Here is a 69,117-nt window from a genome sequence, read left to right on the forward strand (position 1 = left end):
GGTCTGGAACTTCGAGGCCACCTGATTCACACTCTGAACAGATATACGTGGAGTGGAAGCACAGACTACTCATTCCCTAGCGATGGATTAGTTTTGGCGAGTGAAGTCATGCCGCCTGGGAACCGATTTGGGGTAACCAGACATGTAGAATGTTCCGCGTGGTTTCTAGGCAGTCTAGCTTGCTTCTGTATATATGTGATTGGCCAAGTCGAAGTTTTTACTGTGATAACTTGCACTCGATATGTACTGACGCGGATCAGAGTACAGTAGACGTACACTACAGTATGTTTATTACAATTAGCACTGCCACTGTGAAACTGTGTATCTTGTCGAACTAGAGTCAGCAAAAATTCGTCTAGCCTACCAACTTTTCATGAAAGGCGGTGAACTCACGAGCTTACATCACCTGATGTACCTTGGCCTGATTCTTTGTTTGCTATACAGAGTAATAGTCTTGGCTGCTGGTTCAATCCAACTTCACACTGTATCAAGCACATTTCTCGACACAAAACCTGTATAACTTGATTTATCAGTTGGAAGTGTGTTGATCGAGAATGCCTTGCCTTTCCTTGCATGCAACTCAGACTTTGCAGACGCAAGGTCTTGCTTGAGAACTCTAATCTTGTTTTGAAGTTCCACTATTTCATTTGCTTGCTGTTCAATTATCCAACATAAACCATCAGCTTCAGCCTCACGAAAATCAACATCTTCACTTCTAGGATCACCAGACTAGCTAGACACATGTCTTGATCAACTGCGCCTGCGGATGAGGTAGAACAGTCTCTTCTTTCTGATTTAGACATTACAGCTATGACATTACAGCTATGACATTACAGCTATGGAATAACCAGTGCGTGTGTGTTGTGTTACTTTAGACTTAGACATAACTGTTGCTGGGACTTGTAGACTTAGCCTCACCCCAGACGCAGTGTGGATTGCAGCCCCGGATGCGCTTCCATCACCACTTGTACACTGCGTCTGCAGCCCCGGATGCGCTTCCATCGCCACTTATACTTGTAGTAGTGGTGATGGAAGCGCATCCGGGGCTGCAATCCACACTGCGTCTGGGGCGAGGCTAAGTCTACAAGTCCCAGCAACAGTTAGGTCTAAAGTAACACGATACACACGCATTGGCTATTCCGTAACTGTAATATCTAAATCAGAAAGAAGAGACTGTTCTACCTCATCCGCAGGCGCAGTTGATCAAGACATGTGTCTAGCTAGTCTGGTGATTCTAGAAGTGAAGATGTTGATTTTCGTGAGGCTGAAGCTGATGGTTTATGTCGGATAATTGAACAGCAAGCAAATGAAATAGTGGAACTTCAAAACAAGATTAGAGTTCTCAAGCAAGACCTTGCGTCTGCAAAGTCTGAGTTGCATGCAAGGAAAGGCAAGGCATTCTCGATCAACACACTTCCAACTGATAAATCAAGTTCTAGACAGGTTTTGTGTCGAGAAATGTGCTTGATACAGTGTGGAGTTGGATTGAACCAGCAGCCAAGACTATTACTCTGCATAGCAAACAAAAAATCAGGCCAAGGTACATCAAGTGATGTAAGCTCATGAGTTCACCGCCTTCCATGAAAAGTTGGTAGGCTAGACGAATTTTTGCTGACTCTAGTTCGACAAGATACACAGTTTCACAGTTCCACAGTTCAAGAACGCTAGATGGGGGATACAAGTAGTCCTATTCAGCCACACAATGCGTCTGTACGGTGACTATTTGGTATCGGGCAATTATCTCGGGCTTATTGGGTTCCCGAAACCGTTTAACTGGGGCTAATTTGGTTTCGGCACCTGCGGGGACTATTTGGTCGCGGGGACTATGTGGTTTCGCATTTATTGGACCTCGAATCGGCACTCTTCAACTCTTGCAGCTGTACGAGACGGACGCGAACGACGTGACGATGGCCATGATAATTATAGTTTTCACCGGTCTCGCAGACGTCTCGATGAGCCAAAATCGAGTGCGACCTAGCTGCTTCTTCTTCGTTTGTATTTGACTTCATATATGAATACCAAAGTCATCACGACATTGTCGATCGCAATTTCGCGTGACTGACGTTTTGTTTTGAGGCAATCTCGGCTCGTCTGGTAGCGGGCGTGTCGAAAGTAGGCGAAGTAGGAATCTTGCTCCAACGTGGGTTACAAGGTAAACAAACATGACAGGCCCGGATTCAGAGGGGAGTTTAGGGGGTTGAAATCCCCTCTTTTCCAGTAGGCGTGGTTCAACAATTTTATATAATTTCATTAGAAAAGAGAAAATTAGTAAATCTATAAATAACTGCTAACGGTGAACACCCTCTTTCAAAAATTTCTGGATCCGGCGCTGTATGATCTTGATAATTGATCACGCACAGCGCACGTCTAGAAATGTACCTAGAAGCGCATAGAATGCTGCAGCTAGGAGCAAGAACTGGCTACAGATTTTATGCATCCTGCATCGATCGATACCTATAGGTACAAGTAGGTGCACAGCAACGTGCTCGTACTGTCTACCATCAATTGCAACGAACGTCTCTAATTGGTTGCGCACGACCAAAGATCAGTGATGACTTTCAGAACAGAAGAGAAAGTTATTGAATATATGGTAGTTCTAGAAACAAATGTATCTGACGTAAAACCACTTATTTTGCACGTACTGTTTCTCAGATGGGTGTTGATGGTTGTTTGTTTGTTTGGTTGGTTGTTTGTTTGTTTGTTTGGTTGGTTGGTTGGTTGCGTTGTTGTACACTATAAATTAAATGCTTTGTAGATAATGTGAGCTTAATTACTGAAATTCTTGTTTTCTTGTATGCATGTAAATATCTACGTCGATCTGTTTGCCTTTCTGTCTATCTGTATGTCTCTCAGTCGTTTAGTCTGTCTGTCCGTCCGTCCGTCCGTCCGTCCGTCCGTCCGTCAGCTTGCTGTCTGTCTGTCTGTCTGTCTGTCTGTCTGTCTGTCTGTCTATCTGTCTGTCAATGCATGGTAGTATATTTCAAACATGATCACTATTACAGGCTAAGTACTAAAAGTAGCTAATAGCAAACTTTAAAAGTGAGTTCAATGGGCCCCATAGGGCCGCTATATAGTGATTGTGTTAGCGTTGCAATCTGTCTGTCTGTCTGTCTGTCTGTCTGTCTGTCTGTCTGTCTGTCTGTCTGTCTGTCTGTCTGTCTGTCTGTCTGTCTGTCTGAGAACAGGCCGGATATAACAACATATGATTCCACTGGACACTTGACAAAAGACCTGGTACATTTCACTTGCTCATCCACATTCTTGTGACACCATACAATCAGCTGCCAAAATATCAGGTTATGCAGCTGAGTTGAGAGAAAAACGCAAAATGACAAAATATGGTCAACAGCAGTCTGTAGCAAGATCTGATACAACATGTATTTCACTGGTTTTTGAACACTTTGGCTTTTTGGGCCCTATGGCGAGGACTATCTCGATAAGATCTCCAAAATTTCAAAGATGCAAATGGAAAAGCAGCGAAACAGACTTTAGAAATAGATGGAGAAAGCAACCGTCTGTAGTTGTAGTCTTGCAACTCTCGTGTGATTTTTAAAAAGTTGTCAAAGTTGTGTAAGTGCAATTTTGATGATTTTCTGTATGATAAAGACGTTTAACATTTTGTTCATTGACTGTTATTGTTATGGGTACGTAAAGTTAGCGTTTGTTATTGGTAGAGTAAGAGTTCAAATATAACAATGTGTCTGTCTGTCTGTCTGTCTGTCTGTCTGTCTGTCTGTCTGTCTGTCTGTCTGTCCAATACATATATTTGAAACATGAATCTAGCAACATACAATATGTAGCTACGAGTCAAATTATACTGTCTGTCTGTCTGTCTGTCTCTATGTCTGTCTGTCTGTCTCTATGTCTGTCTGTCTGTCTCTATGTCTGTCTGTCTCTCTCTATGTCTGACTGTAAGTCTTTTGCGTTTGTCTGTCGTTTGCTTGTTTTCTGTGTACCATGCTAGTGTTGTCAAATATTATTTGGCACCAGTGTTTAGTTTTAGGTGTTTCTCTGTCCCTTTGTATATATCTGTGTTGTTTGGTTGTTCTTTGTGTACCTTGATATTGTAGTCAAGATTAGATTTTTCTGGGTCACACACACACACACACAAACAAACGAACAACCAACAAAGAAACGAACAGCTATCAACCCATCTGAGAGACAAGTGCAAAATAGGTGATTTTACGTCAGATACATTTGTTTCTCGAACTACATTCACTCATTTTCTCTTCTGCTCCGAAAGTCATCACCGATCTTTGGTCGTGCGCAACTGACGTAGATCGTCTTCCTTGCAATTCATCGTAGATAGTACGCGTACGTCGCTGTGCACCTAGGTATCGCGCATGCAGGATCGATGCATAAATCTGCAGCCAGTTCTTGCTTGCCGCAGCATTTTATGCACTTTAGGCACATCTTTACACGTGCGCTGCGTGATCTTCAATTATCAAGATCAAGTTTGTTTTCCTTGTAACCCACGGTGGAGATTCTTACTCCGCCTACTTTCGACAGGCCCGCTACCAGACGAGCCGAGATTGCCTCAAAACGAAACGTCACACGCAAAAATTGCGATCGACAATGTCGTGATGACTTCGGTATTTATATGAAGCCAAATACAAACAAAGAAAGCAGGTCTCACTCGATTTCGGCTCATAGAGACGTCTGCGAGACGCGTGAAAATTATGATGGCCATCGTCACGTCGTTCGCGGCCGTCTCGTACAGCTGCAAGAGTCGGAGAGTGCCGATTCGAAGTTCAATAAATGCGAAACCAAATAGCCCCGTGACCAAATAGTCCCCGCAGGTACGAAACCAAATAAGCCCCAGTTAAACGGTTTCGGGAACCAAATAAACCCAAGATAATTGCCCGAGACCAAATAGTCGTCGCGACCAAATAGTCCCTGTACAGCGTCACGTTCGGTTACCCCGAATGTGTTCCCCTACCGCAAAATCTTCACCTAACAAAACTTTCATCGCTAGACAATGAGTAGTCTGTGTTTCCACTCCACGTATATCTGTTCAGAGTGTGAATCAGGCGACTTCAGCTTGAACAGCAGTCTCTTACCCTCGAGAAGTCGTACTCAAGAAATGTCTTTCTCCGATTCTCTACACAGGCAAAGTCTCTCATAAGATACATGAAATGGTAAGTAGTGAACTTACCTACAAAGCCTAGTCAACAGCTAGATGATCTACGATTCAGAAGCAGACCCGGAAACGTGGACTTTGTTGTACAGCGAGATCGGTGAAATGTGCGTGTTAACCTCGAGATTGCGCATGCTCTAGAAGCTTGCCCCCCTACTGTCTGTTCCCCGTAAGTGTGAACGCGGAAGTGAGTAATGAAGTAGAGGTCACACCAGGTGTGCTCATTAGAGCACTAAGAGCTGCTCCAGTTGGACCATGTTACACCAATTATCTTAAATCGTTCCAGTTGCTGATCCTTTAGTCTTACAAGCTAATTGGATGATAACCATTGCTCCACCCGTTTGTCTTAGATATGCAAAAGTATTATCCTTCCTTTTTGTTTGTGGGAAGGGCTTAGATAATTTGATAAACAGATGCCAGACCTAGCGGTTTCTAACGATACCAAGATCATCGCGAAAGTCCAAACAGCAGCGGAGATATTGATGATTTTCAAGTTCACACTTAAGGGGAACAGACAGTAATATTGCTATCTCAGCAAGAAAATGCGATGAAAAGTCAATGTTGACGACAGACGTCTAGCAACTGCCCGCCGAATATGAGTAGCCATCGATCATTCGTCTCCCATATCAAACAAGGCAAGCTAGCTAGGAACTGGAAAGAGAAGAGTCTTGACCTTGCGACATTGCTCGCATGTATGCTTACCGGTATTATCTGAATGCGCGAAATAGACAACTATGTGATCGCAAAAAGCCGTCAGGTAATTAGCTACTAGAGACTGCCTTAGCATCTGTGAGAGTGCGCTTGCACTCTAATGTAGGGATGGCACCGGTAGCTAATTCCGATTTTCACTTTGGGATAGCAGAGCTCTGAAATATTTCCATAAAATGCCACAATTTTTATATCATCTGGCGTGGCTACTATCCCTTCGGCGCTAGCACGTTCGGACGACGTTTTTACTGCGAAATCTGACTTGGTGCGACAACAGTTTCATCTGAACCGAAGCTTGATACACCTCTAGACTGCGCCGCAACTGATTCACCTCAGCACTCTTTTTCTGCTAACTGCCTTTAGGGAGTTGCGTTGTCGCTGCTACCCCCTCTCTCACAGCTAGCGTTCTTCGGGCTGATCGCTTCATCAATGATGAGCTCCAACCGGCTTCGCACTTGTTTCTTCTCCTCAAGAAGCTGCATGCTGAGCCCGCTGCTGCTCGGCCGCTTCTTCATGATCAGTGTCCCTATCACAACCTGCAGTGAGTCACACTGACTTTCCGCTATCTCCGCCCGGTGCAGTGCTGCTTGTAGTAGCTGCTGTTGCTCCTCCAACTGCCGCCGTAGAGTCAAGTGTCGTTGCTTGCCCGTTTCGTCTCAGTACAAATTACCGTTTCGCCATGCTGCTATGGTTTGGACAAGCCCCCAAAGATATGGTTCTCTACCTTTATTACTCACTCAACAGTTTACTACAGACTAACAGACGACACACACTACGCTCTCAAACGCAACGTGACCACTACCCGCACGCACGTACTAGCAGATTTGCAAGTGTAGAGACTACGTACTCCTTACACTTTAATCTAATTATACTCGTGTTCGGTCATTCCAGATGCCGTTACAATATCAGTTTGGGTTGTGTCTTATCGGTCAGTATTAAATACTGCATGACACTACTATTTACCTCTGTATAGCACTACTGTTAGGAGCAAAGTTGACTGCGTAAAGTTTAAGTCTGTAAACTCTCTCAATCAATGCTACTTGTGCCTTTGTATATTTGTCTGGTTCTTGTTTCATGGTAAGTCAAGTGGCTTACAACTACTGGTATTCCAGCACTACTTTCTTTGTGTACAGTAATCTTTCATGCGTGCATGTAGTCCAGCATACCTTCTAATCAGTCACTTCTACGCCTGTAGGCTTACTAAGTATTGTGCATTCTAAGGTTAGGCTTTAGAAGATCTGCAATAATTTTTTGCTGTATACGTCTTGGGCCTTGCGGACGATGTTGTGCATTTTGTATGATTTATTTGTAGGATTTTCAAAGGTGTAAACACAGTTGCAGTTATTAGTACGAGAGAAGTATGATTCGTTTATTACTAATGTCACCCATTGTGCGTGTAGAAGAGTGAACTGTGACACATACATACCTATAAAGCGTGCCTGAAGTGGTCAATTGCAAGCTATTTGGTAAGCGGCTTTGATGAGAACTTGAACGCTCGAGCACTACACCTATATGCTCATGGCTTACAAACTAACAAAATGATACAAAAGGGGACTTAATGGAAGTATACTTTCTGTAACCGTGCTTGAATTCTACTGTTGTGTGCTTGCTGCACACGGCTTGCATGCTATTATAATTGTTATTGTTTCATGTTAATAGGTAAGAGGAGGGAGCCTTAGTTTGAAAGTTTGATGAGTGATATGGCACATTTCTCTAAGCCATCTTCAAGCATTCGTGTCCTTGGGAGAAAGATACACGTGATAGGTTTCTTGTTGGTGGTGACAGTAGTGTGCGTGGCAGTGCTGACTCCAACCATGTTTCCTCGAGTTGTTATCAGCACACCAAAACACAAGAAAAGACTTTACAGGAAACTGATGACAACCAATATGCCAATGAAAGTTTCTAGTCATGCATCTCTTAAGTCATCTGCTCTTGACACGTTGACTTCAGTGAAGAATGACAATGCTGGTGTTTCTTCTATTATCTCACCTAACAACACGTCAAAGTCTTTTAACGAATTGGCCACACTATCACTACTTAATGCCAGCGTTTCTTTCACTAACAACACGTCTACGTCTTCTAGCAAATTGACCAACTTGTCACAACTCCTCTCGCATGAAGTGTCTCCAAAGTCCTCTCCACAAGTCAGTCGGTTAACGTCTGCGAGTAAGTCATTCTGGTCTATTGTGACGAAGGATATATTTGTAAACAGACCTTTTCACATTATGATGACTGCTTGTGATCAAAGTGGAAATCGAATGAATCAAGGTGACGACTTCCTTCGTCCTATTTTGAGCAGTGAAGTAAGAACGAGTCAGCAGAAAGTGACCATTCTGGGTGAGGTGAAGGATTTTGCTAATGGTTCTTATCTCATTACATTTCTTCCCTCTTGGACTGGACCTGCATACATTTATATTCAACTTTGGATGACCAGTCGTACAGTGAGCATGATCGAAAGCAAGATACTACATTCTAACTATGTTTTCTTGTGTGCACTTGGACACAATTATGGCTATGATGTCTTGTACGCTGGCCCACAAGCACGAGTGGATATATTGAAAAACGTCAAAACGGCCGGGAAGCGAAAAGATGGCGAACTAAGTTTATGTCGAATGGACTGGCAACCAAGTTTAGTAGATTTCTCTAGCAAATCATGCAACATGTCGTTTCCTCCTAACTATCATTGGTATGGCACATGTGAAGGAGAACGAACTGGTGATTCGACTATGTGTCGTCCTCATCATTGGTGTGTTTTTCATCAGCAGATGGCTGCAACAAATAGCAGAGAAGTAGCAGCTAACAAACAAGGCATTGGCATTGTGTCAGGTGATGTACAATCGGTAATAATTAGAGGGGACGACAAGAATTCTGTGGAGACAAATAGACTAGAGCCTTGCAAACCACAACCGTTGGTCGTTTCGAGAGGTTATTGGCGAGACAAAGAATGGGTGAACCGAGACTGCTTATTCGCTTGCAACAGCAAAGAAAAATGGTGGAAGTATCTAGAAGGCAAGAATCTGTATCTGATCGGTGATTCTACTGTAAGACAACTGTTCTCAGTTCTTATGGCAAGTGCAGGCATACAGGTACCAACAAATGGTGCATTTGTTCCACCCAAGTATAAAGACTATTCTATCACGAAATACAAAGCTACAATTCATTATAGATTGCATGGTCTGCCTTTGCTGTCATCTCTCGCTCTCAATTTTGGAAAAGCTACGTATACAGCTGATACCATTGATGATATTCCAGGAAATGAGAATGAAGTATTGATATTAAGTTGTGTACATCATTTGGTTTTGTTGCCTCCAAATGGATTTCGGGATCGTCTTCAACAAATTCTGGCCGCAATTGGTCGACTTAGACAGAAAAGTTTGGGCAAAAACATCCCAATTATATTCCGAACAGCAAATCCTCGAAATTTTGATTCAGCTCGCATTAATTCTTACCGTATCAGATGGTACAACAAGATTGCCATTGATACATTTACAGCTTCTAATCTGGGCATTGTTGTTTATGATATATTTGATATGTTTGCTGCTACTAACTTTATAGAACTCGTTCATTTGCCTGGTGGCATGATTGAGTTGGAGTTGTCTCAAATGTTCAGTTTACTTTGTCCAACTTGTTGATTGGATATTGATGCGTTATCTAACATTTTATTTTATTTGAAATATAGGAACCTTTGATTCCCTAAATATCAGTCTACAGTACACCAAATGCTACCTCTTAGCTTTCGAAAGTTTCCGTATGTTTGACACTGCTACGCGAACTAGAGTCCATTCCCGAATAGGAGAATACGTGAGAAAAAACCCATATCTCCTGAAGCGTACTAGCCTCGGTATTCCAGTCTGTTTTCTGCACGTGATGGGAGGGAAGGGTGGGAGGAGAGAAGAAAGCAGTCTGGGGACAGCTCTCTTGCAATTGACTTCGGAAATAGGCGGTATTCATCTTAATCGATAATTACCCGCGTTCATTAGGAATAGCAACAAGCACCAGATGGCTTGATCGTGGGATATTGCCAGACGCTGTTCGCTGCTAGCCGACTACAAACGAACGGGAGAACGTAGAAAATGATTGACTTTACTGAATCCGGTAGGGAGAAGGCAAAGACGTCGCGACCTCGTACTAAAATCGCTTAGCAAGCAGTTGAAGGGTCTCAAGGCTTCAAGTCGGAACAGCCGCTGCAATAGCTTTATCGTCTGGTATCGTCTGACAAGCATTCGCTGAGTTATCATGTCATCAGGAGAGAAACACGTAGCGCGTCGCATTTGTGTTGGCTTCACCCCACTGTGCTATTATAGTCATCTGAGAATCGCTTGTAGGTAATTACAAAGTATTCATTGACGTCGGCAGTTGTCTACAGCGCTGATTGGCCGTTTTTTTTACTTTCCGTATCACACGGGCTTGGCTCTGCCTACTCTTGCATTCTTCAAAGTCTTGCAAGATATCTTCAAAGTCACCCCTATAACTAGCGCCCATTACCCGAAAGCTGACGTGGACGTACTTTGAACTATGAATTCAGAGTTACCAACCAGGAATACTGAAAATGCGTGAGATCTATCAGTACTTATAATTAATAAAGTCTTATATATGCATATGGGCGTGGCCACAAATAACTAAATGCCTAAATTTTTACAAACAGTAAACTGTAGAGCTCTCCCGTTGAATCTGGATATGTACATGGTACAATGTACTTGGACTTCCGGATCCGGAAGTGGAAAGGGGGAGGGACTGGATGGCGGACTGGATGCGCGGACTAGTAGTAGAATTGGCTGAATATCTTTGACAGCTTCAGAACTAGACTTGCCTGGAGTATCTAGATGAAAGACATTTTCATCCTCTTGCTGGGTGTTCACTGTTGGTCGCTTCCTCGAGATCGCGTGGCGTAATATTACCGGTGGTGTCATAGGGAATTTGACATCCCCTGTTTGTTGCACCCCCCGAGCCGTATTCACTAGGGAATTTGGTATCCCCCAGCCATATTCTCTGAGGGTCTGAGGCACCCCTCTTGGCATCCCTTGGGGAATTTGGTATCCTCTACCATCATGTAGGTAAATGATCAGTCGGCCGACGAACTACCGGTGCACTTCCAAGAAGTAATTGTGCGATGATGCTAGACGATCATGTGCCACTATGCTGCAGAGTTCACGAACTGTCGGTGATGTCATTGTTTTTAGTAAGAAACACCGACTAGCCCATGCCATGCACAAGTTCTCGTACAAGATAAATCCAGTGCCGTCTAGCTGTGTTTACGTCTGGATTGTCTCTTATCATTTTCAATTAGTTCTACCATTCTAAGAAGTGTTGCAGAAACCGAGAGAAGCATATTACACTGTCTGAACTGTAGCAAGTCTAGCTAGGTGGAAGAAGTGACGTCTGCCGGCTGTGCGTAGGCTGTATGTTGATCTTTGCGTCATCATCTAGGTTAGATGGTGTCTGGTATTAGAATGACATCACCATGAGGTCGTGGAATCTGTTGCACTGGCACATGACCGTATATCGTCGCCTCGCTATGACTCATGGAAGTTCACGGGTAGTTGGTCAGTCGACTGATCATTTAGCTACATGATGCATTATAGCTAAATATAATGCTATATATATATATATATATATATATATATATATATATATATATATATAGCATTATATAATATATATATATATATATATATATATATATATATATATATGTTATATATATATATATATATATATTATATAGATATAGATATATAGATATATAGCCATGCATAGCCCTGAACGGATAATCAATTGTAGCTCTGAACACACAATGCTAGGTTCAACAGCAGAGAGAAGGCGTTGACTGTGGTGTGTTTGCTATTGCATTTGCTGTACATTTAGCTTTGGGAGACGATGTACCAAGCCTGAAATTCAACCAACCACGAATGAGAGAGCATCTGTACAAATGCTTACATCAGAAGAAAATGACAGGTTTTCCGCAATGCGCCAAACAACTGCTAGACGCACTCCTAGACTTCGCCCATACCTACATAGAAATTTGCCGCAACTGTTTGATGCCAGAAGAATGCGATGATACCGTGCGGTGTCAAAATTGTGAGGACTGGTTTCACGTTGGTTGTCTTCAACATGATCTACAACAACAAAGTGACAAATGGCGCTGTGACAACTGTTTGTAAGAACGCTGTGACTACAGTAGACGATATAGAGTCAATTGCTCTAACGAAGTTAACTAAAATAGATGTTTTGAGTCGCAAATTTAATTAGACAACAAACACGCAATTTGTAACATGTAATAGAGTTTAGAATGTCACATTTTTAGATGTGCGAAATTTTCATAATAAGTACGGCGCAGGAATGTCAAATTCTCTAAAAAGAATACGGCTCGAGAGATGCCAAATTTCCTAGGAAATACTGCCGGGGGATGCCAAATTCCCTAGGAAATACGGCTTGGGATGTCAAATTCTCTATAAAATACCGCTCGGACATGCCAAATTCCCTAGGAAATGCGAATCGGGGTGTGCCAAATTTCCTGGGATTCCAAATTCCCTAGGATATACGGTTCGGGGATGCAAAATGTCCCGAAGGGATACCAAATTTCCTAGTGAATATGGCTCGGGGATACCAAATTCCCGGGGATGCCAAATTCCCTATGACAGGCATTTGCTTACCTAATATCGCACGCAGTAATATACGAGACTATTTTAAGCATTCTCGATTTCCGGACTAAATTATCGCCAGCGCAGGCATTTGGGAGTTCGGCTGTTGGTTATTCGTAATTATCGATCACTTTACCGCAGTCTCGCTAGATTTCATATTAGTTACTATCAGACACTACAGATTTTTACCTAGTCTACGGTGTACCTACTGTACAGGTTCGCTAGAGGTACATGACTATAGTCGGCCTGGATCTAGTTTCAGCAATCTAAAAGTTGCGTGAGATCTGTGTTCCTTGCGTGTGAGCGTGGGACCTGTAGGAACTTGCGTGAGACTCACGCAAGTTGCGTGTGAATTGGCACCTCTGTGAATTGTTAAGCAAAACAGCTGTAGCTAGCAAGTTTATAGACTTTGCTGTACGTCATCTAGTCGGACAGAGCGTCGGCGATCGCTCACTTTTTGTCTAGCTAGGCGAACAAAGGCGTGTAAGATTTTTGTATTTTCCGGTCTACGGCATCAGCTGACGCTGGTCTGTGTGGATTTGACCGAGTTTGTGTACGTCTAGTTGCGTTGTTGCGATTTCAATGTTTTGCACCGTTTCCGTGTTACCGTATACGGGACACGTGTGTCACCGTCGAGACGGTCACGTGGTTTTGTATTTTTTGTCTTTGGAGGCGTGTTTTATAGGTTTCAGCAGCCGCTGGCTCAGAACCGAGACGATGAGGCAGATGAATGATGAATCCTCCCCCACACGTCGTCCGTCACCGTTCCGTTTTAGCAGGGGTCTCTTTTGAGGTGTCCTGTTGGTTGTTCTCTTCTTCTTTGTGTTGCTCCTTTCTTCTGCATCGGGACGAGGTGAATACCTGTAGTGTATGTGTGTTTGTGTGCGTGTACGAGGGTGTGTAGTGGTAGGTGTTTGGAAGAGGCTGTATCCGTAGGTGTGGATTAATTAATTGCTGTCTAAAGTTATGCATTATTTGTGATTAAGTGTGTTTAGATGTATGTTGTTATCTTGTTATTTAGTTCATGTGAATGTATTATTATTTGTTATTTATTATATTAAGTCTCTGTATATATGTATGTGTGTATTCTGTATTTATGTTGTTATTTATATTTGTGTTTGGGTCCTATGTATTATTTTGTAGAACTTATGTTGTGTATTTTCAAGTGTTCAATTACTGTGTGTGTGTGTGTGTGTGTGTGTGTGTGTGTGTGTGTGTGTGTGTGTACGATTGTGCATGTCTCATCGGATTTGATTTGCTCTGTAGGCGACGGGGAGACACTCGAAGGTGGAGAACGTCTGTGAGGTATGCTTGTGAACCTGTGTTCAGCAAGTTAGGATGTAGTTGTACAATACACTTGTGCAACACATCCCTCCGTAATGACGGACTTATCTGGCGGGCAATGCCTTGACCCGTAGACACCAGAAATGAGGCCGAGAAGAGTTAGAGACGAGGGTTAGGGTTTCTCCCTTACCCACCACACAGTGGAATTTGCACGCGACACAACCATTTGCCTTCAAGACCCGGAGGTGTCTAACGTGAAGACCTCAAATCTTATCTTCTAGTGTCAGCGTCCATAGGGTGACCAGCCTTGAAAGGTAAGCTCGCTGGTGTCCACAAAAGGGCTCAGGCTGCGTAGGTTCTCAAGTTGTGTGTGTCGACGTGTGCAAATGCCTCAATTGACCACTTTTGTTACCTTACCCGATGTGTTGCATTGGGATGCTTCTGGAGAAACATGGTGTGTTGTGTGTGTGTGTGTGTGTGTGTGTGTGTGTGTGTGTGTGTGTGTGTGTGTGTGTGTGTGAGCGAAGCGAGCCTCTCGTCATGTCAATTGAGGTCGAGATATATTATATTTATATATTTATATATTTATGTATATATGCGTGCGTCAGCACTTGTCGTATGGATTTACGGCAAAACGAAGATTCAGATTGACAAAACGACGATGGCAGATAAATGCAATTTTGACTCCGCAATACATGCACTAGACGTTGAATCAAGGGTCCCCTTTAAAGGGCTCGACACAATTACAATTTCTTGGCGAGAAAAGTGAAACAACTCTCGATTTCTCTCTTGTACACGACTAAAGAGCAAAGGAGACTGATGCGTGACAAACAGAATGGGAAGGAAAAGCTAAAACAAGAGAAAAGTCTGTTTTTGTGTTTCCGCGTGTTACTTTGACAGAAATTATTGCGGCGCAACCATTATCACGTGACTGTGCGACCAATGTTACATGACTATCTTAGTAAACGATCCAAGCGTGAACAAGAATGAAAGACAAAGCCAGAAGAAGAGCAACTAACAGTCTGTTTTCTGAGTTCCCACATTTTTTGACAGAAATTATTACTACCTGAAGACGCAACCATTGTTACGCGAGTAAGTAAGACAGAACACCATCGCTCGCCAAACACAATGCTAACCGAGCATTTACTAGCTGCTAAATGTATTCGTTTATTTTATATGATTAGAGTCTGGGGTTAGAGTTTGGTTTACAGTCTAAGGTTAGGTTTATGGCAAGGGTTTAGGGTTGGGGTTGGGGTTAAGGTTAGGTTTAGGGTTTGGGTTTGGTCAGGGTTAGGGCTTGGGTAGATTTAGGGTTATGTTTAGGGGTATGTTTAGGGTCAGGGTTAGGGTTTGGGTTAGTGTTGGGGTTAGGTTATAATCTATTGGTTGTCTATCTAATTGGTCTGACTAGAGTGACAACGGTGTGTTGGTCTATAGTCTGACTGTCTAGTTATTAGGCTAGATGTTGACAGGCTTAGTCGGAAGAATTATTCGTTGGGTCCAGTACTAATACAGTCAGACCTCGTTATTCCGACCATATTGGTCTGGCTGCTTTTTGTCAGATTAGCGAGGGTGTCAGATTATCGGATAATCCGACATCAAGCCTCATTATCTAAGTTGTGGGACTAACAAGGGAAAGGTAAGAATGAAGCTCTTAATCTGCTGATAAACTCAATGACATGTGGTTACTTAAAATACAAATCAAATCTACGTTGCTGTGCAGGTATAACACTAATATGTTGCAGTTTACTATGCAAAGATGGGACAGCACGAGTCTCATCCTTTAAAGATAGGAAATCTTGTTCCATAAAGGTTGTTAATTAAAGTGTGAACTGCAACAAGTGCATCAGACAAGGTGACAGCAGGTGGTGGATCACTGTCTTCATCTTCATCTCTATCGTCCATATCTGTAGCAGTAACCAATTCCACAATTTCCTCATCAGTCAGGGAGTGGCCTGTTTCAGCATCTGAGTCAACACTGACTAAGTCACTGGCTGACATCTGATTGGGTAGACTTCGGATTTTCTTGCTTGTAAATACAGATTTGGCGCTTCTGCTCTCCAGAGAGATACGCGCGTCTCCGCTTGGCAGCCATGCGTGCGACACGTGCAATGCAAATATGACATTGTGCATTGCAAATATGACATTGTGCATGCGTATGTCGGATTAGCTAGCGATATTTTTGTGTCATAGTCGGAATCCGAGTGTCGGACAAATGAGACCAAATCCAGTACAAAGTGATCCATGTAAATTGGTTTCACGTACATCTGTGTCAGAAAGTGCGGGTATCGGATTATCGAGTGTCGGAATAACGAGGTCTGACTGTAGTATGTCAGATAGAAGTCTGGCTGTCTGGCTAACAGTCTGATTGGGGTCTTGTCAGTCTAATTATCTGGTTTGTCAGGGTAGAACATATACTGTCGTGTCGTTAGAGTCAAAGGGCGCAGACGAGGGCTTTAGCCTGAGTTGAGCTCTGTTATAATCTATTGGTTGTCTAATTAGTTGGTCTGACTAGAGTGACAACGGTGTGTCGGTCCATAGTCTGGCTGTCTAGTTATTAGGCTAGATGCTGACAGTTTTAGTCGAAAAGATTATATTAATCGGAAAAATTATTTCTTGTGTCCAGCACTAATAGTATGTCAGATGAAAGTCTGGCTGTCTGGCTAACAGTCTGATTGGGGTCTTATCAGTCTAATTATTTGGTTTGTCAGAGTAGAGAATTATACTGTCGTGTCGTTAGAGTTAAAGGGCACAGACGAGGGCTTTAGCCTGAGTCGAGCTCTGTTATAAACTATTGGTTGTCTACCAAGTTGGTCTGACTAGAGTGACAACAGTGTGTCGGTCTATAGTCTGGCTGTCTAGTTATTAGGCTAGATGTTCGTAGTTGAAAAATTGTTTTGTGTGTTTTACACTAATAGTATGTCAGATGAGAGTCTAGCTGTCTGGCTAACAGTCTGATTGGGGTCTTATCAGTCTTCGTAATTATTTTGTTTGTCAGTGTAGGAAATTATATTATCGTGTCTTTAGAGTCAAAGGGCACAGACGAGGGCTTATGCCCGAGTCAAGCTTTGCTATAATCTATTGGTTGTCTAACCGATTTGTCTGATTAGAGTGACAGCGGTGTGTCGTTCTACAGTCTGACTGTCTAAATGTTAGGTTAGATGTTGACAGTCTTAGTTGAAAAAATTATTATTATTGTGTGTCGTGTACTAATAGTATGTCAGATAAAAGTCTGGCTGTCTGGCTAACAGTCTGGCAGGGATTTTGTCACTATGTCGTGTAGTCTCCTCAGGGTTGTATCTGTTTTGTTTTGTGTTTTCCCAGGTGTCGTCTGGTTTCCGAGCTGTACGCTTTTCCTGTATGTTAGGCGAGTTCGGGCTTGTTTCGCTCGTTGGCTGGTTTCTGTGTGTGCCGCCTACCTCGCAGAGTGCTCGTGTCTATGGTGAGTGTGTCTCTTTCGTGTTTGCATTCGATGTTGTAGAGCTTGTGTTGTTTTTCGTCTAGCTATGAACGAGGTGTGCATTTGGATGGTGTGGATTGGGGCGTGTGGCTATATGTGAGTCTGGGTTTTGTGTACGTGTAGATCCGATCGATCCTGTCGTGGTCGTGTTGTTTTCGTCAAGGGTGGTCGGTCTGTGTCTCTGTCACTATCAGATTTTGTCTGTCTGTGTGAATTTTAAGTGTCAGAGTGGAGACATAGTCTGCCACTGTTAGAGTCCGTCTGCTTCCGGTTTGTCAGAGAGCAGACATACCCCGTTCCCTGCCAAACTTTGTCTGTCTACCTGTCTGTCTATCTGCACGTCTCTCTATTTGTACGGGTATCAGGTATCTGTCTATTTGTCTGTGTGGGGATGTCGTCTAAGATTGGGGGAGGGAGGAGAAACAATATTGATGGATAAACTGAAGATTAGATAATAAACAAATTTATAATAATAATAAGTATAGAGAGGACAAGAAGTAAAAGAAGGTGGGAAGAAGAGAGAGGGTTGGGGAGGCCGCATGTGTGTGTGTGTGTGTGTGTGTGTGTGTGTGTGTGTGTGTGTGTGTGTGTGTGTGTGTGTGTGTGCGAGGGTGTGTGTTGTGTGTATTCTGACCTTGTGTTTGCTTGGGAGGTTGATGATGTCTCTTGTGTCTGTATTCCCTTGGTGTTGTGGATGGGTGTGGTGAGGTTCTCGTCGTGTCGGTGGTCGTATGTTGTCTTCTCCGATTAAGTGTCGTTGATGCCTTTTTTGAAGGGCCGTGATGTTTTCATTTGCATGTCGAATGTGAGGTGCTGACCTGGTCATTTCAACGAGGGTTGTTTGTATAGTTGAATGCCTGCTCTATGGGCCAAGTGGGTTTGTCTCCTTTTGTACGGTGGTGTGTATTCTTTTCGAATGAGTTGTTTTTGGTTGTATCTCTTTTTTAATGTGGGGTCTGTGTCAATGTCTTCTGTTTGGACATGGATTCGAGATGTTTTTAGGAGCACATTTCGCTTAGGTTTCTAGTAGACTCGGATTCGATGAGATCAGTGCAAGTTCATACGAGCTAGAGACATGTGTATAGTCGAATTCATATATAGAGGACCTGATTAGGTAGTGTATTAGATACAGATTCGTATAGCGGTATTGTTAGTCATATGCGACCAATGTTTGAAATATGTACTGTTCTACAGTGAGACGTTCATACGGTACCGTGTTACGTTGTCGTGGTTGATTGGTCTGGGTCTATTCGGTGTCGGTCTATGGGTCTGTTGTCTTTTCTTGTTGTTGTTGTTGGTTGTTGTAGTTGTTGTTGTCGTCGTGGTTGTTGTTGGGTTTGTTGTCCACCGTTGGAGCCATTCGTGGCCTTGTTGAGTTCGAATCATCCGGTTGTGTTGAGTCGTTTTATCTAGCAGGCTTTTAGTGTTAGTCTTTTGGCGAGGTCGTCTTCACGTTGGACCGGTGTGATTGATATTCCAGTCTCCTTTGGGGTTGTGTCGTCTGTCGTTGCAGTGGAGATAGATCTTTTTTTGATCCCATAGTTGCAGTTTGTTGCGGCGGTGTCTCATGCGTACTCGTAGGCTGCCGCTGGTCTGGCCGACGCATTGCTTTCAGCACCCGGGTATGGCGCAGGTGATTACATAGACGAGGTTTTTTTGATTTGCATGTGAAGTTGTCCTGCAGTATTGGGTGAGACTTGCCCGTGCTTGTGCTGCGTATCACACAACTTGTAGTTATCGATGGGCAGATCACACACTTTGTGTGGCTGCATGGTTTCGTATTTGGTTTCAGTTTGAGTGTCGGAGGTTTGAGATTGTATTCGTCGGTCATTTCTGTCTTGTTTGTGGTGTGTCTAAGTTTGGCTCGTGGTATCTTGTGGCTTATGTTTTGTGCTCTGCGGTAGGCGATCATAGGTTCGAGTTTGAGTTTGAGTTTGCCTCCGATATCTTGGGACATCATCATGTGCCATTCTCTGCGGATGATCTCGCTTGTGTTCAGAAACCACGGTGAGTAGGTGTTTACAAAATATTGATCTGGTTGTGTTGATCATGTCGGTGTTTTGTTGTGTTTGTTGTGTCTACGGTCGCTGCTGTGTTTGTGGTTTGATTGCTTATTTTAGTCTGTCATCCGACACGAGGTCAATATCGCTCGGTCGCAGTGGCACCGGCGGTCGTAGAGGACAGTGTTTGTTGTCTCATATTGAACGGTATAAGTTCGAGTATCTCGATCGTTTGTTTTTCGGGTAGTCTCTGCGGGCGAGTCTGCGTCTGTGATCGGTAATGATGCGATCGAGTTCGGTCGGGTCGGATGTCGATCGGAGAAATCAATTTGCTTTGCCGAGTGCAATGACTCTCTTCGTGACCCAAGTTTGACTGGAACTGTAGTCGAGATACTGGAATCATTTTTTTTCGGTTTAAAGTGTGTCTTGATGTCCAATAAATCGTTAGTGGCATCGAAGCAGGCGCTTTCGTAGGCGTGTACGTCTAAGAAGACGGCTTCGGTGTTGCTTTGTTTGTGTGTGAACTTGATTGTTGGGTGTATGTGATTGAGTTTGGTCATCATGGCGTCAAGTTGTTGATTGATTTCTTCCCATACGACGAACATGTCGTCGATGAATTTCTTCCAGATGTGGGGTTTGATCGGTTTGTTTTTGAGGAAAAGTTCTTCGAGTTTCGTCATAAAGAGATTGGCTAGTGTGGGTGCGACTTGCGTGCCCATGGTCACACCGAATAGTTGTCTGTAGATTTGGCCATCGAAGGCGAAGACATTGTCTCTGAGTATGTGGCGTAGTAGTGTCTCTGTCATGTAGCCAAGGTTTTGGTCCCAGTCGTAGTGTTTGAGTAGCATATTGGTGCAGGTTTGTATGTCCTCGTCTTGCGGTATGTTCATATATAATGGCGTGACGTTGATTGTCACAAGTGTGGCAGCTTGTTTGAAGTGGTTTTTTCGAGTAGGTTGATGAAATTACTCGAGTCCCGTATGTAGCTGTTTTGTAGAAGTACGATCGGTTTGAGGAGGTGATCGACGTACTGTGAGATAGCCTCTGTTGTGGGTCTGGAGCTTCTCGATACTATTGGCCAGTAGGCCACTGAATTTTTGTGTATTTTGCTCAGGAAGTAGAGTTGTTGTGTTCTGACTTTGCTTGGTATTTTGGTCAGTGCCCATAGTGTGTCATGGTCGATGAGACCATGGTGACTTATGTTTGTGATGGATTTATTGATCTGTTTTGTGATCCCCGATGTGGGGTCGGTTTTGAGGCATTGGTACCTGGCGGTATTGCCTCCGTGTTCGAGGCCTTTGCGAATGTATCTCTGTCTGTCTTCCACGATGATCATGGATCCCTTGTCTGCTTTTTTATGACTATATCATCGAGTTTGCTGAGTTGGTCTAAGGTGGTGCGTTCCTCTCTGGTGAGGTTTTGGAATATTCTTCTTTTTGGTTTTGCTTCAGTCAGTGCTTTTCGCGTTCTCTCCAAGTATTTCTCGAGGTCGGCGTTTTGGTTCTGGGCGGGTCCCATTTTGACCATCTCTTGAACGGTGTGGTGCCATAGGCGTGTGTGGTTCTCTCTCTGGTGGGATCACCAGTGTTTGGGTTTTCGTCTGTGTCTGTGTTTGTGTCTGTGTGTTGTCGTGTGTTGTTCACCAACGGTTTGTGTGTATAGTTCACTGTCTGAGTCTGAGTTTACGTCGAAGTCTTGGATCGATTTGGTTTGGTCTCGGTGGGTACAAACGTGAGTCCTTTATGGAGTACTGCTAGTTCGGCGTGTGACAGTGTGGCATGGCTTCTGTTTACGACGTATCTACCGACTGTGGCGGCGTCATCGACCGGGTTTTGGCTATGTATGTTATCATCATCAACGCCATTGGCAACGGCGATAGTGCGAGGCTCTAGTGTGCGATTGATAACATGATGTAAACATGATATAAACATGATATACATCGTTCTCTTCAAGGTTACGTAAACGATATAACTGGCTGAGTCGTTGTTTGTCGTTGTGTGTGTGTTTACTTATCGAATGCGAATCTGACCGTGATAGATGAGAGAGGCTTCTGTAAATCGTCGTCGTCGTTGTTGAGAATTGAGATGTCTGGTCGTGATCGAATCGTTCAGAGAGGGCAGTCTAGCAGCATGGTCAGTGACCGAATGAGGTGCTCAACGGTCAATGTTCGTTTAGGATACCAGTAGAGGCGTTCCGACGAGCTAGGCAGCCATTGGGCACAGCTTCCCCCCCCAACCAACAGCAGAGACATACCGACAACACCATCTCAGAGGCCCGGCTGGTTGTGCAGTGTTCGATCTTCCTAGATCTTCAACGTTGAAACTTTGAAGACTGGTTGCCAGTGTCTAGGTACATGTAACAGTGACCATATTTCAAACTTTGTACTTCCGCCAGTCGACGATTGGTAAAAACTTCCTGTTGGTAATTAGGCCGGGCAAACTTGATTCACAGTTTAACGTCCAGCCTTCTTCACGACGGCATGCGGGCGGGCGGTCATTATTCATTATTCATTTAATTAATATTTTAATAATAATATTAATTAATAACTTGTCGCTGCCAACGAAGAAAGACGTCAAAAGGGCCGCCGACAACTCGCTAGACATCTTCACAATAGAGAAGCGCCCGGCCTGGACTGATGTCGGCAGATCTTCAAAGGTTTTTGAAGGAGACAGCGACAAAACAGTCGAGGGAACCAGAATTTTCTTAGCAGTGCACACGTGGACCCTTACGAAGGAAGCCATATTGTAAAAACTAGCGTGCGCGCACGAGACAGGCACGTGCGCGGTGTCATGTGTCCTATATAATGAATAATGAAACTTATTTTGTTTTCCCAGAATATGATGTGAGCGGGGACGTTAAACTGTGAATCAAGTTTGCCCAGCCTTAGCTATAGAGTTAGATAATGAAAAGTCTTGCATAGAACTAGACAACCTTCTTATTTTACAAACTTACTCGTTTTCCGTCAAGCCAGATGCTGTTCTATAGGTGAACAGGAGCTGATCGACTTTATCTTCCACATTATATAAAAACCATTGTCATAGGTTATTGATATCAATTTCCTTGCGCACGTGCCCACCTAATTTATGCGCGTCCGTATTGCAGCACTCCGAGGCAAATAAACATACGGGAGGTGGAGTCAGTCGAAGTCTTCTCTGCCGTGAGCAAGCCGTCTGCAGCCCTGCGGGCATCAACGCACACCTCACATGACGAGCACTGCAACCAACCAGTCGACCCCGCCGCCGATCGACTGCGTCAGCTGGCCACTCGCGCTACGCCACGGAAATCTCCCAAGAAGCTCGAGCTTCCAGGCATTTCGCGCCGCAGTGCGCGACCTGCACAACATCGACGACTTCGAAAAGGAGCGCATTGGCGGTGGCTTCTACGGCGATGTTTATAAGGTAATCCAATGCGGCGCATGAATCCTATTTATGTCTTTCCCAGAATTCATCATATCCGGTTGCGGCTCACTAATACCGGAAGTTCTGTAGCCTTGCCTTCCTAGACCCTTGTAGCAGCAGTTGCTACAAGTTCCGTAGCAAGTTGTGTGTGTGTTAGGTGGTGCACAAACGGTCGGGGCAGGTGACGGTGCTGAAGATCAACAAATCGGGTGAAAATTGTGTGCGCAGTTTGCGGGAAATACAGATTCTCAATAGGCTGGAGCATCCGCATATTTTACGGTATTTAATTGTGATTGTTTTCATTGTGTATTGGTTAATTGGTTGGTGTTGATTTTGGTGTAGTTATGTTGGTGCTTGCGTGTATGAAGGTCGGCTGCATCCATTGACGGAGGTTTTGAGTTGTGTTGTGTGTGTGTGTGTGTGTGTGTGTGTGTGTGTGTGTGTGTGCGTGTGCGTTTACTTTTAAATTTTTTTATTTCTTATTTATTACTGTCAGTCTTTGCTTGATTTGTCAGTGTACAGTAAAACCTGTAGTTGAGACCACCTCAGTAGTGTGACCACCTGGCTAAAGGGATTATTATTCTGTGCATGCACCAGCTGTTTGTAACACAAAATGATCTTGCTAACGCAACCAACTGTCTTACGCAATCAACGACCACTGTCATGGTGACCAAGCTGAGGGTTCATGCAACCTCTGTACGTCGGCTAGATGCAACTTTAGTTCCTACACAATTGGGCTTGACTGCGATCAGAGAATGTCAGCCTTTATACCAGTCGGAGATGTTTGGTGTTTAAAAGCTTGAGGCCAGCTTTGCATTCCACTGGAAGAGTGTTGTCTTTGGTAATGCACTTTTCAATGAATAGCCAAAAGAGCTGAACTTCAGCGACCTTGTTAAAGCTATCAAACTCGCAGAAAAGGGGATATCTGCAGGCATGTTTGGTGAAACATCCAGGAAGCCAACCTGTGGTTGTATTACACGTGGTTTTCCGTATCAGGATGTGACATCTTCTTTATGATGTTACCTGCTTCACCGACTGTTTTTGTTGTACTATGTTCTTATCAACAATAAGATTTTTTTATAAACAGAAAGGTAGATAGATAGATAGATAGATAGATAGATAGATTGAAGTTGTATTGTGTTTGTATATAGTACGTTAATGGAGGGTGTTTGGAGGATCTGTTGCGAGACAGCAGACAGGAATTGTCTTGGAGAATGAAGATGAAAGTAGCAAGAGACATAGCGTCAGGGATGGCTTTCTTACACTCCAAGAAAATCTACCATCGAGATTTGGCAAGCAAGGTATGTCAAGTATGCAAGGCATGTAGATACCAAAATGTCTGGAATGCAGCATGCAGAGCTGAGGTCAGAATGCCTAATCTAGATGCCTTGTGGGTAACTATATTTTATCAATTAATAAAGAATAAAAGGTAATTTATGCTGTAAACTTATGAAATTGCTACACATGTTTGATTTTCTGCAAGACTTATATGAAACGTTTTACAGGCGGTAAAAGGTTTTTGGGAACACTGCACACTAGAACATTACACAAACGTTTGGCTGTCGATGCAGTATTGTTTACTGTTCAGTCATTGGCAGAACGCTTGTTTCTTAGAAAGTAAATGTTTTGATAATGTACTTACACTGCAAGACAGTCTACAATTAAGTCATGAGAATGTTCACTCTGCAGTCATACTGAAAACAAGAATTTCAGACTTAGCACATCATGAGTTGCATTTGCTTCATGTCATAAATATTTTTTATAACATTGATGCTACAATTTTGAGAGAAAGAACTAACTGTTTATGTAATTAGATTTCACATTTGGTTTGAATTATTGTGGTACAGTATTTTCCAAATTGGATTGATCGGCATGCAATCTTTGTGTTAAGTTTTAGATTTATCAACTGGTTTGTGTTGATTAGGTAAGTTGGGATACAGAATTCGATTGATGCAGCAATGTTGATACTCCACCACCGACTGTACAAATTTAATGAGAAATGATAGTACGTGTACATGTAGGTTTGAACTGAGTGTATTGAGCAACAATGAGGCTAATGCAGCACATCTACCTATGAGTATGTGTGGACGTGCAATACATAATGGAGAGCAAAATGAATTTTTTGGTACCTTCAGCTGCAACCACTTGGACCCCACATCTCATTTTACTAAATGACTAAGCAAACTCTATCAATGATTACTGCTGCATCAGTCTTGTTGGCATGACTCACACAAGCTTGTAGTGGATAAATACTTGTAACTGGTGTCTGTAGTGGATATCCACACAGGAGGTAACCATACTACCAGGTAGTCTTATTAGGCTTGGGTGTTGTTTATTTATTTAATTAATTAACATTAATTATTGAGGTAACTGTTTATACTTGTCTGTATATATAGAAACTGTATAAGATTTCTAGTTGGACCAACCCACTATTAATTAAGGTAACACGAGTGGGCAAGCACAGAAATAGACAGACACACGTGTGTTTAGTTTACATGAAAAATACAACTCTTTTTGCTCAGATATTTATTTTAATTGTGCTGTTTAGAATTGTTTATTGAGGAAAGATGCATCAGGATACACAGCTGTAGTTGCTGACTTTGGATTGGCTGGTGAGGTTCCCGGTGAATTCAGCATGTTTCAACCTGTTGATGGTCAAGCAAATGACCAAACTGATGGAGAAGTCAGCGAATCAAGACTAGGTGAAAGAAAGAAGTCATATGTGAGAAAAATCTGTGAAGTGGATTTGGAGGATGGCAAACAGGAAGTGCAATTTGAGATAGTAAAATCACCGGCTCTTATCAAAAAGGATGGGTCAGTGCAGTTGACACACACACACACACACACACACACACACACACACACACACACACACACACACACACACACACACACACACACACACACACACACACACACACCACACACACACACCACACACACACACACACACACACACACACACACACACACACACACACACACACACACACACACACACACACACACACACACACACACACACACACACACACCACACACACACACACACACACACCACACACACACACACACACACACACACACACACACACACACACACACACACACACACACACACACACACATGCAATTACTGTACCAGAATGCTTTTATTAATTGATAGCAAGCGGCGCAGATTTTCCATGAGGAAAGCACAGTCTGTTGTTGGGTCGCCATATTGGATGGCTCCAGAGTTAATGAACTCTAAGCCATACAACGAGCTGGTGAGTTGTTAGCTTGTATTAATTGCACGTGGTCATGCAGTACATACTGGTTGTATGCAGGTTGATGTCTTCTCATATGGCATTCTTATGTGCGAGATTATTGCGCGAATAGACGCCGACCCTGACTGTCTGTCGAGGACATCCGTTAGTGCAGCTACTAGAGAATTCATTCTGTAGTCGCAATGTCCAGCGCATTGTCTGCTTTCTAGGAGTTTGGTCTTGACCAGGAAGCATTTATAAAGATGTGTCAGACAGAAGGCTTGCAGTGTCCTTCTTCCTTCATGCAAATTGCATTCGATTGTTGCCAAGTTAGATGCCATACTAACAGCTGCAGGTTGAGGTAGTTATAACTGCTCGCTTGCATCTCTCTTTCTGCAGGTTGATCCCGCCCATCGGCCGACTTTCCCGGAAGTTGTTCGGCGCCTTGATGATTTGCTTGCTTGGTATCCTGCCTCTCCGAGGCTACAGCGCAGCCTGGCGGATGGCAACAGCCCAGATGGCGAACGTGAAAAATCGAGTTATGCAACGCAAATAGAAATTCGCCTTCGCCAATCTAACGACGGCATCACTTCTACAAAAGTCGTACGCCCGCGTTCATACCATGCGTACGAGCCTAATCGCAATATGGATTCCCGGATGGAGACAGGAAGTGAAGAGAACGGGCATCTTGAGGTTTCGCGCTCCTTTCGAACTCGCAGAACGTCGCTCAAAAATGAATTGAGACGCAACTCGTCGCCGTCGAGCGACAGCCAAATTCGGCCCGATTCTCTAGGTCGAATGACCGCAAGCACAAAACTCTCGTCCATGTCGCAGCTTTGATCTCAAGAAAAGCGTCGACCGGTCGACTTTTTACGCATAAAAGTAGGGAAAAGTTTTATATTTGTAAGACTTTATTTATAGTCGATAGAGAGATGTAGTGGTCGGTTGACTATGATATACATTGCCTAGGATACAGAAGTGTGTGTGTGGAATGAATCTGTAGATATGTCAAGAGAATGCAGTTAGTGTATTGCAAGGTGCAAACGTGTCTCTCTCTTGCGCGCGTTCTGAATCACAAAGCGGACAGCCACGATGATGACGGAAGCCGTAAGTCACCTGCCGTTGTGACTACAAAATGGATTAAGCGATGGCGTTCGTGGCCTTTCTTTGAAACACTAAGATGATGTGTCGGTCGCTAGAGACGGACGGTCGGCATGCACCGCCTTACTACTAATGCCCCATCCACGCTCACATAAACTAGATAAGACCAGTGACGACGAGAGCATCCTGAGTTCTCTCTTTCGCTCATTGCGGGCTCTTACGGCTTTGTTTACACCTGAGTTAATCAGAGAAGCAGCTAGTCTTGTAGTTTATCTTGTTGGTGATGAGTGCATCGAAGAGTCTAGGCCATCAGAGTGGAGCATCCGACAGTCGCAGTCTTGCCGACAGTCGCAGTCTTGCTGATCGCTTGGAATTGACGTCGTACACGCGTAGGGACGACGGCGGCACGAAGGCGTCGTATCTCGATCCGAACGACCGGACCAAGTCGATGGTCGAGATATGGATACCTTTCAGTGGTGACGAACAAGATGAGAACGGAAAGGCGTATCTCAAGCGTACGGCAACACTTCCAGCCAAAATCAATCTCATCAGAGGTGACGACACCGACGGGGTGAGACATGTTGCATGCATGGTTGTTGAGTGATTAGTTGTTGAGCTATGGCATAATTCCCTTGGGCAAGAAACTCACACACAGTTGCATGCCTCTCTCGACTCAGGAGTATAAATGAGTACACGGTCTTTCACTGGGGCGGCAGTGGCCTGGGCCTCGACTGCGACAAAGTCTATCAGCCTCTGGGGTCCGGGTGAGACTTTGGGTGCCCACATCACAGTTAGCGTCGGAATCGGTACCGGGCCAGGCTGAAGGAGATTGATAGCACGACTCATAGCTCCTGCGTAGTGCAGGCGTGACTGACTAACGGCAGCTCCTTATCCATTTGCCATTTTTGCCATTTGTTTGTTGAGTGACTGTTTATTGTAACTACCTATATAGGCGACGAGAGAGAGGCATATGAGTGAGCCTCAGTACGCTCCGAGTGAAGATGATGATGCTTATCGGAAGGATTCGCTGGTGAGCGGTAGTGGGTTCAGTACGACCTCGTCCGATCCTCTTTACGGCACGCTGAGATCGCAGAGCAGCTGGAAGAATGCTCCGCATTCGATTACGAGTTTGGGTTCGACCATGGCCAGTCCGTACGACCGTTACACGCTGAGAGACGAAGAGAGACGAGAGAAGAAGAAACGTCGTTGGCCGCTTTTGCTTTGCTGTCTGGCGCTTGTTATTCTCAGCATATTGGCTGTTGTGCTAGCCGTCCTGCTGACAACTGTGCTGAAATGTAAGACAAACAACACTCACATCACATCACATCACAACACAACACAACAGCACATCACGACACATCAAAACACAACACAACACAACACATCACAACACAACACATCACGACACAACAGCACATCACAACACAACACATCACACCACAATACAACACATCACAACACAACACATCACGACACAACAGCACATCACAACACAACACATCACACCACAACACAACACATCACAACACAACACATCACACCACAACACAACACATCACAACACAACACATCACGACACATCACAACACAACAGAACACATCACAACACAACACATCACAACACAACACATCACACCACAACACAACACATCACAACACATGACATGACATCTCACTGTTGTATTTAAACACATACATATGTACATATGTATTGATCTCGTATTGTATTGCAGCTGCGAGTCCACACGAGGCGTCTACACCTGCTCCATTGGTGGCCATTGGAAAGACACCCGACAATTCAACTCAAGGTACAAAACCTTACTCATGTTAGTTAGTTTCGTTGTCGCGATTGCCTAAGAAATAATGATTATAATCATAAACAAAGAGCTCGTTAACACTGCTGGTTTCCTTTGATTTACAAGCAGCTCCAGAACCAATCACCAGGGGAGCACTGCCCACAGATCCGATGGCGACGAATGTCTCTAGTACGAAAGCTTCTACAACGGATTCGACAACAACGTCTCCTCCGCCCACTCCCGTCGACGGCGACTGGAGTAGATGGAGCAGATGGAACGAATGCGATCAGCCATGTGGGGGTGGAGACCAAACTCGTGTTCGTCAGTGCGACAACCCTCGACCACAAAACGGCGGACGAAGCTGCTCGGGAGAAGATAAACTCACTAAGCGATGCAACACGCAACCGTGCCCTCCCGGTATGACGTGTGTATATGTAACACTTACAATCAGATGTGTTAGTTAGTGGATTAATTGTGATTGTATAATGCGCGTGTAGGTGCTATTAATGGCGGTTGGGGCAACTGGGGCAGATGGACGCAATGCTCGAAAACGTGCGGCGGCGGGCACCAAGTGAGGGAAAGGCTGTGCAACAATCCGCCTCCGAGCAATGGAGGAATGAATTGCCTAGGCGACAACGTCAACAAAAGCGAATGCGAAATGCAATTGTGCCCACGTAAGGTTTACACGCAGTAGGCGACCGATAAGGGACGTTGACTGTTGGTTGTGTTTACAGTTTATGTGGTGAAGGGAACGGTGAAAGATGCTACGGATAATAATCCAATCAAGGAGGCGTCCGTTACGTTGGCTGGTCATACTACACTGACTGATGATAAAGGAGAGTATTTGCTGAGGAATATACCGGGGGGAACTAAGACGTTGGTGGCTAGTGCGTCGAAATATGCGATTAACTCTCGACGGATTCTCGTGCAGAGCAGCATACCGAAGGGAGCATCGGATATACTGCTGTCGCCGATTATTGCTAAAGGTCACACACACACACACACACACACACACACACACACACACACACACACACACACACACACACACACACACACACACTTATTGCTAAAGGTCACACACACACCCACGCACACCAGATGGACACACACACACACACACACACACACACACACACACACACACACTCACAGATGGACACACACACACACACACACACACACACACACACACACACACACACACACACACACACACACACACAACGGTTCTAACATGTTCTCCACTTTAGATGCTTTTCGTGTTGTGTTGACGTGGGGAGACGATCCAGTCGATCTCGATCTCTACGTATTAACACCATACAGAGGCTGTCGAATCTACTACAACAACCTCAGATGCAAAGGATCGGGCGACAGCAAATTCGAAGGAGACCTGGACGTCGACGATGTAGACGGATTCGGACCGGAAACCATTACACGTAAGGAGTCCAGTAAAACTTAACAGTTTTTCTCGCTAACAACATTCCCGAATTGCAGTGAGAGAGCCGTATTGTGGTGACAAGTATGTCGTGTATGTTGGTATCTTCAGTTCGGGGGCTGATCCGAAGGGAAGCTTCACGACGAGCCAGGCACGTGTTCAACTCTTCAACAGCACGACGCTCGTCGAGACGGTGCAAGTGCCGGTGAGCGGTTACGATCGGTTGTGGCAGTTTTGGCACGTGCTCAATATCGAACCCGGAAAGAAGGGGAACGTTCCGTACACGTTGGTCAACAAGGTGCGGAGCGGGGCCCCCGCAAGGAGTGTGGCGAATCAGATGAGCATCAGTGATCGAGCTCGAGCGTGCAGAGTGAAAGCAGACAGCGGTGGATCTAGTGACAGCGATTCTGACGATGAATAGAAATTTACAATTTTAGAGTATTTTAGTGTAACGTGTGGATGTAGGTATAGAGACGGGTACACGTGTACAAGGATGCGTATTGAAATTGATCGGATTTTAGTGCCATAGATAGACTCGATGACAGAAAGTGAATTAACACGAATGCTTATGTTTTATTAGCGCAAATGATTATGATGTAAAGCTACGTATTACTATATTATTATTATTATTACATGCAGTTTATATATTCTGTTGGCACCACCTCTATTCTTTACAGCGCGCGCTAAATGGCTCCAACAATATCTGGGTATTAGGCGCGCACTGGTTTGCCACACATGAGGTGTGCACCAGACCCGTACAATAACCTCGTCTTTCAGCTAGATCTCTAGGCACTCACTAGATCATGCAGGGTGCAAGCAAAAAGAAATTTGCTTGAAGTCTGTGGCAACCAGCTGCTGGAGTAGTAAAGATTTCGATTTTAGAAAATTTTATTTAGGTGCGCGTTGACATTAGGGCCCAGCTTATTTATATCAGTGATTTAGCTGTACGCCAACAATTATCCGGGCTTTAGCTATCATGTTTATAGTTTAATAACTAAAGAAAACTCCCGTATGGTATGTTGTGGGCGTTCGTCACGGTGTGATCAGCGATGAAGGAAGTCTTGCTACTGTCTGCGACATGTCTTCTACTTTTGTGTTTGCACAACGTTTGCGCAGGTAAGTCACGCTGCTCAAGCAAAGAAGTACTAGATTATCGTAGCTCTCAAGACTATCGTGGCACTAGGAGATCTAGAACGTCTGGTACATGAATTCGCGACAGATCACGTTGGGTTTCTCTATTCCGGCTTCTCAAAGGGCGGTGAAACATCGCGTGCAACATACGGTTGGGAGGATAGAGCTCAGGATACCATACTGGAGTCACCTCCAAAGCGATCGGTGGCTGCATGATAATGCGAACGAGATTTGAGGTGCGAACTGCAAGGGCCTTTTTGAAAGTGATGCTAGCAGTTACTCTAGTCAGTCTAGTAGGTGATCTAGAGTCCGTTCTATGATTCTAGAGTCCGTTCAAAGAATGAAGAGCCCGTGGGAAATGTAGTTACCAGATAAGACTTAGATATAGGGCGAAAACAACAATATTGCTATCAACCCGGATTGCAATACTAACAATCGTTAGATGAGCAACTAGAGCAATGGTTGCTACCCAGCCCTCACTGCCTACTATCTATCTACTCTAGTACGTCAGCATCTGTCCTATTCAACAGTTATCTGCCATTCGAACTGGCCAGAGAAAGCGTTGAAAATGTGACGGCGGCGAAATGGAAGAAGTGTGTCGACCACGTCAACCAGAAAGTGGAAAACCATCACAATTAGTCTCGCGGGTTTCATTTACTGGCGGTATTCTTTGTCGGTAATGCATGAGAAGAGTCAGGATAAATAGAGTTAATTTGTCCAGACATCTGACTCCACCTAGTCACGTGCTCTCGAATGATATGTTTATCAAAGGCGTAAGGGTGTGTACTTGCCGAAATACGGGAACTTTCCCACGGGCTCTCCATTCTTTGAATGGACTTTAGTTATGAGGTCAAGGTCGCTTTCGACTTCTTCTACAGTATACGCCGTGAAAGCCAATTGCTACGCGGTACAGTGGTGGCAACTTCGTTTCCGGTCATGTGAACCCTACAGTGTGTGTGTGTGTGTGTGTGTGTGTGTGTGTGTGTGTGTGTGTGTGTGTGTGTGTGTGTGTGTTTGAAATGTGCCACGCCTTTTGTGGAGCCAGTCACAGAGCGGTAACTTTCGTTTGGTTGCACACCACAACTAGCAATAGGCAGACAACCATGCAATCTCTATATCTAGACATTATGAAGCCGTTGTGTGTGTGTGTGTGTGTGTGTGTGTGTGTGTGTGTGTGTGTGTGTGTGTGTGTGTGTGTGTGTGTGTGTGTGCGTATGTATGTATGTTTGAAGTAAACTCTCAAACGCTTTGGTGGAGAGAGGCGATCAAACTGTTGTTTGTCTCCTCTTCTACCCTGGCTCAGTCTGCGCCCATTGGTGGATTGTGGGTCTCCTATTGAGGAGTTGACTCTCACGTGAAATCTCTCAACAACGTGATCGTGTTGCGACTTTGAATTTTGACTTATGCGATTCCCGTGCACATGCCATGAGACATGGTCGATTCCTGGTGATTGAAACTATCTGTGTAGACAACTAATCTCTATTTCTACTTCTATACATTATAAGCCGTTGTGTGTGTGTGTGTGTGTGTGTGTGTGTGTGTGTGTGTGTGTGTGCGTGTGTGTGTGTGTGTGTGTTTGTGTGTGTGTGTGTGTGTGTGTGTGTGTGTGTGTGCGCGCGCGCATGCACGGAGAACAGATTATCCAGGGTCAGAAATGAACAATAAAAACTTGTCTGCAATGACCAACATACACTAAATCATAGTTTTTCTACTCACTACAATAATTAATACGGAAACTTACATGGAGGGAGCTGTTGTGGGGTGAGACAGTGAGCATTTCTTGTATACCAATAATAGGCACTATAATAATAATATTATAGTCTTGTGTAGCCAGACTGTTTTTCTGTAGCTATCTGTTTGGTGAGAAGACGTCGCCTGGTATGGTTTTTTTATGTCATCGTTCTGCTTGATCCCCATCTAATAAGGCCGGGCAAACTTGATTCACAGTTTAACGTCCAGCCTTTTTCACGACGGCATGCGGGCGGGCGGTCATTATTCATTACTCATTTAATATTCTAATAATAATATTAATTGCAACGTCGGAGACCAAGGGTCCCGTGATGACCATCTATGTACCACAGGGCGGAGCACACTGTGTTGACATAGAATCTGCCGGATTCTAGTTGGTCAGAAAGGAATTTCAATCCTTTCTCCTCAGCAAGCTGTATGAGATCATTAAACATCTTTTCTCTCGTCGTTTCTCTTCCATGAGGTTGGGCAAACATGGTGTACTGACGGTCAGCCGACCCTGCATCATTACCTCAAATGCGTTCTTCACGTGCACCGTATTTGTTGCACCGGTAGGACGGCCTGCAGGCTCAACAACAAACTTTACGAAGTGGCCATATACACTAATAACATCAGCAGCTGTCAGGTTCTTCTGGACTGACAACAACCTAAGGACGACTTGTCGCTGCCAACGAAGACAGACGTCAAAAGACAACTCGTTAGACATCTTCACAATAGAGAAGCGCCCAGCCTGGACTGATGTGCGCAGATCTTCAAAAATTTCTGAAGGAGACAGTGACAAAACAGTCCAGGGAACCAGGGTTTTCTTAGCAGTGCACATGTGCACGCTTACGAAGGAAGTCATATTGTGAAAAGTAACGTGCGCAACACGAGACAGGCACATGCGAGGTGTCATGTGTCCTATATAATGAATAATAAAACTTATTTTGTTTTCCCAGAATATGATGCGGGCGGGGACGTCAAACTGTGAATCAAGTTTGCCCGGCCTAATGGCGACTAACCGCCTATTAATAATTATTAAGCTGTTGATGTGGAGAAATGGCGGGATTTAACTATTAAGCTAGAGCTTTTAACCATCACCAGTAGTAAAATATAGAAACCTAAACTTATAACAGACGGTCAACACATGCATGCATGTTGAATATTAACAAATCTAGCCAACAGTGACTGTGGAAAATGCCAATTAGCTTTAATTAAGAGATAAAGAAGTGTGAAAATGTTAAATCAAGCCACGGCCATGTTTAGGGCTGGAGCTTACTTGAGCCCTGGGGTAATAATTGAGCGAGTGTCGTAAAAGATCCAGACAAATTGTTTATTAATGAATAAAATAATTAAAATAATAAATAAAAATAGTAAAATAATTAATTGACTTAACTTTAAAGTTTGATGAATGAGCAATGTTCTATTGTTCTATTGACTGTCTTGTGTTGTGTTTTCAGTGGATTGCAGTTGGGGTAGTTGGAGTTCATGTAGTGTTGAATGTGGAAATGGCACCAGAACTCGGCAGATTATAAGTGGTCAGATGTGTACAGGACCATCGACTGAGATCTGCATAGTCACATCTTGTATGATTACTGTTATGGTGGAAGTCACACTTGTTGCTGTATGTGCAATGTTTATGTGATGTAGGTATGGCTACCAATCTAGCCGCTTCTCTTGCAGCAACGGTGACCATTAGTTCAGTCTATAGTTCTGACTTTGTTTCTGGAAAGGCTATAGATGGCAATCCAAAAGATGTTACTGGACAGACACTTGTTGGTACTGATTGTGCTGCTTCAAAACATTCTTTGAATCCTTGGCTTCGAGTTGACTTGCAAAAGGAATATTTTGTTTCACGTGTTAGAGTTATCACTATAAGTGATAGAGGTGAAAATGTGTATGTTCATGTTGGTAACAACTTAACAAACAATGGGAATGACAACCACAATTGTGGAAAGGCTCCATATGACAGCTCTAATAATTTGAATGCAATATGGCGAGATGTTAGCTGCAGTCCACCAGTTTGGGGGAGATACATTAATTTACAGAGAATAGTGACAAATGACATTCTTCATGTATGTGAGGTGGCTTTCAACTATGGTTAGATGTTGTTGTGGTGTAGGTCGGTGTTGAATGAAGAGTAAAATGTTTTGTTGTTGTAGAGTTGGAGATTGCTATTCTAGACAATAATATGAATATTGAAGGAACAAGTGTGACAGTTGATGAGAATCAAGATTACTCTAATCCTATTGATTGTGGTGTCAGTCCTGATGTGACCAACTTTAATGCTCTCTTGCAATGGAAACACAACACAAACAATGACGTACCATCTTCAAGTCTACAGAATGCTGGTGTATATCAGGTGTATGAGAATGGTGTGCAGCGGCTCTACATCAAGTCAACTAGTGCCTCTGACAGTGGAGTGTATACATGTCAATATACCACAATTGATGGCTCTATAGTGTCAAAGTCGTTTACATTGAATGTTATTGTGGGTAAGACATGCATTACATGTGATAATAGTTAACTTGATGCTTTGAGTTTGTTTATGGTTTTCAACAGTTATGGTTCCTCTGGAGTAATTATTGGCTTATTGCCAAGTACTGCGAATTTAGATGCCATTTTGCTTTCAAATGCGCTACTTGAAGAAATCTATCTAAAATTGTACAAAGTGATTATTACTTGACGTAACTATAAATTTCATATAGCTTTGCTCAAATTGTCTGTCGTCAAGTGGTGAAATTCAAGACACATAGGATGTGGATATCACCCTGTGTTAAAGACCTATATATTTTTAATGAGTTGGAAAAAATGATTGCCTTTACATTATCCATTGCAGATGTGTAGGTTTCAGTTGTTCGTGTTCAACAAAATCCTGTGATTGCGAATTAGACTGTTTTGGCGAATACCCTGTCTGAATGTTGGCAGGTTGTTATTGGTTGTTAGTCTATTGTGGTAGCCACATATATGTCCAATACTACTCTGTGATTAGACTAATTTGATTGCATATTGGAAAGGTGACACAAGCAGACATAGATAAATATGTACATATGCAGATACATACCAAACAAATTGTAAGTGCTTGAGCCTTCTTCAATTATGCTCCTTGCTCATTCACGTGACAATTAGAAAGTTTTGTTCGTTATGGCTCATGGCTGACATTACAACTCTTTTGGTTCTTTTGTTTTTCTAATGCAAAATTTCCAGCCAAACTTTGCTTTGCTGGATTGTCAACACAAGGACAACACCTGAAATACACTTATGCCAGTCTTGTTTACACATGGCCAATTCTATACATTCCATATAGATCAACGTATCTCTAAAGCTTTCGATGCCTTGCTCCACCCCTCAGTTTCACGCAGTGTTGTCTACATACTCTGTAAGCCACCTCTTGCTTGATGCCATACAACACTTCCATTTGTCGATGAACGTGTTCTTGGCGAGTGTTTGACTAATCACAGAGCTTGAATTTTATAATTTTTATCGTTGTTCAACCTCGGTTGAATTAATCTTTTATTGATCAGCTGAAATATGTTGGAGAACATGTGTTCGGGCAGGAGATTCTTCGGGCTCAGTTGACATTCCCAAAAATTGCATAATCTCTGACAACATCAATGACACTGTTTTTCCTGATCTGTCGTGTGACCTCACATGTTTGAAACGTTGTCAATTTCCAGTAAGGGGTTGGCGTATTCCATCACAACTATAAATTGTATCGCAACTATTAATTAAAGCTCAGGGTCAAACTTATAGCAAAGTGGGAATTTTCCTACTGACATCAATGTTCACTCATGGACAACTTTATGTTGTGTTTCCCCCTGCACATCGTTCAGAAATAAGTATGTTTATATCGGAGACACCAAGACACACAAGAAATCAATGACACCAAAACAGTGACTCAAACGTTTTCCTGAGGAGTTGTTAACCTAAATGTACTCAGGTTAGCAGATTATTGTTATTGGCTGCCCATGCAGGCAAGTTTGTTTGATAGCAAAAGCTAATATGATTCATCTACACAGCTGTTTCTGTTACGTACCATTGTGCTGCATCCAAACAAACACACCATGCACCCATATATATGTGGGCTTGGTATGAGACAAAGAGACTTTATAGTGGAAAGAATTTCAGAATTTGTTGAGGCATCTCTTAAGATGAAAATACTACAGACTAAATTTCTTAAACGGACCACAGATTCAAGAAATGATCTTGTGAGAGGACTGGCATTGCTAATTGTTAGACGTAGTTATCCTGGACACGGATTGGATATGGTAGATGGTAATATTTTTACGTGTAGGTTAAGTGATTTTGTGTTAGTTAGGTCATTTGTCTACGTGTGTGTGTGTGTGTGTGTGTGTGTGTGTGTGTGTGTGTGTGTGTGTGTGCGTGTGTATGTGTGTGTGTGTGTGTGTGTGTGTGTGTGTGTGTGTGTGTGTGTGTGTGTGTGTGTGTGTGTGTGTGTATTTATGTTGCCTCTATGACGGAACTACACCAGATTTGGTGTAATAAAAATAAATTATTATTATTATTATAGGGCGCAAGTCCTCCTAGTAATTTGTATGATCTACGTAGTTGTGGAGGACACTTAGCACATGCAGTTTTTCTAGGAAGTTCGTTCGATTTAGGTGTTAGTGTGTGTTGAGTTTCTTGTTGTGCCATCGCTAAACTTGCAGTTAATTTTATTGATTTTGAAATGTTACGGTATGGTATACCTAGAGAAGGTAATTAGGTTGATGGACGGCCGTGCTCCTCTGACACCAGCGCTTCCCAACTCTCTCTTGAGCGTCTTCTTCTCCGTCTCTGCTCTCCTCTGACACCAGCGCCTCTCGACACTCTTGTAGACTTGACTCTCCGCCGAAACGCCTGACTTCAGTCATTGGTCTTGAGCGTGCTGTATGCTCGCTTCTGCGCGTATCGAGGTCCACTCTCGCTATCGTTACGTTCTTGAGACTATTGTCTACCATCTGCATGTGCCCATACTTGTTTAGATATTTATTTTTGTCGACGAACGTCTACTTCACGATTACATCGGTACACTCCGTGTCTCTAGGGACATCCACGCTCACGCGACCGATTTTGTCTCTCATCACTGGCATGTTTCTCGTGACGAACGTGGGCTTCCCTGCGGTTTTCATGCTCACACCAGAGACTTTCGCTGTCCGCAACCCCTGACACGCTTCTATCTGCTCGCACCCTGTTTCCGCGCTGTCCGCGTTTCGCCGCCCCTCGATCGGGTCACTCTTGTACCTGTGAAGTGCCGCACTGACCTTTGCGGCAGATTTCCCGTCAGTTGAATACAAATTACTCCAACAATCCTTGGACTCATGGCCTATCTTATTACAGCGGAAACACTTTTCCAGCCTCGAAGCTTACACTCAAACGCCGTAATTAGGCCTTTACTCCCCGTCTTTTCTTTCGACGCCGACATCACGCCCCTTTCGACTGTACGGTAGCCGCCACCTGAGAAATCGTATGCAACGACATTTTGTATGCCATTGGGAACGTTTCCGCTACTCTGGCCATTTCGTGGAGGTCCAATAACCTTCTCTCGCGCAAGCTTAAGTGTGTTGCCAATTTCGTAGGACACGAGTCCATGGTTAATTAAGAATTCAGCTGTGTTGGCAGTTGCGCAAGGGCCATCCATAACCTCAACTACTCTTTTAAACGAAAGATAAACTGTTCTGGGCTTTCTCCAGCTTTAGATTGGCTCTACTCCGGTGGAATTTTAGTCTATACCCATCCTAGGTCAGATCGTATGGTTTCAGTAGAGCCTCTTTGAGTTGCGCGTAAGCCCCCAGAATGTCACGTTATGGTACGTATACGCGTAAAGAAGGTAAGTAGGTCCATGGACGGCGGCGGTCGTTGCTGAGACTCCGCCGACACGGATTTTAGTTACGAGTTATAAATAGTTAGGGCTCAAGACGTAAGTGCTTCGTTACAGAATATCACTAGTAATGCGTGAACCTCCGTCGAGCGTCGCTTCAAACGAAAGCTACGAAGCAATACTCATTGGGAGTAGCTTCGATTCGGAGTGGAGCAAATCTAGCTTTCCCCCGACCAGTCTCGTGTAGGTACGCAGAGTGTAGCCAAACACCGCGGCTGCCGACTGCTCTTTCTAGCGACCGTAGACAGGATAGAAGCCGGTTCTAATTTTTCCAAAGCTATAGTTATAAATTCTGTATGTCTTTGTGTATCGCTTTACGTACATTAGTTAGCTACGGTATCAGTAGTTGGCAACGCGCTTTAGCAAGGAAGTCCCGTACGTAACGCGCGCACTACTGTTCACGTTTGTGCATACTACGGCAGCAAGATTGGATGCTTGTAGATTTTCAGGTAGCGCTACTTGAAATACAACGTTTCTGTTGTTTCTGATCAAAAATTGACGTCTTTCTAGCTAGATGTTCTCTCGTGTCGAACAACACGTAGTGATTGGCTGCCCATCCATTGTCCCTCGTTGCCGCGTGCGACACAAAGAAGAATAATGCGGCGTGATTGGTCACTCGCTTGCATACCATACATTCCTGAAGCGTGACACCCATATATGGTCATTTTTTGGCGTACATAGTCAGCCAGCCAGCCACAGAGATTTGGGGCAAATAGAACCCCGTTAGTATACCGCTCCTCGCAAGTCACGTGACTTCTTCAAAGTCCCGTTCCTTTGACTCGTAGCTTTCAAATATGTACACCAGTAGTTAGTTACATGGTCTCTCTAGAGGGAAGTCCAACAAAAATGAACTTAACTTGTATGAGTAGATCTTACGAAGACAAATCGATCGGTATAAGTTACTCCGTTATGTTCGCTTTTGTATACGAGAACGAGCGATGTTTCTGTGATGTGCAACGCCCACGCGCCCGCTCCGCGCTTCCTGGTCGATTAAGCTCCGCCCACTGCGAACGAATAAATGCTTTTACGGATAACTGCTACGGATATATCGAGAATGCCGAATGTGAATGCGAAGATATTATGAAGATCTGCCTTCTTGCCGTCAGTGGTTCCTCTCTAAAGTAAAATGGTGTCGGTAGAGCTGTTTTCCCGCCAGACATTGAAGCACAATTCCTCAATACCACGGCTTACCTAGAGAACGCGCTTGTGCTTGAATATTTGTTTATCTTTGTTCTTTTAATATCCGAAGAGAAACGTTCAGCGCGCCGTCTGGCGTGTGCTACAGAGGATGATCCAATTTTCACATCCGGGATTGTAACCTTCTACCAATCAGCGGCAAAAGAAAGTGAGCAGACCGGATGTGAAAATAGGAACGTTCTCTGTAGCACACGCCAGACGGCGCGCTGAACGTTTCTCTTCGGATATTAAAAGAACAAAGATAAACAAATATTCAAGCACAAGCGCGTTCTCTAGGTAAGCCGTGGTATTGAGGAATTGTGCTTCAATGTCTGGCGGGAAAACAGCTCTACCGACACCATTTTACTTTAGAGAGGAACCACTGACGGCAAGAAGGCAGATCTTCATAATATCTTTGCATTCACTTTCGTCATTCTCGATATATCCGTAGCAGTAATCCGTAAACGCACTGATTTGTTTGCAGTGGGCGGAGCTTAATCGACCAGGAAGCGCGGAGCAGGCGCGTGGGCGTTGCACCTCACAGAAACATCGCTCGTTCTCGTTTACAAAAGCGAAGATAGCGGAGTAACTTATACCGATCGATTTGTCTTCGTAAGATCTACTCATACAAGTTAAGTTTATTTTTGTTGGACTTCCCCTTTAACATGAAGGCATAACATAAGGAATAGCATAAGGGAGTGGTTGTGGGCTGGGACAGTGAGGAGATTTTTGTATTATATAGGCACTAGTCCTCAGACTTGCTCCCCTTGGCTGTCTGGTAGGAAGATGGTCTGGTATGTGTTTTTGATGTCATTCTGCTCCCCATCTAATGATGGGGGACTAATCATAGGCTGTTGATGGTAGATATATGTAGGAATGAAGGGATATCTAACTACTACACTAGAGCTTCAAACCATCACCACTAGTAAAAACTATAGTAGAATATAGAACGATTTTTTAGTAAAATTTGGAAACCTAATCTTCTATGCTGGTATCTAAAACCTTTAATTAGCACATGGTCAACAAGCATGCATGAAAGTTGAATATTAACAAGTCTAGCCAAGAGTGACTGTAGAAAATGCCAATTAGCACTAATGAAAGGACTAAGAAGTGTGAAATCTCAAGAGTCTCGGCCATGGTCAGGGCTGGGGGCTTACTTGAGTTGTGGGATAATAATTGAGCGAGTATGGTAAAAGGTCCAGACAAATTGTTTCCTCAGAAGCAGATTTTGAAGGAGAAAGGCCAAAGTGTACAGAAATGTTAAGATGTCTGACAGACTGTCAGCAATGGCTGTAATCATTAGTTCAATCATAATTAATAGAATTACCTTCAAAGTTTGATGAATGAGTAATGTTCTATTGACTGTCTTGTGTTGTGTTTCCAGTGGATTGCATTTGGGGTAGTTGGAGTGCATGTAGTGTTGAGTGTGGAAATGGCACCAGAACTCGGCAGGTTACTCAAGCCCCCACAATGAGTGGTCAGATGTGTACAGGACCATCGACTGAAACGTGCATAGTCACATCTTGTATGATTACTGTTATGGTGGAAGTCACACTTGTTGCTTTATGTGCAATGTTTGTGTGATGTAGGTATGGCTACCAATCTAGCTGCTTCTCTTGCAGCAACGGTGACCATTAGTTCAGTCTATAGTTCTGACTTTGTTTCTGGAAAGGCTATAGATGGCAATCCAAAAGATGTTACTGGACAGACACTTGTTGGTACTGATTGTGCTGGTTCAAAACATTCTTTGAATCCTTGGCTTCGAGTTGACTTGCAAAAGGAATATTTTGTTTCACGTGTTAGAGTTATCACTATAAGTGATAGAGGTGAAAATGTGGATGTTCATGTTGGTAACAACTTAACAAACAATGGGAATGATAACCACGATTGTGGAAAGGCTCCATATGACAGCTCTAATAATTTGAATGCAATATGGCGAGATGTTAGCTGCAGTCCACCAGTTTGGGGAAGATACATTAATTTACAGAGAATAGTGACAAATGACGTTCTTCATGTATGTGAGGTGGCTTTCAACTATGGTTAGATGTTGTTGTGGTGTAGGTAGGTGTTGAATGAAGAGTAAATGTTTTGTTGTTGTAGAGTTGGAGATTGCTATTCTAGACAATAATATGAACATTGAAGGAAGAAGTGTGGCAGTTGATGAGAATCAAGATTACTCTAATCCTATTGATTGTGGTGTCAGTCCTGATGTGACCAACATTAATGCACGTTTGCAATGGAAGCACAACATGACTATTGATGTACCATCTTCAAGTGCACAGAGTGTATATCAGGTGTATGAGAATGGTGTTCAGAAGCTCTACATCAAGTCAGCTAGTGTCTCTTCCAATGGTCTGTATACATGTCAATATACTGCAACTGATGGCTCTATAGTGTCAAAGTCATTTACACTGAATATTCGTGTGGGTAAGACTGCATACATGTGATAATATAGTTAGCTGGATGCTTTGAGCTTGTTTGTTGGTTTTTCATTTGCTAAACTGTGCAATAGTATTGTAAGGATGATGAAATGTTTGTCTGTCTGCCATATTATTATGTATGTTTGTTTGTCTGTCTATTTGTTTGTCCATCCGACCAGTTGCTTTAAGTAATTTTAGTTTCAATATTTAGTATAGCTTTATTATTACTGATTTCTTTTGAGTTAGTACTAACTCCACCTCAGAATTTGAGAAGTTCACGTGTGACATCAAGTTCAATTACTCTACAATGGGACGAGCCTCTAAGCTTTAACGGTGCTTTTCAGTACTACACTGTAAGCAAAGTTGTATGTGGATGAGTAGATACGTGCTCATTGCTGCAATTGATGGTCTAAACTTTACTGTGCAGGTTTACAACAGTATTGGTGATCCTTTGTACAGGAAGAGTCCCAACATTAGGAGTCATGACAACTTATACACTTTGGCGGGCCTCAACCCATATACTGTTTACAAAATATATGTGACAGTAACGAATAACGCAAAGTCCAATCTAGAAAGTTTCCCTAGTAACAGCATTACAGTGCGCACACTGGCAAGAAGTAAGTTGTTATTTAATTAATTAGCAGATAGCACTTGGTACTATGTATTGTTTGTTTGTATATCCAGCACCAACTCCACCTCAGCATGTGAGAAATTCAAGTGTGACGTCAAATTCAGTTACTATTCAGTGGTATTCTCCGTTGAACTCAAATGACATCCTCAGCTTTTACACAGTCAGTAGACATGCATCTTTAATTTATGCATTTACTGATTTGTGTCTTTGATGTTCGTGTGTAGATTTACTATAGCACTGATAGATCACAATATGACACGTCTTCTGACATTCCCATTAGTCAAAATACATACACGTTGATGAATCTTAGTCCATACACAACATACTTCATTTACATGTCAGTTACAAACAATGCCAGCTTAAACTCAGAAAGTTTGCCTAGCAATGTTATTCAAGTGCAAACTCTTTGGTCTTCTCCACTTAAACCAGATAAACCATTACCTGGTGACACAAGACCATCAGCAACAACTGTAACATTAGTGCCTCCAAGTGTTGACGATTCCAATGGTCCAATAAAGTGCTGGCATATGTTTTAGACAAGTTGCATGTAAAGCTGTAAATATGTATGCATGTCTTGTTGTAGGTATGTTGATTTTATTGTGCACGAGGATGTGACTGGATATGATGGTGATGAGGTCGCTAATATGCCGCCTGTTATCAAACCATATGACAAGAGTAGGATCTGGTATGTGGCAGCTCGATATGAATATGATCAGTACAAGAAGAACATAGCTGGACGTCAGTTTATAATTGGAAATGGTTCAGTGGTGTCTGCTGGAGGTATAGAGTACACAAATGGACCACTACAACCAGGACAGTCATATCTGGTTTATATCCGCATCATTGGGATTGGAAATGATGAGGTATATACTGGTTTAATATATTTGTTGCAATTTACTAATTAGTTGCAATTTTCTTGTGCATAATAGGTGCAGGAGTTCTCATCAGTCAGTGAGGCTACAAGTGAGACAATTATTATATTGTGCTACACATATGGATGATAAGCTGTACTTGGCTACTGATTTCGTTAAATGTTGTATTTGGTTTGCGTATAGGGTACGCAACTGCGTCATCATCTGGAGGATCATCAAATTCTGTGTTGATCATCGCAGTTGCTGTTACACTAAGCGTCATCATTCTTGTGCTAATCATCATACTTTTCATTTTCCTGAGGTGACGTTAAGTTACAAATATTTGAAATATTGAACTTTTATGCTGGTATGTATGATGCAGGAAGAATTACAGGTGCACTATCCATAGAAATGAGCCAAAATTGGAGCCTGTGAAATATGATAGCGTCATTACCAATCCTAAAGTAACATCTGGAACAAGTGAATGCTTGGAGGCAAGCAATGTGATCATGACCGTTAATAGCTTATATGCTACTACAGGTGAGAATATTGATGATGTAAAATTGCATACCATATGATTTACTATTTATCAAGGCTTGTTCATTTATGGCATTGTTTGTATACAGGTCATCACTAATGTAGTAGTGTTTGTTGACAGAACACTACTATAGATCTAATTAGTGGCCATGACTGCACAATTTTACTACTATAGTACAGTGTGTAGTAGGATGCATGGCAGGTGCCAGAATGCAATGAGTGAGTATTGCCTCTGCATACATGACGGTTTTAATAATAGTTTATTAACAGTTGCACATAACTTTATATTTTACAAAAACTCATTGTAATGTAAAACGTCGTGTTTCACTTTTTATATATTTTTATTAAAAGCATTATATTTAATATTTATTGACTTGTGCATGCAGGATTGAGTCTTGTCATGTATACAGTATATTACTAAATAACCTAAGACACTCAATGTTTTTCTAGTAGTTATTGTGGATAAGCACATCAGATTTGCTCTTACAGGTGCAGGCAGCAGTGATAAATCACGTGAATATGTAGAAGTTAGAGCTGTTGCAGTTGATCAAGACAGGAAGAATGAGGAACCATTGTATGAGAGTATGGATGGTGAATCGGCACTTTGATCTCCATAATTAATAAAAAGAGAAAACATTCTGATAACGATTTGTTGTGGCTTTTTAGCATTTATAATGCATTTCTTAGTGCTCGATTGTGTCGTATGTTGTAGCTAGTTTGTATGAAGGGTTAGCTAGAAGTGAGAAGAAGAATAAATTTGTATTGTTTGGGATTAGGTGCTTGTGAGAAGAGAATTAAAGCTGAATAGAGTGTAAACAAACAAGTTTACAAGAAAAAGATTTTGACTATATCAACTTCTTTTAGTTTAGATAACAATCAATAGTCTCAGAACGGGATACCGTTGACCTGGATAGAGCTCTGAACGAAATTTTTTACGGGTTAACTAGTGATTGAACTGACAGCTGAGCAAGAAGCAACAGTTCACACATCACCCCCACTCTCAGACGTGCAGATGGCACAATCACAGCCATTTCGTCACTACGAAGACCTAATAATTTGGATCTGATTGTGAGTTCTCAGTAACATGCTCATGCCGGGTGGCTCTATTAATTGTTATGCCCGTATGCAGGATATATAGGTATGGACTAGATGTTTGCAGGTACTGCAGTATTTCTAGATAGTTAGATCCTTGTTAGTTAATTAACCATGTTTGTAGATTGCATTGCAATTGTAGGGATCTAGTTCCCGTCCTTTTACTGACTTGAAAGACACTTCCTGATCAATGACTGCCTAAGTGCGCGTGCTCTTGGTAGTGTAACGTTAGTCTTTAATATAATAATTAACGTATCACATTGTTGTCAATGTTTACCATATATGATACATCAGATATGTCATAATCCCAAAGAAGAGAGCCAAATGCCAGTCGACGGGAAAAAGTTTCATGCCCACAATTTTGACCATCTACTAAGATAGAGTCTTCAAACTATAGCTTACTTACAGCGTTACTACACTGTTGTATTGGAGTTACGACTCTGTTGCTTCTGGGCGTGCCGGTGTCCCACCGATTTGCCCTGCTAGCGATTTGTCCTGCTAAGGACGCGACGCATGCGCCAAATTACCATATAAAGTGTGAAGGTCAGTGATTTGCCCTGTTTAGCCTACGACGCATACGCCAACTTACCATATAAAGAGTGAAGCTGCATCAAATTTGGCGCGAAATAATCTGTTTCAGGACTCGGTGATTTGCCCTGCTGCAGCTATAACGCTGCGTACACATACCATATATGGTGCAACCTAATTAAATTTGGCGTCAAATATTCTGTTTCAGTCGTCAGTGATTTGCCCGGTGAAAGAAATGAGACCATACACCGAAAGAGACATTTTAGTGTTTCTCAAGACTGGAGAAAAACCAGGAACCCTGACATCAAACCAGAAGTGCTCATTTAGCCGTCAAGCTCGCTCATTCAAACTAGATGCTAGTACGCTTATTACCAAGTACAACGTTGTGACTTTGAATAACTTACAAATTAAATGACTATACAACGTGTCAGTCTGCAAAATTACTCTTGCACGGAAGATAAACAGGAGTACATAGTAGAATTCAATTTATAATTAATTTAAAACAAACATTAGAAATATTCAACACATCTATCTATCTAGAACAGTTCCCTGCTGCAGCCTTGAAGTTGTGCTCTGTTGTTGCTGTTGTTGTTGTTGTTGTTGTTGTTGTTGTTGCTGCAGCTGAATAAACAAGTAGAAACTTGTAAACACCCATAAACTTATGGAACGTCTCACGCTAGAAAAATGTTACTAGACTAGTCTTAAATTTTTCCACTTCCAGCTTAACATACACATAACAAAAACCAATAACAAGCAGTCTAGCAGTTACACAGTATATGAGCACTGAGCAGTATATAACTCAGACTTACATAAACAATGCCTAGATGTTTGATTAATAAAAATACTCTATTGACTTGATCAATAACAGTCAATATCAGCCCTTATAATGATTGATTGTTGTCAAATTCAGTGGCACATAAACGCCTTGTGGTTAAATTTGTTGTCATACCTATAGATTCTGGTCAACCCTAACTTTTCTACATTGGACCTAAACGTAAAGCCAACAGATGGGTTCTAATAACTGATGAAGAAAGAAGGCTGGCCTTTATCCACTGTCACGACTCCCCTCAAGGTGGTCATATGGGACGTGATAAGACACTACAAAAGATAAACTCTCACTATTACTGGTCTGGATTGTATGTTGATGTACTGCAATGGATTGCTGAATGTGCAAAATGTCAAAAATTTGAGCAGATAAAAACTGTAGCACCACAGTTAGAGCCGATAAAAACAAGTGGCCCCTGGGAAGTGGTGGGAATTGCCCTAATAGGACCATTTAATGTAACAGCACAAGGAAACCGCTTCATACCGACCTGCACTTGTTTATGGAGCAAGTTCCCTGTAGCTAGTCTCGCGTAGCCAAACCCCTCCCCTTCTTGATATCTACTGGCGGGAAAGGGTTTGGTGAAATTGCACATAAGCAGTGGTGCCAGGCATACGCCCACGTCTTTCCAACTAGTAATTAGATGAAGGTTAAGTTGACAGGTGATAATTACTGGAAACATTCTTCTCTCTGTTGTCGACGAGAAATCACTTGTTGGAAGGCTGACAACAATCAATGGACAGACTTTACGATAGTATGGTATTGTTCTTGGTATAGGGCGTTTAGTTAGCTACGAATTCACGCAAACTGCGCGCTAACCTCTGCATAATTAATTATTTCAACCTGCCATGCCATTGCCTCGATCTCTTCCAGCAATCCTTGAATTTGCTGATCTAGCCTAGAAAACGAAGCAAGCTACGTTCGGCAATGTATCACAAACAGGCTCGATCCAGCTGCTTCTATCTAGTCAGCTGGTCCACAAAAGAATGTCCGACTAGTTTACACTTGCCAAGATGTCTACATTGCTTGAGCATTGCGAGAGCCGTTTCTTTTTCTTTGTTTTGCGTTTGCTGAAAGAGGCGCCAAGCACAAAGCACAAAGCACAACAGTTCGGATCCATTGTGTGTAACTAACAATCAACTTGCGTGGGGTTGATTACACGTTTACGTTAATGTAATTATCTGCCACCCGGAAGTCGGTGGCGGCTGGCACCACTACTTGTGTGCAATTTCACCAAACCCTTTCCCGCCGGTAGATATCAAGAAGGGGAGGGGTTTGGCTACGCGAGACTACCCTGTAGCCTATGCAATTCCTGACAAGTCAGCAGCTTCAGTAGCTAGCAAACTTGTCAAAATGTTCTGGCAGTATGGACCTCCTCAAAGAATCATCACAGATAATGGTAGGGAGTTTGTTAACCACTGCAATTACTTTCTTTTTGAAAAATTTGGTGTCCGCCAAAGCTGTGACCCTTGCATATCATCCACAAACAAATGGTCAAGACGAGAGAACCAACCAAACCTTGAAATGAAGACTGGGCCAGTTAGTAAATGAATAACAAGACAACTGGGACAAACACCTGGAAGCAACCCTTTGAAAAGTTGAGATGCGAATACGGTCAGAATTCGGTGAGAGGTGCTACATAGTTGAGCAGAACACGCGCCGAAATCGATGAATTCGCTTCGTACTCTGACGGAAGCGGTAGCGTAGCGGAAGCAAGGCAGTATTTGCATCGGGTGGAATTCGGTCCGTATACGGAGTATGCGGGAGTTGTTCGCCTCGAATTCTGGCCAAAAGACAGGCAGTAGTGATTCTCTTCGAATTCGGGCAGAAGTCTAGACAGTATATGGTATTCGAAATCGTTGAGAAGTCCAGCTGCAACGCGCAACCATCAGACATATCCATTTATCTATCTCTAGATAGATCCAATCCTCTGAACCGATTCGATACACTCACACAAGATATAAACAGTTAATTATTATCTGATTTGGGGTCTTGCATGCAGTCAGTGGCGTCGCTAGGCATGAGCCTGGGGAGGCCCTGGCCCCCAATATAGCTGTGGTCCACAACAGAAAAGGTCTCAATCAAAAATAGTTAAACTTTAATATAGCTGATTCGATCGGATTGTTCATTTGGTCGATGTCCGCAACACGATCGGCGATCACACCTGCTCTCTGTACTGAATGGAATGCGATAATTGATGAAGTCCTAACCTCGTGCAATCAGTGGGCCAATGAGCAATGATTATACGTCCATGTGCTCAGTTTTCGCTTATTACCAAGTCTTACAACTTGGAGATCAATGGCAGAGAAGACGAAGACAAGAACCACACGACCCACACGAATTAAACAAGGGGTCAATCAACAAGATGACTATATTTACGACAGTGCTGAACAGAGTGGTTCGAGTAGGTCTAGCGAGCCATTCGGCTGGTCACGTTTCTACGATATATCTTTGTGAACTTCAGAGTCAACTATTCCTGTTTCTGTAGATTGCTTGACGACTGTCAATATAAAGTTCGATGCAGACAATGTGAAAAGGGTGGTCACGGAGCCGTGGAGGCTGACAGATAAGCATGGAAACATGGTTGCATTCGACGAAGTTCGTCCACAATGCAGGCTTTTCTGCTTTTACTCTCCGGACAAGACATCGTACGCTTGCCGTGTGACATCAGTCGTTACAAAAGGCACACTGAAAGGTCTGTCTAGCTGTAGAGTACTAGTAAAAATGGACAATTATGATTGTTGGGGCGAGCTTCAGTACACGTACCTCAATTTTTTGTCAGAACTCACTTTCCTATTCTCTTACGTTGCGTCAATTGGGAGTCACCTCACTCTTTTCGTAAAAATACAGTAAACCCCTGGAAGGGGACCCCTACTTCAGTTGTGGCGCATGTCGTGTCGAGTCAAAATTGAATTGATCTGACATCGTCGTTATGTTGATCCGTCTCCCCATTCGATTGTAAATCCGTATGACAATAAATTGAATTGCTGGTTTGTTACACATGCATGTACATGCACATTAGTTACATGTACGCTAGATACAGAAATCTCAAACCAGTACACAAAAAAATGATTTCGTCAAGGCTCGGCCTAGTAACTGTCTGGGCATGCAGTGAAATATCTTGATAATTCGCATGAATTACTCGTTCACCATGAAGGAAGGTGGTGTCGGTTCTCAAAGAATTGTCTTAGTTCTGACCTTGTGTTCTGTAATGTCTAGGTGCACAACAAGGAGGCTCCAAACGGAAACTAGAATATGATGAAGTAAGATATACTCGTGTACAGAGGCGTTTGCTGATCATCTGAATGTACTGTGTGGTTCTTGCAGACAGAGTCTCTTGTCAGAGAAGTCAAGAAATGTAGAAATGCTTCTCAAGCAAAGAAGGCATCATCATCATTACAACGAAGCATGTCAATATCAGATGATGTAAGATTGATCACTTTTGTTTCCCAGACTGTTAGAGTTGCACAGGTGGTTGCTGGTCTATATAGATATCTTCTGACACAGACGAATTAAACGTTGACTCGGATGGAGGCAATTGTGTATGTTGTTTACGTTGGTGTGTTGAGGTCTGTATATAGTCATGTGTGAATTTGTTGTATACAGGAGCAGTTATTGTCAATTCAGAAACCAGGTACAGTGCTGGCATTGAAACTATATATATATGGTTGTACGTTGTACTTATACAAGTTTGATTTTCATTATAGAGAAGTGTGTTGTATCACCTAGTGGCAAGGATCTTTTTCAAAAAGACATACAATGCATAAAAGTAAGTATTTGCAGTAACTTTAGCTTTAAGTGAAGTTGTACAATAACGTGTTTGATATTGCTCGTGCATTGAGCAATTGAAGAAAGAGTATTTAAGTATGCATGTTGTTCCCGCTTTCAACTGTTTCTTGTGAGCATGAATATAAAGTCATACGCCTATACAAGTAGATTATAGTAAACATGCTAGCTATCTATCTGGAGCTATGCATGCACTCTAAGTACATGCCAGTTTGGCTAATCACAGACCCTACAGCAGAGAAGCTTTGAATTCTCCGCAGACCTAATATCTTTAGATATGAGACTAGTAGTCATATAACGCTCCATCTAAAGTTGCTCATCAACTATGTTTAACTTAACAATGTCTGACTCTGTATTAATTGATAGAGCAGTTTACAACAAGTTCAAAACACTCTCCTGCTAGTGAATGCTGCTCAGGCAGAGTTGAAATCAACTGTTGACACATTGACTTCTCAGTCGGATACCAGCACAGTTATGATAGAGGATATACACAAAATATTGCTTAAGTACAAGCAGATGAAGGTAATTATCGGTACACCTAGCATGTGTTGAACAGTTAACAACAGCTTTGCTTTCAGGTTCCTGTCAAAGTTGAGAAGACTGATCTTCCACCTCACCAAGGTCAACATACTCAAACAAGGAGCACATCATCAGTGGAAGAGCTTGACAGGTCTGTTGTTATGTTGGAATCACCGGCTGCTCCATTTCCTATACAAGATGCTTCATCAAGTGAAGGTACCAGATATACTTTCATTTAGTTTTGTATAGGAACTATTACTCATCTGTTTGTGTGATTATCAGTTGCGTTTGTTGGAGACAGAAGACTGAATGTGATGGTTCCTTTTCTGTGCTTAAACAAAGCTGAGGCTGCACTTAACAGAACAGAGTTAGCAAGGAACCTGCTAGACACTCTGTTTTCTAAGAAGGAGCAGGCTTCCAGCAGCATAACAGGGAAAGGACAAGAAAAGCGACAGCTGGATGTGAAGAAAATGGAAGCTTTAAGAAGTATGTCTGCTTGTCTTGTTCATCACTGTGACTGATGATTGCTTTGTGGTGGTGTTCAGGTCACTGTATGCTGAGATTTCCTTTGGGTCCAGATGAAAACCTAAAGGTCGTTTTGAACAAGGTGAACAAAGTGCTTGGAGACAAGTGCCGATTTCAGTCTAAGAAGTGACTGGTGTAGTTTATGTGAGACTTGTTGCAGTGTAGTACTGTATAGTAGAGATCGATATTCTGAATTGATGTGGCATTGATATACGCATACATTGTACACAAGAGGTCCCGCGAGTTTCTCGTTTGCAACTAATTCGGTACGAATTCACTGAGTATAGAAATGGCCACAATACGCAGAGAATTCGAATAGACTCCGCCTCCGTTTCTGCTGGAATACACTGCGAGTTCTGCTGAATTTTGGTGTGAATACAGCGCAATTTCTCACCTAATTCCGCGTTGTTTAGTAAGTATTCGGCCCGAAGTCACTAAGTGAAAGTGGCCAAAACTTGCAACAAACCCGGAGCGAATTCGCTTGAGTGTAGGGGTAAATTCAGTACGAATACGCAACGGATTCTCCCGAATTTGAGTGCAAATACGAACTATGTTATTGCCGAATTCTAGCCGAATTCGCATCTCAACTTTCCAAAGGGAATTCCATTCGGCATTCGTTCCAGCATTTCACAGGTAACAAAATTCACCCCTTTCTTCCTGATGTTTTGCAGATAAGCCAGGCAGATTTCAGACATGGTCTTTGCTGATACAGAATGTGCTGCAACCATGCCTCAAGTGTTACAGAAAAGCAAGTACAAGAACGGATGGAGTTTTGCCAACAGATAGGGCAACACGTTAAAGTGAACATCGAAAGAGCACAGGCAAAAATGAAGAAGACTTATGAAGCCAGGGTGTCCAAAGGTACAAAGTGTTTTACATTTAAAGTGGGTGATGTTGTCCTTGTCAAGAACCAAAGAAAAGCTGGAAGAAAAGGTGGAAAACTGGAACCAGGTTGGAAAGGACCCTACACCATCACAGAAATAAGTGAAAGTTATGCCTACGTACAAAATTCACAAGGAAAACTGCTGGCCAATAAAGTGTCTCGTGAACACCTCAAGCCTATTGTAAACAGTGCGATTCCAGTCCAAATGTTGACACCTTCAGTTCCCTCCAAAGAAGACTCTCCAACAACAGTAGTTGAAGATCCCACTGAATTGCCAATATTGCATGAAACACTTCCTGCAACCCGTACCGTGCCGTTTGGTCTAACAACAAGTAGAAAAAGAAGGATAAACAGTGGAAGGGGTTCTTGTGTCAAAACGTTAAGGCCATTAGAGAAGACAAACCTTGTGAAATACTTACCACCTACTGTCTACACATCAATTCTGCAACCCAATTACTGGCTGAATGATGAAACAATTGACTATGCACAAGGACTGTTATCAACTCAGTTTCCTAACATTGAAGGTTTCCAGGCAACTGTAGCTCTTGCTGGTAGTTCAGTCAGTGGGTGGTTACATTCCTATCGCTACTGATAAATTCGTTCAAATTGTTCATATCAATGGCAATCATTGGATGACAATTTCCAATGTTTTGTCAACAAACCCAGATACTTTTCAGTGGTATGACAGTCTTGTAAATCCAAGTAATCTCCCTCAATTCCTGCAAAATGTAGCTGCTGCAATGCTTTTAGCTCAGCTGAGAGACTGGTTGTAGACGTAATGGATATACAACAGCAGAAAGCAGGTTCGGATTGCGGATAGTTTGCAATTGCAAATGCAACTGCACTGTGTCATGGTACTGATCCCAGTTGCATTGTTTAGAAGCAAAGTGAGATGAGGAAGCACTTGCATTACTGCATTACACAAGGCCAACTCGACCTGTTTCCTCATGACATCATAGTTCACTCTAAAGAAGGAAGAATTAAACTGCAGCACAATATACCTCTATACTGTCACTGCAGACAACCAGACACAAATGAGGCCATGATACAGTGTGGAACATGCAAGAAATGGTACCACCCAGAGCGTGAGAACAAGGGCAACATTCCAGTCAACAACACCACTGAAATGGTATGCAGCCGGTGCAGTACAGTATACAGATAAAACCCGTTTGCAAGTGTGAACATGGTAACTATAGCTGACTAAAACTATATTGTTCCTTATCCTTCCAAAGCAATTTGACACGGTCACCGTAAGAAAGTTTCAGTTTGAGTAACCTAGCTACCATAGGGTATATGCTCTAAATCATTTTTCACTGACATTCAATCAATATGTGCAAAAGTCTTTCATTCTTCTGGTTCATCATGCATAAACTGTGACTTTCTCTCCCCCCTCTCTCTCTCCCCTCTCTCTCTCCCCTCCCTCTCTCTCCCCCCTCTCTCTCTCCCCCTCCCTCTCTCTCTCCCCTCTCTCTCCCCTCTCTCTCTGTTTCTGCACGTCCAGTTCTGAAATCTAGATGTTGAATGATGCCACGCTAGTGAAGCGCTACAATAACAAAAGTTTATCACTTGTGTTCCAGAGATTAGCACAGCTAGCCATAGGACCGGTGGGGTTACATGCAGTAGCCAGATGTACTGTTCTCAACAACAATAGTGGCACTGAGTCATAAGAGAAGAAACGCTCTTATCTACTTAATCAAAAAATGCTCATGTCTTATTGGATGGATTTCCCGGATGTCGATGTAATAACAAACTACATTTTTGTTTGGTTGTAGCTATACAATTAGTTGAAAGTTAGGATAAAATAAAAATACTCATAGTATTACATAGAAAGAATCCCAAGCAAAATATTGATGTGTTTACTTGCTATCTACAATGTTCATCCAACGTTACTTCAAATTCCTAGTTAGGTTTTAATTTAATGTCAAACATGATAATCTGGGAAAAGATCTCAACAGTAATATTAATGACTTGTTTACTTCTGGAATTCCTGACCTACAAGCTAGTAAAAATTTGGCGACTAACCGTTCCTCTACGTGGCTAAACTGGCGACCAGATTCAAACACATTTTTCGAACCCTACACACACACACACCAGAGGCGTCGCGTGGGCACATAAAGTGGTGGGGCTGACTTGCTGCTGAGACTTCAGCTCTGGTCTTTGATATTGAAAAAAGAAACCCCCCAAAAGTGGTGGAGCTTCACCCACCTCTAGCCCCTATTACGCGACACCCATGCACACACACACACACACACACACACACACACACACACACACACACACACACACACACAATCTTGACTACACAACTACCCCATCTGCTTTAATTGCCTTAGCCAACCAGACTGAAAGGCTCAATGCTCAGCTATCTAAGTCATGCATGCGTGTGTGTGTGTGTGTGTGTGTGTGTGTGTGTGTGTGTGTGTGTGTGTGTGTGTGTGTGTGTGTGTGTGTGTGTGAGTGTGTGTGTGTGTGTGTGTGTGTGTGTGTGTGTGTGTGTGTGTGTGTGTGTGTGTGTGTGTGTGTGTGAATGTGTGTGTGTGTGTGTGTGTGTATGTGTGTGTGTGTATGGAATGTGCCATGCCTTTTGTGGAGCCAGTCACAGAGCAGTAACTTTTGTTTGGTTGCACACCACAACTAGCAACAGGCAGACAACCATGCAATCTCTATCTCTATACATTATAAAGCCATTGTGTGTGTGTGTGTGTGTGTGTGTGTGTGTGTGTGTGTGTGTGTGTGTGTGTGTGTGTGTGTGTGTGTATGTGTGTGTGTATGTTCAACAACCAGACAGAGCAGATACCGTGTAAGAGCATTACTAACCCAGAGCCAGCTGTCAACTGTTGGTAGACGTTGCTACTGTGGTTTAATCTGCAGGGAAATAACTGTTTAGTGTTCTTTTACTAATGAGTGGAAGTTACTGTCTATTCAATGGTTTACAGCATATGAATTTTACACTGCTACTTAATCAAATGCATTTTTTGACTTTGTTAATTAGGTGCTGAAATGTTTTCTTCGCTATAACCTTAGACCTAATGCTTTCTAGCTGGACAACACAGTTTTTGGTATTTACAGTTGCACTCATAGTCACCAAGTACATGTTTACACAGCAGGTGTCTCATGGTACTATATATATATATATATATATATATATATATATATATATATATATATATATATATATATATAGTACCATGAGACACCTATATATATATATATATATATATATATATATATATATATATATATATATATATATATATATATATATATATATATATATATATATATATATATATATATATATATATATAGCTAAGTCTAAAAGTGCTTGCACCAAATCTTTACAATGTATGGCACTGGTTGTGTGGTTTGCAGGCTAATTATCATTGCAAGAGCAAGAGAAGGTTAGCATTGCTTTCCTTCCCAGAGTTTTTACTCACTAGTAACTGAAGACGTTTTTTCTTCTCACTTCCACAGTTATTGTCTCTGTGGAGAAATTGTTGACTTATTTGCCATAGATGCCATTTTGCTTTTGAATGTGCTTCTTGAAAAGTTTATCTAAAATTATACAAAAGGATTATTATTTCACGTGACCACAAATTTCAGAACACCACTCAAATTGTCTATCATTGTCAAATTGTGAAATTTGAGACACTTGCGGCATGGACATCGCTCAGTAAGGTCTAGCTTGTACAATTTGGGAATAATTATTGCCTTCACACTGGCCATTGCAGATGTGTAGGTTTCAATTGTTTGTGTTCAACAAAGATCTTGTGATTGAAAATTAACGTGAATTAGACTGGTGAAAGACCTTTCATGAATGTTGGTGGTTTGTGAGTGCTTGTTTGCATTCATGGTGGTAGCCATGCTCATATGACAAAATGTGAATACTGATTTTGTGATTGGACAATTTTGACTGCATTTTGGAATTGTGACACATTTTAAGCAGATATAGATAAGTACATACATATGCAGGTACATAGCCATACAAATTGTAAGTGCTCCAGTTTTTAGTGATGCTCCTTGCTCATGCAGTCACGTGACTTTCAAGAAAGTTTGTTTCTTTTGGCTCACATAGCTGACATTACAACTGATTTGGTTATTTTGTTTGTCTACTGCAAATTTCCAGTCAAGGTCTGCTTTGTTGTGATTAATTGTCAACACAAGGACAACACCTGAAATACATTTATGCCAGTCTTGTTCACATATTACATGGCCATTTCTTTGTACAAAGGGGCCCTGGTATTACATGTCAGTTGCAGCAAGTCTTTAATCAGTTACTGTCATTGTATTTATCAATTCTTTAGTAATTTACTGTCACTGTCAACAAATGAAACAAATTTTACTGTATAAATTTTGAGTTAATTCTTAATTCTTGTGTTATCTGTAAACTTGTGATTAAGTTTGTTAATTAGTATTGAAGTAATGATTACAAGGCATCATCTACTAGTTTAGTGATAGTTGTAAAGTTGTTGAATGAATAATATTGTATTGACTGTCGTGTGTTGTGTTTCCAGTGGATTGCGTTTGGGGTAGTTGGAGTTCATGCACGTAGTGTTGAATGTGGAAATGCGCATGCATGCATGGCACCAGAACGCAGCAGATTAGTCAAGCAGCTATAATGAGTGGTCAGAAGTGTACAGGACCATCAACTGAGATGCATAGTCACATCTTGTTTGATTACTGTTATGGTGGAAGTCACACTTGTTGCTTATGTGCAATGTTTATGTGATGTAGGTATGGCAACCAATCTATATGCCTCTCTTGGAGCAACAGTGACCATGAGTTCAGTCTTCAGTTCTATGTTGTTGCTGCAAACACTATAGATGGCAATTCAAAAGATGTTACTGAACTATGTTTTACAAGCGAGGCAACATTACAACTGCATGTCTATGCTAAACAATTCAAACTCTGCACTCGTAGAACAACTGCCGTTATCCAAGACAGTCCACCCCGGAATTCCATGTTATGACTATTGAGGCTCTAACTTTATCGATAGTGGCTTGGCTGGTGTCTGCGCTGACTATGCATTTGGACATGGCATTGATAATTACTAAAAACATATTTCCCATGAAAAGCCCGGCATAAATGAATATGGAGCCGTTCCCAAGGCTTTTGTGGCCATCCCCATGGTTGTAATAGGGCTCTCATTGGTGACCTCCTTGTTTCTTGACATGTCGGGCATGCCTTGGTCATTCATTCTATGGCTGTGTTTACTCCAGGCCACCATGCACAGGAACTCCTTGCCAGGCTTTGGTCCGACAGACCCCTGGATGCTCTTCATGTATAGTGTCTCCATGCAGTAGCCTTGTTCTACCATGGGAAGTATTACCATGTGATGTCCTTACAATATACATCCTTGCTGTATAACGTTAGTTCCCCTTGTCTCTGCCATAGAGCCGGCAGTTCTGCAGACCGGGAGTCCTCCTGTCTCCTTGGCGACTGGCATGGCCATTAGTAGTATCCAGTGTCGTACCTGAGAAACAGGGATCTCGAGATGTCATGTTTGCAATCTGTTGGACTGTAACTGGCAAAGCGTGCTATTGTTGTATGGTTAAAATGATTTGCCCAGATATTTCTGCCGGTGTTCTGGTGGGCTCAGTGCATCCGTATTGCTGTGTTTGGACCTTTCTTGGTATTGCAGATCATACTGGTATGCTGCCAATTTCAATGCGTAACGCTGCATCTTTGATGCCATGGCTGGAATACCTTTTTCTGCCTTGAGTAAACCCAACAGTAATTTGCGATCTGTGAGCAATGTGATGTTCCTCCAGAAAATATACTTGTGGAACTTTTGGATACCAAATACCAGGGCTAACCCTTTTTTTTCAACCTTTTGGTATTTCTTCTCTGTGTCGTTCAGTGAGCATGAGGCGAATGCAATTGGGTGTTTGCTCCCATCCTCCATCTTGTATGACAATATGCTTCCCAAACCAGATGGTGAGGCATCACAAGCCATGCAACACCAGGTGCTTGACCAGATCATAGTGAGCCAATACTCTCGTAGATATCAACCGTTGCTTTGCTTCTTCAAAGGTCTTGCTCTGCTTATTCAATTCCCATTTTGCCCCCGTTGCATACTAACTGATATAAGGGTGCTAAGATGTTGACAAGATTAGGCATGAATTGGTTATAGTAGTTGATTAAGCCCAGAAATTAAGCTTCGGAGTTCTTTCACATCTTTTGGTCCCAGCACTTACTTCACTGATTTGACCTTGATGGGATCTTGATGCAGTCCTTGTTCATCAAATGATGTATCCCAAGTAGGTGACTGACCTGGTCATAAAGGTGCACTTCTCCCTCTTCAATTGGAAATACATCTCTTTCAGCCTGCTCAGCATGTTATCTAGAACCTGCAGATCCTCTTGCTCTGACTGTGTTGCTACTAGAATATCATGCAGGTAGTTGTTTGTTTGTGGTATTCCTTCCAGCACTCCTTCTAGTAGTCTCTGGAATATACTTGGAGCTGATGTGATACCGAATGGCAGTCCTCTTGAGATGTTAATGGTGGTATATTTCCTGGAAGCATTATCGGTCCGTGCACTTTCTGGCCATTCCATTTTTCACATTTTTAGTTTAGTTAAAAACTGAAAGTACATCGTGTATTTCAATTTTTGGACCAATTTTAACTAAATATTAAAAATTACAAAATTGAAAATTGAGATACTACATATAAGAAAATCAAAATACAAATTGAAATGACAGCTGCACTTTCTAGCCAAGTATATTCTATCTAGTCTTCAATGACAGCACCTGGACGTGATAAGCAATTTGATTGTTGGCACCATTTTCACCAAGGTGTTTAATACACTAGATCTCTACGTGACAGTTGACAGACAAACTGCTCAAATAACACTTACTACTGATGAAATATCAGCTAACTATGCAGTAACAATCTATAGGATTGAATTCTTGTTCAGTTGATGTAGGTGGCGTAATTCGTGGATTCTAGGTGTATACAAAGCAATTAGGGTTGTAGATGGCCCAGGTGTACACATAGCAAGCTATTGTGTTGGTTTTAAAAGGGGATTCTTACCAAGAAACAATAATTAGCACATGACGAACATGGAGAGAGTTTCGGTTGAATTAGTTGAGCTTCTTGTTCTTGTTACATCTCAGATTGCCCATTCTTCGGCAACAATACCTGCATGTATCCAGGAGATCTTTATCTGAGAAGTCTGCTATACTTTGTGTTCTTATTGTGTTGAGTAATTTGTGCTAAAACAAGCTAATTGGCGTATCAATTATGGCAAGTGCAGGTGCACTGTGTATATAGGCAAGTACAATTCTAATCACTTTGGCTCAAGTACAGGTGCACCCTTGCTATACCTGCAAATGTGCTAGGAACTTAATCCCTCTATTAGCGCAAGTGTACAATCGAAAAATTAAAGACGCCACATCAACTGAACAAAAATTTGCTTTTCTATAGAATCCTAGATCATTACTGCTAATGGTTATCTCATCATGCAGCTTGTTAATTGAGATTGTCACCTAGAGTGTACATTTTGAAGAAGACAGTAGGTGCCATCAATCAAATTGCTTTGTATCAGCTAGGTGCAGGTGCTGTCACTTGAAGGCTAGATAGAATATACTTAAGTGACCGGAAATTGCAACTGTTATTTCAATTTGTATTTTGATTTTCTTATGTGTAGTAATTCAATTTTAAATTTTGTAAATTTTAATTTTAGCTAAGAATTGGTCCAAAAATTGAGTGCGTGATGTACTTTTCAATTTTACCAAACTACAAAATTGAAGAGTGGATTGATCGGAAAGTGCACTGACCGTTTTTTATCCAGTGGTACTTGATTATATGCCTGTCAAGCTTTGAGAAGTACTTCCCCCAATAAATTGCCAATAAGTGTTCCCACACTCGCATGCCAGACGCCCTGACACCTCTCCATGGCTTCTTTCACACTCGGAGTTCAGATGCCATCACAGTAAATGCAATGCTCTGTGCTCTATTCATTTCCGGGTTACGTAGAACAAGAAAATGATCGAGAAAGCGCTTTGTCGTTCAACTACAAGCTATCTCAAGATGGTAAATGGTAAATGTGTGGATAAAGAATCTAACACACTTGTCATTAGCTTTCTTGAAATGTCAAGTACAAGGAGCGAAATTGCCGTGGTGCACAAGAACACGTTCACATTTCTCTTTATACTTGGAATAAAGACTGTATGTCATAGAATGTGGTGCAGCCTAAGATGTTCGTTTGCTATGACAACTTGAAATCAGGTTGTGTGGGTGTGTCTATGCATGCTTGGTCATGAGCTGGCACCTTTAATAATAATTGCAGTTCGAGATTTACAGGTCATCACTAATGTTTTAGTATTTTGTTGACAGAACACTACCATAGATCTAATTAGTGGCCATGACAGGTGCCAAATAAGCGGAAGGAGTGTATGAGTATTGGCTCTGGTGGCGTTAATTAACAATAGTTAATCATCAGTTGCACATAACTTATCTTTTACGAGAACCTATTGTAATTGGAGGGTCGTGTGTTTCACTTTGTGAGGTCCAGAGTAAGATTTATTGACTTGTGCATGTAGGAGTCTTGTCTTGTATATATCACTGAATAACCTAGGACACTCAAGTCTAGTATTAACCAGAGAGTTGGTGTGATAAGCACATCAGATTTGCTCTTACAGGTGCAGGCAGCAGTGCTGAATCATGTGAATATCTAGAGGTTAGCGCTGTTGCAGTTCAGCAAGACAGGAAGAATGAGGAATCGTTGTATGAGAGTATGGATGGTGAATCGGCACTTTGATCTCAATGTAATAAAAGAGAGAACTTTCTGATCTCTCACCGGAAGGATGTAGGCGGAGATGGTCTGGCTACGCGAGACTATGCTAGGGGTTCTACTGTACATGTCCAGTGGTATGGGTACGTACGAGATTCGTGTAGCTTGGTAGTGTTACTAATTACTAAAATAGAGTCTTCAAACTGGTATCTTACTTACAGCCTTACTACATTGTTGTGTTGGAGTCATGAATCTGTTGCTTCTGGGCGTGCCCGTGCGCTAGTGTTTATCTGATACTTAACTAACATACAGTACGCGTGCATCTCTATAAGTACTGTACACTAAAACGCGGACGGACGACAATTTGATCATACTAAACGCTGGTTGCAAGCACGAGATTGCTGCAGTGCTTGCCTTTTTCTAGCCACGTGCACCATGATACACAGTGTAGTGTCACTGTACCTACTTTAGAACCATACGTACAGCAATATCACGATAGACTCCTGGTAATGGTTCTAACCTCATTAATTAGAACAGACGAAACCTCATTAATTATAACAGACGCTGATTTTGAAATCTTTTGTAACCGCAATTATTAATAATATTGTTGATATCAATTATTGTATTTAACGTGCGTTATCACACTTTAGCGCGCTTTACAAATTTGTGCTTAGTATCCCATGTTGTAGGAGTTCGTCACGGAATAGCTAATGAAGGAAGTCTTGCTGCTGTCCACGACTTGTCTTCTGCTTTTGTGTTTGCACGGTGTTTGCGCAGGTAAGCTGCTATAACTCTAGCCTACTGTGTGAGGTGAAAGAAAACCTTTCTACTCACCTACGTTTACGTGGGCTCCTGCAGAGCTCGTCACAGTTTTAGTTTGGCGTCGATTAGCACTTTGATACACCCGATTATCGTACTCCGAAGTGCTCATGTCGCAGCGGAACCACTTTTGTTTGCGCATACATGATGTTCATGGAATAGTTGCCTCTTTGCAAGGAGCTAGCTACAAACGTACCGAGGTTTACCTAATTAGCTAAGTTACTGTAAAGAGTCGGTGATGATGCCAACGAATTGTTTGCAAGTGTTAATTAATTAAGGTGCGAAGTTTGCAAGTTCGGAGAACGCAGTGTGTTGAAAGTGATGCGACAAGCATTGATTATCCGAGTGATCTTTTGTGGTGATCACAATAATAGTGCAGTTACGGTTTCTATGATTTCAGTTATGAGCCATAAGAAACGGGTCTTTTTAATGGTCACGTGACTTAGCAAATAACTACGAACGTGCTTGCTAGCTTTTGGTCACATCATCTGGTCTGTGTGACTTCCAACTGGATGGGTTGGTCTCGCTATCCAGGATCCTTTTTGCGCGAAGGCGGCGTGGTTATCGAGACAGCCAGTGGACTAGAAAGGACGTGCCAAAACACATAGAACGCGCGCGCGAGGAGGAGGACTGGGTACGAGTCTAGACAACCAATATAAAGCAGCTAACTAGTTGTACGGTATCCGTAGGCGCCTCGCGTTCGTGAGTTTTCAGACCGTCTACTGAAACGCCGAGTCCTAGCTAGACAATACGTATTTGTTGAAACCGTAGCTGTCATGGAAGTAAACATGCAAACTTCCTAGTAGTTTAGATTACGTATATAGGCCTGGTATAGGTAGTCGTCGTTTTGCGATCGTGATCAAGACAATTGAAATGTACAGTCTAGGTATGCACTCAGTTCCGTTGTAACGACAGTGGTATGGTATTTACTGACATAGAAATTGATATCAGCAAGCATTGACTATCAACAGTGTTAGATGCAGCACAGTGTAGTAAAGGATTGATCTTACTGTAAGTATGGGACGTGTGAATAGTTGACTGTAGGTGGCATTCAACACCTGAAGGTGTTTCTTGCTTGTCGCGTACACACAATCCCTAACTACAATGCAAAAGGATGAGGAGACGGAAGTTCAGGAAGCGTTTTCTTCGTCATTTGGTCGCTTGCAGGAATCGTTCTTAGACTCATCTGTAGTCGTACACAGAAACGATTTTTTAATTAAGGTAGGTCCTATCATGAAACGTGGTCATGGGGAGGAGAAATTTGAGATTTGCGATTACACACACACACACACACACACACACACACACACACACACACACACACACACACACACACACACACACACACACACACACACACACAACACACACACACACACACACACACACACACACACACACACACACACACACACACCAAAAGCTCGATGGAGAGCCATATAGGACCACGCCCATTTCTGTTGCCCGACCTGGATTAGAAGCCTCGCTATGCTCGGCAATAACGTTGATGACAGTTTTTCCACAACAGTCTATTTCGTGTTTGCAATTATCTGTCTTTGTCAGAAGTAAACAATGAAAACTTGTTTGCAATGCATAATATATTTGGCCAACGCTAAATCAATAGTTTTTCCTACTCACTGCATTATTCTAGAGGAACTTAACGTGAAGGGAGTGGTTGTTGGCTGGGACAGTGAGAATTTTTTGTATTATATAGGCACTAGTCCTGGCGTAGCCAGACTTGCATGCTCCCCGTTGGCTGTCTGTCTGGTGGGGAGATGGTCTGGTATGTGTTTTGATGTGGTTCTGCTCCATATCTAATGATGGGGACTAATCGCTTACTATTAAGCTGTTGATGACAGATGAATGGAGGGATCTAACTACTACACTAGAGCTTTAAACCATTATTAGTAAAATATAGTAGAATATAGAAGAATGTTTTAGTAAAATATATAGAAACCTAATATTCTATGCTGGTATCTAAAACCATTGATTAACATGGTCAACAGGCATGCATGCAAGTTGAATATTAACAAGTCTAGTCAACATTGACTGTGGAAAATGCCAATTAGCACTAATTAAAGACTAAGAAGTGTGACAATCTTAGAGTCTCAGCCATGGGGGCTTACTTGAGTTCTGGGATAATAATTGAGCGAATATGCATGGTGTAATGTAGTAATATAATAGTTTTACGTTTTAGCGCACGTTAGCATATCAGTGGTTATATAACACATCGCTTACTTATAATACATCAGTCTTTTTACCTGCAATCGCCGTGCAGCACATTGGTTACAGGAGTGGGATTTTAGAATGCAACGTGATGCGCCTCAGTTTTTCGATGGAACTGGAAATTTACTTTCCTTTCTAGACCGTATTACTGTCTGGACAACACTCAAAGGTTTTGAGGGAGAAAAGAAGGCACTCGCCCTAGCATCCCGATTAGAAGGGGCGGCCTTTGAAAACTATCGACGTCTGGACAGTGAGGAAAAGCAAGATTTTGATGTTATCGTGGTTTCACTAAAGAAGGAGTTCCTCGGTGGGGCAATAGATAGGTGGCTCGCGGTGGAGTTGCGTGGCAGAAAATGGAAACAGTTTGAAGAACCTCCAGCGGCGTTTGCGCACGACATTGGCAGGTTAGTACGGCTAGCGTATCCAGGATTTGATAGTGGGTCCGCGATTACTTTGGCCAAAGACGCCTTTCTAGATGGTCTACCAAGAGAATTCCAAATTCTGTTGAGAAGAGACAAGACTACTAACGCTAAAGTTGTCAAAGAATTAGCTAAGGAAGTCAACCAACTTCCATTAGCCGGAATTCCCTCAGTCAGACCGGCACCGGCAAATGCAAGTCCAGTCAATCAAAGCAGTTTACCGGCTTCAGCAGTCAATCAAGTTTCCAGATGTGACATGGAAATCTACAACGATATGTCATCTACTCGTAAGACAGTTACCGCTTTTGGCAACGACAGTTTAGACACCCAAGCGACAGTGCAGCGATGCGTGGTCGCAGTCGCGGTCGGAGGTGGACACCTAGAAGGAAGTATCAGCAACCTCGAGACCCAATGCTTGGAAGAGATGTTATATTTGTGGTGATAATGAACATCTCCGGTCTAGTTGTCCTCATTTTCACGATTGTCATCGATGTTTGGGACCGGGGCATGTTGCCCGAAACTGTACTGCTGCATCTCCTGCATCAAAGAGAGGAGGTCAGATCACTAATTTAGCCACGGCTCTTCACGGTCTACTTATGGTTACTGCTAATATTGAGCAGCAACCTCTTTCTTTTTTGGTGGATACAGGAGCAGACATCAGCTTGATACCACTTGATGTTGTTCAGATGAGCCACATGACAGTTAGAACGAATATTGTTCGACAACCAATAATGGTTGATGGTACTACCTTACAGTGTGAGGGAACTGTAGTTACGTCGTTTCAGTTGGGATCTCAAAAGGTATACAGTCCATTTTATGTTGTGAAAGGAATCGACTGTGGGGTTTTAGGCACTGATGTTCTGTCGACTCTTGAGGTCCAGATAGATCTGGCTAATAGAAAGTTGTTCTTGAAATTGGAAGAAGTGACAACATTTCAACCAGTCGAATCAGAACCAACAAAGTCTGAAGTGCGTTTATTGAAGTTTGGTCGGGTGTATTCGCCAAGCAGTGTACTGGTCGGACCTGGGCAGGAAACCACCATTTGGGGAAATATACACTCCAATGTTACTAGTGAATGGACAGGAATTGTGGAAGTCGTGGATGAGATATCTGAACGTTCAGGACTTTTGGGATGTGCTACCTATTGTGTTGGAGGAAAAGGGAGAGATGTTCCGGTGAGAGTTATGAATGTCTGCACAGAACCTGTAGTAATACATAAAGGACAGAGTTTGGCGGAATTTACTGAAGCAACTGCGTTGGATGGGGTGGATCGAAGACCAGTTGGAAAGAGTACCGATATTTACCACCCAATGGTTGACATAGATCTGGGCGAGTCATTGAGCTCTGATGAGAAACAACAATTGGAGAATCTTCTAAAACGTTATCGGGACGTGTTCGCTTATTCAGGCAATGAAGAGTATTCAGTGGATGTTGAACATACGATTCCGCTTACTACCAAAACTCCAATAGCTTGCCGCCCTCGACGTCTACCTACAAGATGGAAAGCTGAGGTTGAAGATGAGGCGAGACGATTACGGCGAGATGGGATAATTCGACCATCTACTTCTGGATATGCGGCACCTATATGTCCAGTTAGAAAGAGTGATGGGAGTCTTCGTTTATGCGTAGACTACAGACAGTTAAATGCTAAAACTAAAGACACAGCAATACCAACTGGAAATCTTCAAGAGGTGATTGAGGCACTATCAGGAGCAAAATGTTTTAGCATCTTGGACTTGGCAAGAGGATATTTTCAATTGCCAATCGTGGGAAAGGATAAGAAAAGGACAGCGTTCCGGACACCTTCAGGTTTGTATGAATTCAACACAATGCCCTTTGGGTTGAAGGGAGCTCCAGCAACGTTTTTTCGAATGATGTCACTAGTTCTGGGACACTTAACACCTATTCAACTAGTCCTCTATATGGACGATCTCTGTATAGTTTCAGATACATTTCAATTACATTTGGATCGGTTGCAACAAGCATTTAAAACTCTTCACAAACACGGACTTCGACTTAATGCGAAGAAATGTCAATTTGTTACAACTCAGGCAATATTCTGTGGATTTTGTATTAGTGCAGAAGGAATTAATCCTGATCTAGAGAAGGTTGCTGCTATTGAAAGAATACCTACACCCACTACTGTCAAGGAGGTGAAGGTTTTCTTGGGCATCACTGGTTTTTATCGTCGATTTATTCCACGGTATGCTACAATTGCAGCACCTTGGACATTTATGTTAGCTGGAGAACAGAAATTTCAGTGGTCAACTCATTGTCAAGATGCATTTAATACTTTGAAGCGAAAACTGTCTACATCACCGATCTTGGCTCATCCTGTGGCAGATAAACCATTTGTTTTGACTACAGATGCATCAACTGTAGGGATTGGTGCAGAACTGGCACAAGAAAGTTCAGAAGGACTACGGCCGATTGCATATTTTAGTAGAGTTTTATTTAAGACAGAGAGACGATACTCTACATATGATAGAGAATTTCTTGCAGTCGTTATGGCAACTCGTCACTTTCGACACCATTTGCTTGAAACAAACTTTTTTGCTGCGGACTGATCATTTTCCACTCCAATATCTATCTACTGCCAAACACCCGTGGGGCCGTCGTGCCAGATGGATAGCAGAATTACAAGAATACTGTTTTACTACTGAATACATAAAAGGAGATCAAAATAGAGTGGCGGATGCTCTCAGTCGTCTTGGATTTGGTAATGACGAAGAACAGTTTACTCAGGAAGACAATAAAACAAGTCCCGCGTCATTGCTTTCGTCTCAAGGAAGCTCACCAACAGTTTGTATGTTGAGCGATTGTTGGACGACAAACACTTTCAAGGACTTCCAGAGGAGAGATCGTGTGCTATCAGCGGCATCTAGTCATGTTAGTAGAGATATATCGAAGCAATTGAGTTTGGATCATCCAGAACAACTACAATTACAACGTTTACTACGGAAGGAGTTAACGCTATCTAAAGATGGAATATTACATAGAACATCATCTCAAGGGCATTCGCAGATTGTCGTACCTATTGCTCTGATACCTGAAGTACTTTGGCTGGCGCATGATAATGCCTTCTCAGGACATCAGGGTGTCAAGAAGGCATTGACTCGGACATTGAATCGATTTTGGTGGAGCACTGTAAACAGAGATGTAATAGATTACACCAAATCTTGCCATACATGTGGGAAAAAGATGCTATTGTATAGCTCACCAGCCGTAATACTACTCCGCTGTAGTCTAGGCTAAGTATATCGCGTATACCGACTCAGTGGACCGGTTATACCAGAATCTATTCTGCTACAGTGAACGACACGTACTCTACTGCACAAGTGCACTCAACACTAGTTTACGCTAGACAAATATAACACGTACGCAAACCGCAGTCACACCTAAAGCGCATGCTCGCTATACCACACTCTCCCTTCCTTAGTCTGGTGCTGTCCTTATCTATTGTTCACGATATCTTGCTGGTGGTTGTCTGTTTTGTCTCTTTGGATATCGTCTGGGAGTCTCAATCTCGTGGTCTTCTGGAGGTGATAACATTTCCTTGGAGATCAAGGTAGACTCCTCATCTTGGTCCTTGTGTTGAGTAGATTGAATTTCAACTACTTGTCCTGTCTCTTTCACAGGAATGACTGGTACTGGTATCTCTTCCACCTCTATCACTGGTACACTTACATCAGCTGTTTCTGGTACACTCCGTTGATCTCTCCAACGCATTTGGTCTATATGCACGTACCTGGAATGTCCTTCCACATTCACTAAATAGTTGGTTGGTCCTAGCTGTTGTTCAACGGTTCCTACCAACTACCTACCACGACTATCTTGACGTGGATTCCACACACTGACTTTACAACCAGGATCCAGTTGTCTTGATCGTTTGGTAGCTTTCTCGAACTTGATTCTCTGCTCATCTCTGTCAATGTCACTTACCTCTGGGCGCAACAAAGATAACTTGGTTCTTGGTATTCGTTTGATCAACAGTTCGGCAGGAGTTTTGCCTGTTGCAGTATGTGGAGTCGTACGATAGTGTAGAAGGAACGAAGACACTTGATGACTTATCGATCTTCCAGCTGGTCGACCCTTTAAGCTCGTTTTCAACTCTTGTACCATTCGCTCTACCTGTCCATTAGATGCAGGTTGGTAGGGTGGAGTCAGTTGATGCTTGATTTCATTAGCCTCCATAAACT

General features: G+C 42.6%; 9 protein-coding genes across 10 annotated transcripts; 8 read left to right on the plus strand and 1 right to left on the minus strand.

The window, feature by feature from the left end:
* Positions 1-7,545: 7,545 nt before the first annotated feature.
* On the plus strand, positions 7,546-9,477 carry LOC134185376 (NXPE family member 4-like). Its single transcript, XM_062653157.1, has one exon. The coding sequence runs from the start codon at positions 7,546-7,548 to the stop codon at positions 9,475-9,477; it is 1,932 nt and encodes a 643-aa protein (XP_062509141.1).
* A 3,657-nt stretch (positions 9,478-13,134) lies between these two features.
* On the plus strand, positions 13,135-21,220 carry LOC134185651 (uncharacterized). Of its 2 annotated transcripts, XM_062653491.1 has the most exons (7): positions 13,135-13,339; positions 13,753-13,791; positions 17,095-17,212; positions 17,275-17,326; positions 19,135-19,237; positions 20,893-20,949; positions 21,003-21,220. In XM_062653491.1, exons 1-5 carry the CDS (start codon positions 13,217-13,219, stop codon positions 19,142-19,144), a joined length of 342 nt encoding a protein of 113 aa, XP_062509475.1. In that variant the 5' UTR covers positions 13,135-13,216; the 3' UTR covers positions 19,145-19,237; positions 20,893-20,949; positions 21,003-21,220. The 2 variants fall into 2 exon arrangements, with proteins under 2 accessions (XP_062509475.1, XP_062509474.1); XM_062653490.1 differs by having other exon boundaries at positions 20,893-21,219.
* Positions 19,260-20,305, minus strand: LOC134185650 (uncharacterized). The gene has a single exon (XM_062653489.1). The coding sequence runs from the start codon at positions 20,118-20,120 to the stop codon at positions 19,347-19,349; it is 774 nt and encodes a 257-aa protein (XP_062509473.1). The 5' UTR covers positions 20,121-20,305; the 3' UTR covers positions 19,260-19,346.
* Positions 21,221-22,374: 1,154 nt separating the features above from the next.
* LOC134185742 (dual specificity testis-specific protein kinase 2-like) lies at positions 22,375-26,909 on the plus strand. The gene is made up of 9 exons (XM_062653608.1): positions 22,375-22,628; positions 22,786-22,907; positions 22,971-23,019; positions 23,780-23,929; positions 25,177-25,442; positions 25,795-25,894; positions 25,955-26,038; positions 26,104-26,202; positions 26,273-26,909. The coding sequence occupies exons 1-9, from the start codon at positions 22,434-22,436 to the stop codon at positions 26,711-26,713; spliced, it is 1,506 nt and encodes a 501-aa protein (XP_062509592.1). The 5' UTR covers positions 22,375-22,433; the 3' UTR covers positions 26,714-26,909.
* Positions 26,910-27,249: 340 nt separating this feature from the next.
* LOC134185377 (uncharacterized) lies at positions 27,250-28,805 on the plus strand. The gene is made up of 3 exons (XM_062653158.1): positions 27,250-27,545; positions 27,927-28,386; positions 28,708-28,805. The coding sequence occupies exons 1-3, from the start codon at positions 27,258-27,260 to the stop codon at positions 28,803-28,805; spliced, it is 846 nt and encodes a 281-aa protein (XP_062509142.1). The 5' UTR covers positions 27,250-27,257.
* A 135-nt stretch (positions 28,806-28,940) lies between these two features.
* Positions 28,941-30,834, plus strand: LOC134185378 (A disintegrin and metalloproteinase with thrombospondin motifs 5-like). Its single transcript, XM_062653159.1, has 5 exons — positions 28,941-29,187; positions 29,268-29,444; positions 29,505-29,756; positions 30,024-30,209; positions 30,268-30,834. Exons 1-5 carry the CDS (start codon positions 28,941-28,943, stop codon positions 30,627-30,629), a joined length of 1,224 nt encoding a protein of 407 aa, XP_062509143.1. The 3' UTR covers positions 30,630-30,834.
* A 423-nt stretch (positions 30,835-31,257) lies between these two features.
* LOC134185379 (uncharacterized) lies at positions 31,258-35,649 on the plus strand. The gene is made up of 5 exons (XM_062653160.1): positions 31,258-31,324; positions 34,528-34,653; positions 34,718-35,167; positions 35,230-35,562; positions 35,630-35,649. The coding sequence occupies exons 1-5, from the start codon at positions 31,258-31,260 to the stop codon at positions 35,647-35,649; spliced, it is 996 nt and encodes a 331-aa protein (XP_062509144.1).
* Positions 35,650-41,310: 5,661 nt separating this feature from the next.
* LOC134185380 (phosphatidylinositol phosphatase PTPRQ-like) lies at positions 41,311-45,367 on the plus strand. Its single transcript, XM_062653161.1, has 13 exons — positions 41,311-41,371; positions 41,509-41,649; positions 41,714-42,163; positions 42,225-42,551; positions 42,791-42,897; positions 42,972-43,161; positions 43,229-43,335; positions 43,400-43,692; positions 43,759-44,038; positions 44,105-44,138; positions 44,231-44,348; positions 44,409-44,566; positions 45,053-45,367. The coding sequence occupies exons 1-13, from the start codon at positions 41,311-41,313 to the stop codon at positions 45,169-45,171; spliced, it is 2,385 nt and encodes a 794-aa protein (XP_062509145.1). The 3' UTR covers positions 45,172-45,367.
* Positions 45,368-49,237: 3,870 nt separating this feature from the next.
* On the plus strand, positions 49,238-52,048 carry LOC134185382 (uncharacterized). Its single transcript, XM_062653162.1, has 11 exons — positions 49,238-49,410; positions 49,495-49,701; positions 50,226-50,269; positions 50,334-50,432; positions 50,498-50,548; positions 50,613-50,640; positions 50,714-50,775; positions 51,159-51,314; positions 51,371-51,527; positions 51,594-51,797; positions 51,857-52,048. The coding sequence occupies exons 1-11, from the start codon at positions 49,305-49,307 to the stop codon at positions 51,964-51,966; spliced, it is 1,224 nt and encodes a 407-aa protein (XP_062509146.1). The 5' UTR covers positions 49,238-49,304; the 3' UTR covers positions 51,967-52,048.
* The last annotated feature ends 17,069 nt before the right edge of the window (positions 52,049-69,117 follow it).

This window comes from Corticium candelabrum, chromosome 10 (assembly GCF_963422355.1).
Source record: "Corticium candelabrum chromosome 10, ooCorCand1.1, whole genome shotgun sequence".
NCBI lineage: Eukaryota > Metazoa > Porifera > Homoscleromorpha > Homosclerophorida > Plakinidae > Corticium > Corticium candelabrum.

Coding starts and splice junctions, on each gene's coding strand:
- LOC134185376 (XM_062653157.1), top strand. CDS start 7,546: ATGGCACATTTCTCTAAGCCATCTTCAAGCATTCGTGTCCTTGGGAGA.
- LOC134185651 (XM_062653491.1), top strand. CDS start 13,217: ATGATGAATCCTCCCCCACACGTCGTCCGTCACCGTTCCGTTTTAGCA. Junction 13,792..17,094: donor AGGTGGAGAACGTCTGTGAG/GTATGCTTGTGA, acceptor GTGTTTTCCCAG/GTGTCGTCTGGTTTCCGAGC. Junction 17,213..17,274: donor GCAGAGTGCTCGTGTCTATG/GTGAGTGTGTCT, acceptor TTTTTCGTCTAG/CTATGAACGAGGTGTGCATT.
- LOC134185650 (XM_062653489.1), bottom strand. CDS start 20,120: ATGAACATACCGCAAGACGAGGACATACAAACCTGCACCAATATGCTA.
- LOC134185742 (XM_062653608.1), top strand. CDS start 22,434: ATGACGAGCACTGCAACCAACCAGTCGACCCCGCCGCCGATCGACTGC. Junction 25,443..25,794: donor GCTCTTATCAAAAAGGATGG/GTCAGTGCAGTT, acceptor ATTAATTGATAG/CAAGCGGCGCAGATTTTCCA. Junction 26,203..26,272: donor TTGCATTCGATTGTTGCCAA/GTTAGATGCCAT, acceptor CTCTTTCTGCAG/GTTGATCCCGCCCATCGGCC.
- LOC134185377 (XM_062653158.1), top strand. CDS start 27,258: ATGAGTGCATCGAAGAGTCTAGGCCATCAGAGTGGAGCATCCGACAGT. Junction 27,546..27,926: donor GAGGTGACGACACCGACGGG/GTGAGACATGTT, acceptor CTACCTATATAG/GCGACGAGAGAGAGGCATAT. Junction 28,387..28,707: donor CAACACATCACGACACAACA/GCACATCACAAC, acceptor ATTGTATTGCAG/CTGCGAGTCCACACGAGGCG.
- LOC134185378 (XM_062653159.1), top strand. CDS start 28,941: ATGGCGACGAATGTCTCTAGTACGAAAGCTTCTACAACGGATTCGACA. Junction 29,188..29,267: donor CACGCAACCGTGCCCTCCCG/GTATGACGTGTG, acceptor ATGCGCGTGTAG/GTGCTATTAATGGCGGTTGG. Junction 29,757..30,023: donor GTCGCCGATTATTGCTAAAG/GTCACACACACA, acceptor TCTCCACTTTAG/ATGCTTTTCGTGTTGTGTTG.
- LOC134185379 (XM_062653160.1), top strand. CDS start 31,258: ATGAAGGAAGTCTTGCTACTGTCTGCGACATGTCTTCTACTTTTGTGT. Junction 34,654..34,717: donor GATCTGCATAGTCACATCTT/GTATGATTACTG, acceptor TATGTGATGTAG/GTATGGCTACCAATCTAGCC. Junction 35,168..35,229: donor TGAGGTGGCTTTCAACTATG/GTTAGATGTTGT, acceptor TTGTTGTTGTAG/AGTTGGAGATTGCTATTCTA.
- LOC134185380 (XM_062653161.1), top strand. CDS start 41,311: ATGGTAAAAGGTCCAGACAAATTGTTTCCTCAGAAGCAGATTTTGAAG. Junction 43,162..43,228: donor AGTGCGCACACTGGCAAGAA/GTAAGTTGTTAT, acceptor TTGTATATCCAG/CACCAACTCCACCTCAGCAT. Junction 44,039..44,104: donor TTGGGATTGGAAATGATGAG/GTATATACTGGT, acceptor TGTGCATAATAG/GTGCAGGAGTTCTCATCAGT.
- LOC134185382 (XM_062653162.1), top strand. CDS start 49,305: ATGGCAGAGAAGACGAAGACAAGAACCACACGACCCACACGAATTAAA. Junction 50,433..50,497: donor GCATGTCAATATCAGATGAT/GTAAGATTGATC, acceptor TGGTCTATATAG/ATATCTTCTGACACAGACGA. Junction 50,776..51,158: donor AAGACATACAATGCATAAAA/GTAAGTATTTGC, acceptor ATTAATTGATAG/AGCAGTTTACAACAAGTTCA.